The following is a 61444-nucleotide window of genomic DNA, read 5'->3' as shown; positions in this document are numbered from 1 at the left end:
TTATATATGTATATATATATATACAGAGAGAGAGAGAGAGAGAGAGATCATTTTTACATACAATAACAACCGTTCAAACTGACTCTTAATAGAAAAAATTATTGATTAAAATTTTGATATCTTCTGAAATTCACAGTTTAATAATTTTAATGAAATTCACAATTTGACAGTTTAGTGATTTAACTTTTCTTTCTGGAATTTACAACTCAATAATTTTTCCATTCGCATTTTTTTCTTGGAATTCCTTTTTTGTTAGAAAGAAAAAACATAAATAAATGAATTATTAAATTGTAAATTCCAAAAAAAAAGGAAAATTGTTGCATTATTTAATTTTTTTTCTGAAATTCTTTATTTATTGGAAAGAAAGAACATTAGCTAATTAATTATTAAACTGTGAATTCCAGAAGAAAAAAAACGTTGTTACATTTTTGAATAGTGAATTTCGGAGAAAACGTCAAATTTTTGAGCTGCCTCCTAACAAATAAAGAATTCCGGAAAAGAAAATTCGATAATCCTTTTTTTGGAATTCACAATTCAATAATTTATTCAACAATGCTTTTTCTTCCTAAGAAATAAAAAATTAACACCTAACAACTGATGTTGATACAACGTAATACGTATTTAAGTTTGGTACTGCCATTGAGAATGAAGCTTTCTTTCTCAACTGCGTGAAGGATTAAAAAAGAATAAAGCAAATAGCAGTGAAAAACAAAACCGAAACTAGCGAATGCGCAGAGCCTATATTTTGGCGATCAAGGAGTGGCCTGGCAACCCCTACAGCACCCTCCGCGCGCAGCACTCATCATGGCAGGTGGGATTGCGCTGTTCTCGGAGAGCACCGGCGGGAGCAAGTAATTTCTGGTGTAACATAACTTATTAATTTCTCCGAAACTTCTAATTTAAACTAAGATTTTCCTAATTCATGCGTAGTTTAACTCAAATATGAGGATAATATTGAAGTGTTCTATTCCGAAAAGGTTATGTTCTAGTGCTGGTTGACCCTCCTCAACCTATGATGATCATTAAAATCGATCAATATAGAAGACAGTTCGCTTTTCAATGTTTCAAGTCTTTTTTTTTTCAGACGATAAAAAAAAATTAATCAAAAATTGAAACTGAAAATATTTTTGTGACATATTTTATTTCATTTGCCATTTAAACCGTGAATATATTTTTTTGAAAATAAAAATTTCACGTGCAATTTTAAAGTTATGTAAAAACTGAAAAATGTTTTATAAAACAAAGCGAACTGTCAATTAAAAGAAGGACTATTTATTGACGATTCTGATCAAAGAGACGTGTTCTTTTGGAATATTTTCGTAGAAAATATGAATGAAACACTTGAGGAGATAGTGGATAAAATTTGGGTGCATTGAAAACTATGCATCTGCATTTTGAAAGGACTAATTCCACTAGGACAGATTGTGCTATTTTAAGTTTAACATGGATGGGCAAAGTACCGGACGATCTGCCGGACGAGGATGGCTGGAAATTAAATCGTGTACACTACTATCAAGACGGCTGGCTGGCCACAGGAAACGCAAGAAGCATCGTTGGAGTGACATTTACTTCTTGTCACAATCGAAAAATAGCTGATTTACCCCTCAGATCTAATTACAATCTTAGGGGACATCGAGCTGAAGTAAGTATTTAGCACTTTTTATGTATAAAAACATTACACTGCACTGATAAACTAATTAAAAATTTATTGTTATATAAATAAATTTGCCCACTATTTTATTTGTATATGAATTGTAAACAAAACTTGATAATTTACGAATTAAACAAGTGAAATTGTGTTATTAATTATCAACTCCATTAAGTAGCTTTTATAAAAGATGTTATATAATTGTTTCTTAAGTTGAACTTGCTTGATTAAGCTATAAATTTTGTGTAAACGTTTACAATAAGGTGACCTTATAAGAAAGTGTAATAAAAATAATAGGAAAGAGGAAGATTTTATTTATAATATAAGCTCTGAGTTACCATGCACAATTCAAATCTAAGGAGCACTAATCTACACTCTAACCAAATTTTACTCTGTGTGGATTAAAAATTTGAGAAATATTTGTTTGCCTTAAATATAATTGAATTTTTAAAAAATATATGTGTATGAACATGTAGATGAAACAACTTGATAATTTAATTATAAAAACAACTGAGATAGTATCATTAATATAAATAGATATCATAAAAGATGTTAATTTATTGAAATTGCTTTAAATAATTACCATTAAAAAGGTTTATTAATTGTTCCTTAGTTGAACTATCATCATTCAACTACAGACTTTACTCTTCAATAATTAAATATATTAGTAATCATTGATCATCATTTTTCTTAAATGTAATTGAATTCGTAAACAATATATAAGTTTGTTAATAAAACAATCTTAACATTGATTCCAATTATAATAGTTTTAAAAAGCCAATAGTGTGGTTTAATTTTTATTAACAACATTTTTAATAACATGTTTCATAATTATCGTTGTTTGCTTTGCTTCATATATAAAATTGACTTTATGAATAATATGTGTAGTATCTAGTAAACGAAACAAACTTGATAATTTATATACGGAGTTGCAACATTAAAAATATTAAATAATTACCATTAAGGGACTAATAGTTTAGTTCAAATTTAATGAACAGCTATTTTAAAAACATGCATTTTATTCCAAAATTAAATTCATAATTAGAAGTTATCTATCAATTTTTTAGAAAAGTATACATAATATCCATTTGCTTCTATCAATCAAGGAAGCATTTATTCCAGTTATAATAATGTGAAAACTTTCGCTTCCGATTGGACTCAACTGTCAAAGAGGTATAGGCGGGTGGAAAAATACAAAATATGATTTTAATCCTCTTTATATAATTTTCACAAATAAACTGATGATGAATATTTACTATATTTGGTAGTATCTTTCGATACATGTGAAACATAACACAGAGTTTACCCTAGGAATAAAAAAGAACAAGGTGTTTCCTCGCAGAAAAGAGTCTGTTTGAGTTTTGAAAATGCACTTATTTACAGCGTATAAATTTATCAAAATGTGTAATAATATGTATGAACTGAATCTAATCCTCAGCAATTTTTAAATTACCCTATTATACTATTTTATGTCTATATTTCAAAAAGTATTTCTCACTCATAATCTAAATAAGTGAAAAATTCGGGGTTTATGAAAAATAATTACAGGCATACTAAAAGACTATCTCATTTTTCAAAAAAGTAAACTAGAAGAAAAGGATTCATTGATAAACAACTTGAAAGATTTTTTCCATAGTTTAAACGGAAAATTATGAGAAAATAAACATTTAAAGGTGCTTTAAGAAAAAAGTATATCGCTTAAAAAATTTATTAATATACCTTTCTCCCTGAAAAAAGAGAAACTTATAAAAATTTAACCAGTTGAAAATAATCTAACAAAATAAATATTTGTAATAGGTAGTAAGCAGAATGATTTAAACCTATAAATTACAGATAATTTTACCAGTGTGTAATTATTATTTACACAGTCAATTGATTTTTTTTTAATGGATCATAATAAAAAGGCAGTGTTTTTAAAGGATGATGGCTTATTTTTACTAAAAAAGCAAAAAGGACTAACTTATAGGTAGGAATTTATATTTTCGCCCTTCTAAAAACGCTTAGGGGGAACACTGCATAAGATCATCACAATTTGTGATATAAAGTGCACGGTATTTTAGATTCTTTATTAGTTTTTGTTTGACAAAATTATGCTTATACAATTCTGCAATCAACAGTTATTAATATGTAGTTAAATAGTATACAGTTGTCTGTTTTCATATTTTTCATAGTTGTCTTTGTTTTTAAGCAATTAACGTTTTAAAGAAATTTTTTAGCATCATCTTAGGTGGTTTTCATCAATTTGAACTGTAATAAAATTTTAAATTACTTACTGAAAACCTTAAATTGCATCAATTTATTGCTTTAAATTTTTGAGGAAAATGTCATAGAAGCTCTAAAATTATCAAGCACTATTTCTCTTAATATACTAAAGCAACCCCTTTATTTTCTACTTTTTTTTAAGAAAAAATGTATTGTGCTGTCTAATAATGCTATATCATCAAAAATTTGTTAAGTACAAAAGAAAACACAAATTAAAAATTTTAAGTAAAGTTCTAGAGGGCCAGGGTAAAGACATCTCTTAATTTTGTCCCAAAATTAGACTTATAATTAAAAAAATTTTATTGAAATTTCTGAGATGTGGGCATAGTATTTATATAACATTTTTATCAGTTACAATATAGTGGGAAACTAATATTTATAAGTGCAAAAGTTCAAGTTTGTGAACAAATTCTTTACAGCAGAAAAAAATTGTGAATTATTTGGTGAATTTTTTATTTTAATTAACAATTTTAAGAACATACAGTTTGTTTAAAAATTGCACTTAATTACAACTTTTTTATCAAATTTTCAGACAAATGGACATGTAACATATAACAGAGTGGAATACTAGTATTAATTTGGTAAATTTTTTATAAAATAAATTTTAAGAACATATGTTTTGTTCCAAAATTAAGTACATAAAAACAACTTTTTTATCTAATTTTTTTTAAGAAATCTTTCTATCAATGAAATATTTATTAAAATTATAATTTTGTTTAAAGCTAAATGTTTAATTTTTAATTGCCCAATTTTCAAAACATATATTTTATTTCAAAATCAAACACATAATTAAAAAAGTTTTTTATTAATTTTTTTTTTTTTATGTTAAAGAAGATTATACCTGTTATAAAACTCTGCATATTGATTTTAAAATCATTTATAGGGACAAAATTGACTTATATTATTCAAAATTGAATCAACTTTTTATGATCTTTCTGCTAATTTCGAGTTTAGTTAGCATAGTTGAATTTCTCAGTTTTCTTTCTTTTATTTTTATATACTTTTGAGCATGAAGTTTCAGACTGATAAATTGAAATACCTTTATATAATTTATTCGTATGTGTGAAACTTCATAAAAAAGTTTAAGTTTCTCTCATTTATGTAACACTGCGCTCAAGCAAAAAAAAAGAGAACCATCCTGAATATCTTTTGAGCTATGATCATCGGATTTTCACGTTCTGGAACTTAATCTTAATGGCTAAAAAGGTAACCTCAAGTATGCATATGATATTTTGAGTTATAAAATCAGGCGTAAAAACTTACTTTCTCTGAATAAACATAATTTTTTTTGCCTGATTCGAATTTCTTACCCTCAAAATATAAGGAGTAGCCGCAATGTGAGAAATATGTTTGATCAGGAGAGTGGTTCAAAGTTTGGACCCTTTAACGTTAATTTTACTCTTTGCGTATTTCGCTCTATCTCAAGAACTTTTTAGGCGAAATGAACATTTTTTATACTCAATAATAAAATTTGTTTATCCAAAAATAATTCAATGCCAAGAGTAAATTTTAGTAAATATTTATTATTTTTTATTATTTTATTTAATAATTGTTGAAAAAAATTTTGAATTGTAAGATATGCAGATTTTAGCATCATTTTAAAGAATGGAATTTTTTATGGCAGAATACAAAATTTAAGCAAAATCGGTTGAATAGTTTCTGGGAAATCAAATTTTAAGTGTCTTAATTTATTTAAAATTTAATTTCTCAGGAACTACTCGACCAATTTACCTCAAATTTTGTATTTTCCCATGTAAAATTACATTCTTTAAAATGATGTAAAAAGTTGTATACCTTACAGTTCAAATTTTTTATCGACTATTGTTGAATAAATAAATATTTAATAAAATTTATTTTTTGCATGGAATTATCCTTTCCACCCTTTAAGATACCTCTTTTCTGTAATGGACTTCAAAACTTATTATGCTGAATAAAGCAAATATAAGAACATAATTAAAAATAATGTTTTTTTTTTTTAAAAAAATTTCTTTATTATATTCCTAAATATTTTTTTTCCTTTCTTTTCCTAGATAGTACTGGTGAAATGGAATGAGCCGTATCAAAAACTAGCATCATGTGATAATACTGGAACTATATTTGTTTGGATTAAATATGAAGGTCGATGGTCTATAGAACTGATTAATGATCGTAGTATTCAAGTCACAGATTTTGCATGGAGTCATGATGGCAGGATGGCTCTTATTTGCTATCGGGATGGATTTGTTTTAGTTGGTTCAGTGTCCGGTCAAAGATACTGGTCTTCGATGCTCAACTTAGACCATAGCATCAGTTGTGGAATATGGACACCTGATGATCAAAATGTAATGAATATTTCATGTTTTATTGCTTACTGAAATAATAAAATATTCTACTGTTAAAATTTTTTGCAATCGACTTAAAAATTTTAGGTTTTTCTTTATCTTTCTTTTCATGATCAGTATCAAAAAATAAAATTTTGTAATTCATCATCAATTTTTTAAATTTTCTGCAATCGACTTAAAAATTTTAGGTTTTTCTTTATCTTTCTTTTCATGATCAGTATCAAAAAATTAAATTTTGTAATTCATCATCAATTTTTTTCAACAAATGACAAAATTCAACAAACGGTGAGAAGGAACACTGTGAAGTTATGTTTTCCCTGGAGTTCTAAATTTTCTTATACTCCAGGGCTCTTTTTAAATTTTTCAGTCTTAAAATAAATAAAAAAATTAAAGATTTTTGTGTTTTTAATTTCTGGATGATTCTACAAATACAGATAATTTGTGTCTGACTGATATATTTTATTTAATTTTGTTTTAAATTGGATTCTGCAGTGTTTGTTTTCATTCTAATATCTAATGATTAGAACATACTAATCATACTATTACAAGCTGTAGCATTTTAAAGAAGTGCTTGAAGGTGTTTATTTTTGGTTTTTAAAAGCCTGTAAAGGTGATTTTTTCATTGGGTGTTTTATTGAGTGCTTAATTTTCCCTTTTGAAAAAATGAGATTTTTCCTTTACTATGTAGATTTTTGCTTCGGATTATGCAAAAAGACACAGTTCACATTGTTCTAGTCAGCGTTTTCATAATTAATTCATCCCCGATCTATTTCCCCGTATTATCAGTCTGTAGCTTATGAAAACGCCATTCGTTTTACATTATTCTAAACTTCATGTATTCATGTCAAAAACAATGCCAATTTTTGACCGTTAAAACAAGATAAAACCATTAATTGCCAAAAACTTTCCAACCCTGCCCAATAATGATATTTTTTTAAATGCTTAAAAATATTTTTCAAGTGCTTAAAAGGTGCCTATTTTTTGTTGAATAATTTGACGCACCCTATATTATCTAAAATTCACTTTCATATTTGAAATTAATAACTGTGAATTAAATTTGTATTATTTTTTATAATTATAAACTAGTAATTAAGTTTTAATCTGTGTTGAAGAGGGTTATAGGTTATCTCTGTCTAATATATATATATAATATATATATTTGTTTTTAATTCGTATTCCAATTATAAGCTACAGTTTTAAGTTATTCTATTTAAATGAAATTGTGCCTGTGTTATTTGACTGAACTCAATTTAAGAAAAGCATGGATTTAATGCATTATGTCACTAACTGTTTTTAAGGAAATGGGCGCAAATCATAGAATCGACTGAAATGGTAAGGTTATTACACATTTGTTTCCAAAGTAATCACAATGCCTTAAAAAATATAGCATGTTTTAACTCATTGAAAATAAAAGTTACTTTATGCTATTGTAATTATATTATATTCTAATTTCCTATTTGTTATTAGAATTCAGAAAAATATTTTTCTATTAATTATGTGTTTGAAAATAATGTAGTTTTTGCTTATAGACCAGTTCTAGGTGCTTACGCATAAAGGCAGCATAAACAAAAATTAAGTCAAAGCATAATAACTATGTATAATCTTCTCATTTGGCATTTGCCATGTTAAACTATTCAATTTTATTTTTGCTTTAAACCTCTGATTCTTTCAAGTAGAAGCAAAATGATACTAACTTTTTCCTGTTGTGAGCTACTTTCTGTAGAATAACTTGGAAGAAATTTGGTTTTTGTTGCGGAAGAGTCAGATTCTTTCTTTCAGAAACTGCGAGGATGATGCTCTAATGATTAATAAGTTATTTCTCTAACTGTGAGCAAAACTTCTATACTTTAAGAATACAGGTTTTTAAAATAAAAACATTGTTCAATGCACAGCAGCTTATTAACTTCATTAAATTTAGTAGCCTATTGTTTAATTCAAGGTAGCCACAGAACAGGGAATTATATCAACCTGAAAAAACGGGGAAATGTCAAAGGGTTTATTTAAAAAAGGAAATCAATAAGTCAAGAGGAATGAATTGATTTGAGTTTATGGTACTTAAATGTCTAATTTTTTTTCTTAATTTGTCTTGTAATAAGTATTTTAAAAAATATTTATTTTTAACTCTTCCATGCATAAGTATTTTCTAACATATTTTGTTAATGAGGATAAGACATAACAAAAACATTAATTTTGAATTTATATCCTCAATTACAAAAATCAATAAAATCTAACTGGAAAGAGTTAGGGTTTTTATAAGTGTTCGAAGCCTGGCTACACTCCGTTATTGTTTTCTGTTTCAAATGAATATTTTTTTTCTTTTAGTTTCTAGTTTTTAAATAAATCTAAGCCAATTAACTTTAATTGAAAAAGTAATTTACAGAATATTAGGTTGCAATTTAGTGTTTCAAATATACTCTTTGTATTCAACAGTATAAAATAATTTATATTTTTAGAAGCAAATTTTGTCAATATGATGAAAGATTTTTCATTGGCGTATAATATGAAGTTATTGTAAATATTTGAGCTTTCATTTCAATTTACTGAAAAGAAATTTATTTTATCTTATTATTTAAATAAAACATTAAGGTAGAAAATGTTTATTGATACTAAAGCTATGAAATAATATTTTTAATTATCTTTGTGTGCTTCTACTTAAATTTACATGAGAAATAAAATTTGGATCTAAATTATCATGCTTTGCTATAAATTAAAAATGTATAACATTTGACAAAAAAAAATGGAATCAATATATTTAGTCATTTCAATAGTTGATTAAAACTTCAATAGTTGACTTAAAAATATATTAATGTATCATAATATATAATTAACAATAATTATAAAACAGAAATTATAGTTTTGAGAAGAAGTGATTTTTTACTTAAAATTTCCTTTTCATTATTTTATACGACAGCTTTCTTTTTCTATAAAACTCAACAATTTTATTTTTTTTAAAAAATAGTGCAAAATTATTACTTTTGATTATTGAGGTGGAAATATTTTGTTTGTTGTTATACCTGTAAAGTTTTATTTTCAGGAAATTATAGTTTTCAGACTGTATAAAATCCATGTAACCAAAAAGGCATTTTTCATAAAAAATTGTCTAAAATAAAACAAAATTTGATTTAATTATATATTAGGGAGCAATAAAGCAAACTTAAGTTGTAAACCTTAAATTAATTTAGGAATTTAACTTCTAGTATTTTGTATCTAGTTTATATGATTATTGGATTATAAATCTACTACTAATGAGATAATTTGCTGAATCTATTTCTGACATCTTTTACTGAAATAAATTTGCAGGTCATGTTTGGTACATCTGGTGGCCAAATAATTATTATTGATGTGCATGGAACCATTGTCGCTGAAGTTAATCTACAATCTGAATCTCCAATAGCTTCAATGGCATGGTCCTGTGAAAAATTTAAAATGGACGAATCTTATGAAGATGACCGTCATAGCTTTGCATATTCAAATAAATCTGATGAGAAAAATAGTTCTCCAACAAGTAGGTCTAATATTATCTTGTGTGTCTTAGCTAGAATAGATTCGGTATTATTTTCTTTGGCCGTATTAATATTGTTGTAAACCTAAAAGAGATTTTTATCTTCATGGGGTTGCGAGCACTGGAAACATTCATTATTATATCAAAAATCACTTATAAAAATTTTTTATGTGTATGCTTTAAAAGTTTTCATAAACAAGTTTTAGTAACCATTTTCATTGTTAACAACATTCTAATTTAAAAACATAAAAAATTACTAAAAATTGCTTTTTGTATTAGGTTATCATGAACGAAACTTGTAGAGAAAAAAAAAAGACATGGTTCATAACTTACAAATATAAGGAATTATTTTATTCATCAAGTATCCACCCAAACATTAAAATGACTTTCGCCCTCGTTGAACCAATATTCACGAATCTTGTCTCACTACCCTTCATTGTGCCGTTGTTTTCTAATATAGGCCCTATATAGTATTGTCCGATTCACCCTATATTTTACAGCCACTCTGCAACCAATATCGGCCCTATATAGAGTAGTCAGATTCTTCGGATATTTTATATTCATTATTCAGCCAATGTAGGCTGACATTGCCCTTATATAGGACCAATATTAAAAAATCTAGCTATCCCAATACTGGTTCCTCAGTGCATATTCATATGGGACCTATATTGATCCAATTTTGTGCTCAACTGTGCCCAAGGTAAAATTGTTGCTAGGGCACCTATGTCCTCTACACACTTTTGCCATTTAAATGGCTAGTTGTTTATCTTGGTAGTATAATATTCCTGGTCGATGTGAATCACTTAATTCCTAGAAAGCCAATTTTACTGCATTGTATGAATTAAATGGTTTTCCTATTAGAAAGTTGTTATATTGAATTAATTGCATTGGTGATAATAGAATAATGTATAATTGAGAATTGGAATAATGCGTAAGTGGATAGCTTTTTTTACATTAATATATGTAATTTTGTTAACTTATGTAATGATATAATATCTGATAAAATATTTTGGTTGTATAATTACTACTTTTTATCATTTTAGTTGATAAACCCTCTGTCTTAGCTGTTTGTTTTACAAATGGTACTATTAATTTAATGAGAAGCTATGATGATTTGCTACCAACTGTTATTGAAACAAACCTTAAAGGTAAATATTTTATACTGAACATTATTAAAAGCTTTATTTGTATGAGATAGTTCTTTTTTATTTTTCTGTTATTGATTTTTTGTAAATCATTTTTTACTGTTCTTTTTTTAAATATCTAACTAATATCACATAACAAGCAAAATAGAACAGCGTATGACTTGTATTCATTATTTTTGTTTTATCAATTTTGGCCAAATAAAAAAAAAATTTAAAATTAAGATCATCTAGTTTTGCAAATGCGTATTAAACTATTCTTAAAAAAGGCACTTTTGTCATTCAAAAAAATCCTTTTCTAAAGAACAATATGCTATTTTTATAACTGTGTTCAGTTTGTAACAGTTATCCATTATTGTTAAGTTGTTTTACTCACATTTAGCATGCTCACTTGGTGCAAATTTTGAAAATGTAGAAAATATAAGGAAAAGCTTTAAACAGTTTTTGTAAATAAGATAAGTATTTGTTTTCTGATTTTTACAAAATTTCAAAAGTTACTCAGATGCTACATTATCTGAGCTCATGAAAATATACAAAAATTGAGAATCATCTATCTTGGATTTTTTTTTAATCTGGACTTTCTTCTAGAAAATCCCACCAATTGGTAATTTTTTAAAAGGTTAATTTTTTTTAAAAAAAAAATGCTTAAGCTATTTGCCCATTTGAAAATCAGAACAATTCCGCATTATAGTATATGTATGTATAGTATGAAATTAAAGTTTCTATTTAAGTTTAAGACAAGGCACTCAAACTGTGGCCTTTTTATTTTCCTTCGCATAAGAACTTTGAAGAACTCTCTTTAATTCTAGTACTCCTTATATTATTTGATGATGTTTTGACCAAACAATGTTAAGAATATATGTGTTTAATCAAAAAAATTTTTGGTTTGCTTCAAAATATTAATATCATTTCTAGTTTGAAGAATGCAAAAAAATTTTTTTTTGAAGAGCCTCAATTTGTGTTAATAATAAGAGGTTTACTTTGTTATAATTTTTGCAGTTAAATATACTATATACAATATATAATGACAAACGTTTTTAATTTCTTTCTCTTTTTTTTTCAGTTATAATTTTTTACTAACTATTCATCATCTTAAATTATTTTTGTCTAAATTCAGTTATTGTCTATTTTTAGATACTTTCTATATACTCTAGACTCTTTTTAGATTGTTTTTATACAATCTTTTAATAAGCAGTAACTAAAACTAATCTGTATTCACATTTTCATTTGTAAAAATCTAATTATTTTCAACAACAACAAAAAAATTATGTATAACTAATAAACATGATAACAGGATTGTGAAAAAAAAAAATTTTTTTTTTCTTGTGAAATTTAACATAGTAAAAGTCAAAACTTGGATGTTTATTGGAAATTATTTTTATGATCATGATATGTGTTAAATCTGTAAAAAAGAATTTTTGGCGAGTTAAATAATCTGCTAATGTTTCTGATATATTTAGTGTTATTCTGCTAGGTCATATTACTGGCATTCCAAACTGTTTGCAGTTGTATTATAAAAAAAAAAGCCTCTTCACCTGTTGTATAATTTTTTTATGTGCAAGACACGTTTGATAAGAATTACACATTTTCATTCAAGAAATTCAGTCAATCCATATAAGAAATTTTTTCTTATTTCTCCATGTTAATTGTAAATTTTCACATTTAACTAGAATTTTAATGTTAAAAATTATAATTTACCTGGATACAGAATATATATTAATCTAAATCTTTTAAGATAAATTGATTATAGTATAATATTTGTTCTGATGAAGCTTAACACTCAAAAGTTTTATATTTATTTATTTTACTTCATAATTTTTATTCAAATACAATTATTGTTTAAACTTTTCAGGCGTGAAAATGGAATGGGCTAACAGTGGAGAACTACTTGCTGTAGCTGGAATGTCTGTTGATTCAGCAGGAGGAAATTTCATTAACATGCTGCATTTTTATAATGACAATGGTGTCTTACGCTTTCTTATCCCAATACCATGCACTCAAGTATGAAAGATCTTTTAAAAAATTATATTTATATCAGTTCTTTAATTAAATGTAATTGTTATTTTAATTTGGAATGTTTGAAATATTCTTATATCTTCAATTAGACACAAACGTATATTGCTAAATCTGCTTTACATTATGTATAAAAATTGCTTTATCTACATACTCTTTTGCTGAACAAAACAGTAACCACCATTTTATGTTGAACAACGAAACTGTATATATTAAGGAATATTTCTCAGAAATTTGCTAATTCGCAAAAATGCAGAAATGGTTAAAACATCAACTCTTTATCGGGCCATTTTCTTTTGCTTTGTTAAAGTATTAGATTCGTTTATAAAAAGGGATTTTTAAAGCTTTTTACCTAGAATTGATCTCATTTTTAAATTTATTTATTTATTTATTTTTTTGGGTGGGAGGGTGAGGGAAATTTTCATGAATTTTTCTGCTGCAAAGAATTTTTTCATAAACTTGAACTTTTGTGCTTATAAATAAATGAATATAGGTTTTTATAACTTCTAATGAACTTGATTATAAATTATCAAGTGAAAGAATGTATAATGCACCAGAGAAAATAGCTCTCCAACTTTTTTCTTAACTCCATGTTGACCTCTACTGCAACTTTCAACCGGTATTTACATAAACAAAGCCCTTCATCGGTAATTTTTTATTTTCTACAGTTATTAGCAGATGCTCACTCAACTCATGGGTAGAAAAATCAGCATTTAAAAAACCTATCAACATTTAAAAATTACTGAAATTGGTGGAAAATATACATTCCTCGTCTTTGTTATGGGCTAAGTAAACTTTGCTAAAATATTATGACTTTGGCTGATTAGTTGTCGCATCTAGTCTTTTATTTACTAGTGTATAATAATGTGTAATTTGAAAACTGAGTTTTGTAAAATGCAGTTTTTATCAATTCTTTAACGTCAGTGCCTTTTGCTAGGAAACTATATTTTGTAAAAACTATTTACCTCTAGAATTAATTTCTATTTTGTTTTTACTTCATTACAGATAATAAAATAGATATTTAATTTTAAACAGTTTTACAATTTTCAATATTATTGTGGAAAAACAGTCATTTTGTAAGGATAAGCGCAACATTATTTATTCATTACAAGTTTAGTTAGAGCATTGCTTCGTTTATTCCGAGAATAAATTTGAAAACTAAACTTGGTGTTATGGTTTAGTTTAACAAATAATTACAGGTAAAGCTACACAAAATTGCCTATTCCACTATTATATATCTGGAACTATAGTAGGGAATTGATTGCAAGGATTTTTATAAATGTAACAAAAAGTGCCAGAAAGAAAAAATTTAAATATCTTGATTGATCTGCTCCATGGTGCCATATTTCTTAAAGGGAAGTTTTTTTAAATACTAATATTTTAAAAATGATTGCTCACATTAACTCTAAAAATCAATTTTTAATTATAAATTAAATATTTATGACCCTTAGGAAAAGTAAAAGAATATCTATGTTTTGAGATAAAGAGAGTGATAGCTATTTTAATTCATAATATACATGGATAAAACAAAGATAAAGAAATATATATAATTCTTAGAAAATGTGGCTTAAGTGAGTGAGTGACACAGCTGTGTAACTTTTTATGTATGTAATAGTGAAAGATACACTAGTTCTCCAAAATTTAAAATATAAAATTCTTGGTTTTCAGTTACATGTTGCCATTTTTTTGTATTTACTAATAAATAAATAAAAATTTCAGAGCCCAGTCACAGCATTGACATGGGGTCATAATGATAAACGGCTTTTTATTGCAACTGGCTGTATGATCCATGTTGGTTGGGTCACTCAAAAAATAGCATCCCTACAGCTATTGGCTCGACTTGCTACTTATGGTGCTCTACAAAGTGATGCGTTGATCCAACAGCTTCCCCTCCCACAGCGTCTGCGAGCTTTAATTTCTCATCTTACCATGCAAACCATTAAGGTAATATACCTTTAAGGACCAGTTATTTCATTATATTAGCTAAGCCTTAACAGTTCAAAAAAAAATTTCTAAGCTACTTTCTATTAGGCATAATTGTAATAATTTATTATAATTTTAGTTATAAGTATAATTAATTATTTTGATTAAATTAATTGTTTACATGACAACTGTTAGAGTGATATAAATAACAAATGGATTTTTGCCGTCATGTACATGACATTGGACTCAGTAAGTGAAATTGCCTTGCTATTTTTATGGTAGCATTGTTTTATTAATTTGAAGGTTTTATTCTTTGGTATTTGAATGCAGAAAATTTAGTAGGCGCAGAGTACATGTGCAATCATTTTTCTGTTTTAATTTATTTGTGTGGATTTTTTTGTTTGTTGTAGTTTTGAGATATAGTCTGTAGTTTTGTATAATTTTTCTTTGGATAGTGGTCCACTAAAACTTGAAAATAACATGAACCTACAAAAGTTATTTTTAATTTTAAAAATTGATAGTGTGCTTTGATTCAATTTTAAAGTAATATGAATAACTTACTTATATATAATTTTTTTACACTCGAGTGTAGGCAAATAATGAAATAAAAAAATATGTAAATAAATCTAAACAAATAAAGTTTGAAGATGGATAAGCAAATTTATAGTAAGAATGGGAAAAAAATTATCTATCTGAAAAGTTAACTTGTACTATTATTCAGGAAACAAAATTAGTTACTAATTTAATATCTCTGAGCTTATTACCATGCATAAAACTTGCAAATATATATGTAACATAAAAAGCTTCAATTTATCTTTTTATGTTATTCCTTTTCTGTAAATCCTTTTCATAATTTATAATTCAAAAGAAAATGCTTTCTCACACTTTTAAATTCACATCCTGTCTTTTAATCTTATTTTGGCTCAAATATGCATTAAAAGTAAGACATTTTTCCCTTTGCGGGAATCGCACAACCTATTTAATTAGCCAATTACAATTACTAAGATTTCCCTAAAACGAGTCATTTTGCATATTTAGTTTGCAAGATTTTCCCTAGCTTTTATTGAGGAGCACAACAAATTCATGTACACTTTTATAGCTATTCTCCCTCTAATAATTAATAAATAAATTTTATACCCTCTTTCCCTGCCTAAGACCTGTTTTTATACTTCCACTCGGCAACGACGTTATTGTATATTGTTTTGATGTAGGTATTCATGCATGTACTTACTATGTAATAACAAAAAAAACTTATCGTCTCTTCTATAACCTGAGTCTTATATCTTGAAAGTTCGATGTAAAAATTTATGTTAAGAAGTTTTTTGAATTTATTTATTGTTTAGTGTCACCTACCTGATCCCCATCATCTACGAGAATTTGTTTCTAAGCCTCCCTCTTGTGATATCCGCTTCCATTGTACCATGATCCGTCATGAGGATGATGATATGACTGGCAGTGCTACTTACACAATGTTTTTAGAATACCTAGGAGGCTTAGTACCTTTACTCAAGGGCAAGAGGGTCAGCAAGCTCAGGCCTGAGTTTGTCATCTTTGACCCTCAATCTCTAGGTATGTATTGTACTAACAAATTTTAAATTTTCTTATTCATTGTTAAGGAATTCAGAATTAACTATTTATTTATGATTATTCTATTACCGTTTTGTGTTAATGGTTATGGAATAATATTACCCAGCTAAACTTCTACATGGTTGAGGAACATAACCAAATTGTGGATATCAAACAATAACATTTGACTCTCTGTTCAAGTAGTTATGTTTCAAAATTCAGAGTATTCAGTAGTCAAGAATTTCTTGGAAGACTTCTTGAGAAACCTCTTCCTTTAAGTTCATTTATTGAGGGCTGTGAAATAAAATAAGTGTTCGAGTAGTTATGAATCAAAATTCAAAATATTCAGCATTCAAGAATCAGTATATTTAATTTCTTGGAGGACTTCTTGATAAACCTCTTCCTTTAAGTTCATTTACTGAGGGCTGTGAAATAAAATAAACACAATTAAAGGTATGAGATCTTAAAAGTAGTATATAAACTCCGTGCAAAGATTGTAAAACTATGATTATAAAATTTATTTAATTTTATTAAAAACCAACTACATTCAACTGTGGTGTTCCAGCTTCATCTTATATATCTGAATCATCTTAGCTATCTGAATTCTTAGCTAGCTGAATTCATCTTAGCTATCTGAATTCCTGTTTTTTTATACAGGGTTAATTAATCTAATTAATTAGCACTGTGCAAAACTAGAAGGCATGTACAAAATAAAGGTTAAGGCTTTACAATTTTGTAACCAATGGCTTGACTGGAATTTTGATCAGCATTACACATAGACTGCCTTTACTTCCCAAACTAGCAAATACTCATCGATCTGAAATTGGATGGGGTTCAAGCCACCACTGGAGAAAATAGTTTTTTATTCTTATCATTTGAAATATTTGTTATCATTATTATTTATTATACTAGTGACTTCACATTATTTGATTAAGGAAACTGCATTATTAAAGCTGATTTACTCCAAACATTAAATTATGCCCCGATTATTATTATAAGTTGATTTTATCTAATAATACTATTGTTCTGTGACTTCTTTTTTCAGAGCCAGGTCTACCTCATCCCTTGTATAGAATAAAAAACTGTCAGCCATACTCATATCCTCCTGCACAGTTGAACACTTGCTTGGCTATTGTTCCTGTGTACATTCCATCTTCTTCTTCAGATAGTGATGTTGAAGAAGGCTGTGCATCTCCACGAATGCAGAGGCGTAAAAGGGCACGGCGACATATTCATGGAAGGACTGAAACTACATGGCGTGAAATTATGTACATTGATGAATTGCCTGAGGTACTAAATTTTAAGTCAAAATTAATGGAATATAAAGGATTTTTCGATTATTTGTATAGAAAGTTATAGTACTTAATACTATAATTTTGCAAAACTGTGCCATGGAATTAAAGATTTTCTTAGGGTAAAAATAAAAATTCAGTCAAGGACCCATTTCTAAAAGATATAACTGGTTTGTACTCATTTTTATTTCTCTGTTATTATATATTGGACCATTGACAATCATTTTGTGGCAGAACAAGTGAAATTTCAGTGGTTTCTAACCAATATGCCATACTTGATTTTGAGGCCTGTTAAATTTTGACTTGGAATTGTATCTAAAGGAATGACGTAACCTGTAGTTTATTTTTTTAATTCAATGAATCCTCTAAAAATTCAATTTCACCCTCCCCTCTCTATTTTTGCGACTATTTATGTATATATTTTGAAACCGATGATTCTCCAACAAAACAATAAGGCAGATGAAAAACAGGTGACAAGTTTTTATGAGCGAGATTCTGCAATGGACACTTTGTCCATCTCAGATGCTGCTGAAAATTGTGCCTTCTGCACCTTTTCTCAGAATCACATTTCTCTTGCTATGATCTTTTGATGTACAATCGCTGCTCTCTTTTCCTTAACGGATGTCAAGAAAAGAAGCACTAAAAAAAAAGTGCAAGTTAAAGAGAAGTGCAAGTAAAAGATATGAATGAGGAGGGAAGGTCCTAAAATAAAGCATGTGTTAATCTGTGATCCTTAACTATATTAAAATTCCATTTGACATATAGGAGGAAATATTTTTTCTTTCATCACATTTTATGGCATATATTCCAGAGCAGCGATTTCCACAAAATTTCAATATGTTCTTTATTAAATATTTAATAATTTGCAGTTTTTTTTAATACTTGTTTTGCATTCTTTTTATCAATTTATTTGTCAGTTTTTTTTTATAGTCTTTCTCATTTTCAGAGTGAAAAAATTGTGTCAGTTACATCCAACATTTGGGGTACAAAATTTAAAATTCTTGGACTAGTTCCATGGCTACCTGCAATACTTGGTACTATCACCTACCGCACTAGTTTACTTCATCTTCAACCCAGGCAGATGACTTTGTTGATGAAAGAATTAAGAGGGCCACAACCTCGTGAGTTCTGCCCACCAACTGATTCTGCAAAAGCAACATCGTCTGTAGTTTTCTCTGAAGACGAAGATGATCCAGGAGGTGTGTGTTAACATTATATAGTTTTAAACATAAATTTAAAAATGCTATGTTCTATAGATAAGCAATATTAATTAGCCTAATTATCTACTAAGCATATTGTGAAATATTCATTTATTGTTAAGATTTCAGGCCCCAATCTGACAAATTTCCAGTTTGATTTGATACCTGATTAATGAATTAATATTTTATTCTTATTTATATGAGGTCTGTTGTAAAAGCATTGAATTTTTTTTTTATAAAATGATCATTGAATGAAATACAATTATATTACACTGATCTTCTTCAAAGTAGTCCCTTTATGATGCTACACACTTCTCCTAATGGTTCTGACACCGCTGGAAGCAACTCATGAAAGCCCTATTTAGTATTGCACGCAAGTGGTCTATCGTAACCTATTTTACGGGCAACCTTAAAACTGTTGTACCGAGCATTGATATGCATGGTGTGCATTGCTCAGTCTCCAAACTCTTATTTAATTTTTCGGAATGCCAAATATAATGCAGTAATGGAGTTCAAACTTGTCTGTCACTTTGCCCGAAATTATTTCCAATAACTCTTAATTATATGTGCTTACTCATTTGCTCCATGATTTCAATTAAGTGATGCTATGGGTAATGAAAAAAAAAACTGAGGGTGTGCACTTTGGTATACTTACTACACTGGTGGACAAAATTAAGAGATGGAAGACATTTTCCCAAATATCTCAAAAAATACTGGATATAAATAAATGAAATTTGGTATGGATATAGCTTATCCATGATAATAAAGTATGCAAAACAAAAATGAAAGTGCCATTCACTGGCAAGACCTATTGCCAATAAATCCAATGTGGTCTGAACTTAAGGATAAAAGATGACAATAAAAGTGAGGCTTGTACAGTGTGTGTTGCCTCTAGTATGGTGTATGGTCACCCCTTCAGACAGACAGACAGCATGCACAACAAGTATGCATGCTGTTAATAAGAGAGTTAAGGAGGACTTGTGGAAGACTCTCCTATTCTTCAACCAGAGCAATTTTTAACTCCGGAATGGTTCTGGGGGGAGGTTGGCGCATCGCAATAGCTCTCCCAAGAGCAATAAGATTCAGGTCAGGGGATTTGGCTGGCCAATCCATTCATTGAATATCGTCGCTTTCCAGATACTCGTCAACCATGAGAGCCCTATGTGGCCGCGCATTGTTGTCCATAAAAATGAACTCAGGGCCAACAGCGCCCCTGAAAAGATGCTCATAGGGCTCTAGGACCTCCTGCCTGTACCTCTGGGCATTCACGGAACCATTGTCAAACACATGGAGCGATGTGCGGGTATCTTGCATGTGCGAAAATGCTTTCCATCTCTTAATTTTGTCCACCAGTGTAGCAGTTGCTTAGCCCAACACTGCAAAATTTTCTTAATATTGCTTAGACAGATTATGGTCAGGTACTTACTACTTTTTGAACTGATCTCATCTTTAAAGCTTTATTATAGCCATATTCTAATAAATTTTTTTTTAATTAAAAAGTTGCTTACTTAGTGTTAAAAATAACTTAAAACTAAGCAATTGGCTAAAAACGTTAAGCTTAAAACTAAATCATTTTGTATTTATAAATTCATTACTCCTTGCATATTCATTTTATAGCATTTGCATTCTTCCTCTAGATGCCAATTATGAAGATAGTATTCCTATAGCTCCAATGACACCAAAGAAGCAGCAGAGAAATACTACTTATCGATGTCATTTGAATCAAGAACGAGAACAAAATGGTGTGTTTGCAGGTTGTAGCAACGGAGATTATGTGAACTTTATTCCATCTGAAGAATTTTTAACTTTTGAAATCACAGGAGAGAAAGGTGTTCATGTCATTAGTCTTCAGAGGGCAGAAAACAGTAGTGTAGTATCTGTTGCTACACAGACTAGTGTATCATGCGTGCCAGATTTAGAGCCAAATGTTTTGCAGTATCCTATTCCATCCAGCTCAAACGGCTCAGGGTTCAGGTTTCTCAATAAAAGCTTGTGGAAGAAACCTGAAGAATCAAAGTCTTCTAATCAAACTTCTTCAAACTGCAAATCCATTGAGTCATCATTTGTTGCCAGTTCTTTAACTTTGGACCTTTCTGACGATCTAAATGGTGCAAGCAGTGACTCATCAAAAGAACAATCTGCACAAAACAGCCTTTCTGAAAATGAAAATTCTAATGTATCTTCTCAATCAACGTCTAGCAATTCAGTAGATGGTAAAAGTATTCCATGTTATACTGTAGTACCATGCGTTTCTCAAGGTTTGATTTTAGATAATTCTTATAGAAGTAGCTTACAGTCGCCTTTATCTACTCGAAGAATTGTAGAAATCAGTAACAGTTCTTGTAATACTCCAAAAGCTACATCCAACATGCCATTGCCAATCCAGAGTTTACAAAATAGTGAATCTCCTTTTATGTTGGAAGCATCTAATCATACTCTACAAGGAGAGTCTTCACACAATCAGGACTCATTTGTAAATTGTATTTCGAGAAAGAACATTGATATGAAATTTATTGATGACCCAGAAACCCCATGTTGTGAGAAGGTGCCATTCCCTAACAGTCAAAGTTCCTCATTGTTTGTGAATAGAAGTCATAGCGCCAATCAGCTGCATGCTGCCGAGTTCACTAATGTTCGTGAGCAGAGTGGCAAATCATTCAAAGAGTCACGCCGGCGACTGACTTTAAAACCAAAGCCACCTTGTGGTAAAATGCATTGCCACGATTGTAATGATAGTGAAAAGCCCTGTGATAGCCAGTCATGTGATACAAATGGGATTTCAGTTGGCGAAGAGGGTTTTTATGATCTGGCATGTTCATGCCCTGTTGAAAAGAAACCTGCTCTTGCAAGCACACATGCACCTAAGGAAACTGTTTCTAATCAAAAGAGTGTCATGCGGAAAGAATTTCATAGTTGCGAGGATGTAAATAAAATCTCTGAGAATGTGCGGAAATTGAAAGGGTTTAAAAAGCCGGAGTTGGTTGTAGCAAAATCAGAAAACTCAAGCCCCGTCCGACATCGACATAATGTGCCAACTGAAGTAACAGATCTCGCAACTACGTCCTTTTTGCATGAGCACCGTGCCAGTTTCCCTCAAGCAGATGACACAAGCGAAATGTCAGATTCTTCTACTACTGTTAGTCGAAGCATTCCGTCTTCACCAGTAGTGACTCGCAAGAAAAATACACGCCGCGGCTTGTTATACAGTCCCTTATTGTTAAGGAAAATGAGGCGCCAAAAGCTTGTTGATAGCTCTGATGAAGATAGTGCTTTTAGTGGAGATGATATGCCTGGTGAAAATTTTAAAGATTTAGAAAGTTTCCAAAAAGCATATATTCGTAGAAAGGTAAATTATTTTCTTGTTTTATGAAAAAAAAACTAATGCAATTAATAAGAAGTTAATGGTGTTTATAAAATTTAATTCCTGTTTTTTAGCAATATAAATTTATTCTATTAATAAAATTTTAAAAGAATAAAAAATGGCTTGTTAAATTCAATTCCTTCAATTAGTTTCCAGGAATACTTCGTTTTGGGAAGCTGTAAAAAAACTGTTAAACTATTATTAATGACAGCCATGCTTAATTAATTGTGGCAATAAGTACTGGTATTGTGGTAGTAGGTACCTAATATACTAATAAAGGTACTGTGTTAATAGATTCTTTACAGTTCCCAAAATGGATTAATACCCAAATTTTTTAAACTAATTTTCTTCAATTTGCAAAACTTATAGGGAGTATAATTATCTATATATATATTTCTCTTACACGGCAACAAAAGAAAGCCTCATTACAACTCCCCGAATGGCAACGCTAGTAAATCGACCAATGATTGCCGCTAAAAATGTCACATACCAAATCTAACTGAGGTGGCTCAACGTATAGCTCTTTTAAAAACGGAAACTGAAATAACCTTAAGCTAGGCAGAAGTGAGTACTCTTTGTTGATAGATCTCTATTTTAGTATTTTGTCGAAAGCGCTTTTTTTCACGAATTTATGAATTTACAGATTTATTTGACAATTTTTTTTTTATATCACGAATTTATTTGTTTTATTATTGTTATTAGTTATTCATTGAAAAATGAGTCTCAGTCGTGCTGTTACGCTTTAAGATTTTATACTATAGCACATTTCTAATAGGTTTAACGAATTGCATGTCATTTATTTGAATTCAAATTTATTTTAATGACTTAGTAATGACTAAAAAGATGTAATTTTTTTTGTTGTTATATGAATTTGAATGATTGTTTTGAATTCTTAGAATTTTGTGTATTTGCAATTCACCTAAGTTAGTCGCGAGCGAAGCAAGCCATATAAGATAGCGTAGCAATTTTCAGGGGTTGGCAAGCGTTAACAAGCAGGGGGGTGCAGCCCACTAGTACTTATTAATACTTATATTTATAAATACTAATTGGGGAGAAATTTTTTCTATTAGAGATTTTTTTTTTTGTAACGAAATTTTGAAATGATTTAATCATGTAATGCAATCTCTTATTTTTAAAAGAGGCAATACTATGCCTGTTGAAAATTTTAAATGTCTGTTATTTTTCCAAAATCTTTCGTATTTAGAATAGTAAGATACATTTGAATTAAATTTTTGGAAAAAAAATTGAAAATTAAATTTGCAAGTGTTATTTAGTTAATTGGTATTATTTGATATTATTATTTGATATGGTATAAATATCAAAATGAATTCATTTTTATCTGATAAAAAACAGTATTTATTATATCACACCAAAGTTTTTCACTAATTTTTATTAAGTTGGCTTCATTTTAAAAACTATACTAATTCAGTTATCAATAGGAAATCTAGACTTTCCAGAATCTAGTTGGCTTCTAGACAATTGTTTACTAATCTGTGTTGTTTTATCTAAAAAAATTAGTTATTTATCATAGTTAATTAATTTTATTTTTCTGTTGTAGACAAAAAAAATTCAAATTAAGTTAACTCAAAAATGATTAAAAATTTATTAAAGGTGATTAAAGTTTTTTTTCTTTTTCCATATCAAAAATCTGGTAATTTCTGCCTAACTAATTTATATTTTATTTTTATGAAAAATTAAAATCAAGTTCCTTATTTAGGATTCATATTCACGTGTTTTGAAATTGCATATTGTGATTTGCATTCATGCAATTTAAAAATTTGCATTGCCCTGCCAAATCACTTGATTTAGAAACCAAATGTAGGGATTTGAATAACATTAAAATCAGACAACATGATTTCAATATTGTGCTGTATTCAAGCTATTTAACAATCGAACATCACAATTTGTAATTGTGTAATTTAAAAGTGAATCTAAATTATTCGTCTTCACTTGATTTGAAATTTCTCATTATGCTTCATATTTATGTGAATTAAAAATCTCATGATTATCGCGACTTTAAAAAACATGTATTTCTATTTATAATAATGTGATTTAAGAGTTACACATAGTGATTCAAGTAAATGCAATTTTGAAATCACACTTGGTGATACATATTCCTCTGATTTGAAAATTATTCATCAGGATTTGTATTCATGTGATTTAAAATTTCGAATCCCATTCAAGATGATTCAATTTAAATATCAGATGTCGTAATTCAAATGATTCATGAATCGCGCATGGTGATTTAAAAATTCTTTATTATGTTTCTTATTCTCGCTTTTTCAAAATCAGACATAGCAATTTATATTACTGCAATTTAAGAGTTACGCATCACAATTCGTATTCATGTGATTTTTTTCAAAGAGTAATTCTATTGATCAAAATTTAAAAAGAGTCTAAGCTTTGTATTTATTGTTGGTGCTACTTTTATTACTACTGATATCTATTGAAGAAAAGTATAAATTTTTTAACTTTATAAGTTTAACCTTAATTTTGGGCATATTTTTATTTAAAAAAAAACAGCTGAAAAAAAGGTGTGGAAGAATAGTCACTGATACTGTTCCGGCCAATAGCAATCTGCCTCCTTATCGAGAGTTCGTCCTTCATAATAAAGCCCCCATGTGGAATGACATTAGTCAAGTGTATCAGCTAGACTTCGGTGGACGAGTGACGCAAGAATCTGCAAAAAATTTTCAGATTGAATTTCATGGTAGACAAGTAAGTAAAATTATTTTATGATATTACCTTGCTCTCTGATGCGTGCTGTAATTCACTTTATAGTGGCCATTTCCTTATAACCACCAATATATTAAGCCCCATGGACGCAATGTTATTTCAACATCTGCTCTGAACCAGTCTTTCCAATATAGCGACAAAAATTTTGCTTTATTTTTTTTATTATTCTCTTGAAAATTATTTTGAAAATAATTATTTAAAAAAAAATTCTCTTTCAAAAAAAAAACATTGTAAAAAAAAAAAGAGATTTATTTGTGTTAAATAGGATTTTTTTTATTTAATTCAGATTATTTTTTATTTATTTATTTACCTGCCAAATTATCTTATAAAATCTATTAACAGTACTTAATATTATTTAAAAGCAAAAATATGGCTTAAATAGTAGATATTTCTAGCTAAAATGTTTCAAAAATAATTATTTAATGACTGTAATGTGTTCTTTTAAATGGTTCTGTTACAGATATAATGTGTGAAAAAGTTGTGCTATTATCAATTAATCTGTTACTTTGTGAATTTGCAATAAAATAAAGCATCATTTTGTAAACTTAGTTGGGTATTTTTCTGCTGGGAGTAAATATTAATGCTATTTCTGCACTTACAATATAACAGCCTTACTTTATAATGGCTATTTTCGTTTGAAAAATGCTATGGGTTATGTGGAATGCAAACTTTTTTTTGGTTACTTTTACAAGAATTTCAAAAATATATTTTGAGAGCATTGTTATTTTTTTTCATAGTCTTTAAGGTAAATTTAAATTTTAATAAGAAAAAATTGTTTAAAGAAATTAAGAAGGTGAAAACAGATCTTCAATATAATAAGGGAAAAGTTTTAAATATATACAACAGAATTTCTGTTCTGCATAGGTTTTGTAGGAGGACTCTCAATAACAGAAGATGCCCTCCTTTCCTCTGTGCTCAGGATTATACATTTGCTGTGATTTATTTTACATTTGGTTTATTTATGCAATTATACTTTCTTTTTTTGGTTGTTCGAAGAATGCTAAGTAATACATACTTTAAAACTATAATAAAATTTTAGAAAAAGGAATTGATTTAAAAATTAATGACTAAAAGCTTAAAATGTCAGAATTTTATATTACTGACAAAATATTCCAATAAAATAAAAATTCTAAGAATTCAACATCCCAAAATCAATGACAAAATACTTTTTTTATATCAAAATTTTAATTTATTAAGATCTATTCTAATAGAAAAATGTGAATTCAACATTTAAATTTTTTAGAACTATTTTAATATTGGGAAAATACACATTTGTTCAACTTCTCAAAATCAATGAAAAAAAGACTTTGTTAGATGTCAGAATTCTAAATACTTAAGAACTATTTTAATGGGAAAATCTCAACTTTTCGAAATCAATAAAAAAAGTCACATTTTATATCAGAATTCTATGCTTTGTTAGAACAGAATCATTTTTCTACAACAGCTCATAAAATTCTTAAAAATGAAAATTTTTATGTTTTTTTTATTTTTCATATCTTTATAAGTCCGTACATTCATTTTGACATTTCAGGTAATGCAATTTGGAAGAATTGATGGTAATGCATACACTCTTGACTTTCAATATCCATTTTGTGCCCTCCAAGCATTTGCTGTTGCTCTTGCCAATGTGACTCAGCGTCTGAAGTAGTTATGTTTGGACATCATCAATGCATCAACTTGAAGATTCATCTCCTTTCTGCTGTGTATTAACAATCTTTATCAGGCTATTTCTGATTACTAATAATTTTTTTTTATAAATTATCAACACATGGGATTCTAGAAAACATATTTAAAGTTCAAGAATAACATAATGATGTTTTATCATTCAACTGTATTTTTAATTTTTTTTTTTTTTTTTTAGAAGTTTAAAGTGATGTATCAATAATAACCGCAATATTTAAGGTGTAAATTATTTTATGGTTTGCAAGGTAAGGAGTTGTTCTAGTCACTTTTGAAATAATTTTAGTTCTCAGAGTTTTTTTTTTTTTAATATTTGCTGTTTTATATGACTTTTAATTTAAATCTCACATTTTTGTGTTTTCATAAGTTTATTAATTGAATGGCTATTACCTATTCATCCGAAAATATTTCTCATCATTCTTAGAGGTAAATAATTAATAGCCAATTTTGTCAATATAAAGCAAATAATTTCTAAAGCATATTGTAAGTTTCTACTTCTTGAAGCAAATGAATCCTTTGATCCTACTTAGAGTATACTTCTAGACATATAAAGTTTTGAATATATCTATTTTATTTTTATTTTTTAACTTTTCCTGTTAAATTGATTTTTTTTAATATTTGTTGAGGAAAAATAAAATATAATTAATTTCTAAATGACAATACATTTATCGAACATTATAATATTAATTTTAAAAAGACTGTTATAAATAATGTTATATGAAATTACTTTATGTAGCGTTTAGAATCTAATATATATGTTTTGTTTGAGTGCTTGTTAAAAAAATGTCATCAGTTATTGCAATTACTTTTCATTTTTTTTTTTTTTTTTTTTTTAAATTTTCATAACTGCTTGAAAATTTTTACAGATTATAATTTGATATTAATCAGCTTGTTTAACAAATGTGAAGTATTTCAACTTTTAAAAGAAGAAAAAAATTATGCTCATTTATATATTTTTAGGTACAGTACCCTTCCAAATATTCCATTTTTCAAAGTGTCATAACTTTTTAAGAAATGAATCAATTTTCATAAAAATTTCAGGATATCATAATTAGGTCTTCTACTTTCACCTAAAAACATCTTATGTCCTTNAATTTAATTTATCTTAATTTTTTGCAAAAAATTGCACATTTGAACAAAGCAATTTTTTTTTTAAAAAATGTCAAATCTGACAAGTTGCTACTTTGCAACAAAATTTTTTGCATAAAAATTATTATTTACACATTAAAGTACAAGTCATTAACTTTAAAACTGGCTTTTTTGACCGAGATATGAGATTTTGGAAATTTTTTGTCATTTACAGTGAAAGCGAAATTATTGCGAATTCGAAAATTATTTAGTATTATTTTTTTGCAACTTTCTTATTCGAATCAATTAAGTTTTTTATTTAAAACATTATTACAAACAAGAACATTATTTATAAATTTGCAATAGCAATTTTAAAAAACGACTCAAGAAATTTTTAAGAAATTTAACTTTATTTTGCCACCTATTTTCTACAAAATTCAAACTTTTCTCAACTGTGATAAATATGAACTTATGCGAACCTTACATAACAAATAAATAATTGATAGCTAACAAATTTTCAATAGAAACTAGTCAATATTTTGATCTCTTTAAGCTGAAGAATAAATACTAAATGAATTCACAATAATTTCGTTTTTACTGTAAATGACAAAAAAATTTCAAAATCTCATATCTCGGTCAAAAAAAATCATAAAGTCATTTTTTTAGCGCGTTTTAAAGTTAATGACTTGTACTTTAATGTGCAAATAATAATTTTTATGCAAAAAATTTTTTTACAAAGTAGCAAATTGTCAGACTTGACATTTTTTTTTGAAAAAAAATTGCTTTGTTCAAATGTGCAAATGTTTGTAAAAAATTAAGATAAATTAAATTAGTAATTTTTAGGTGAAAGTAGAAGACCTGAACATGATATCCTGACATTTTTATGAAAATGTATTCATTTTTGAAAAAGTTATGATACTTTGAGAAATGACAATTGTTTAGAAATTTTAAGTGTCCCTAATAATTTGGAAGGGTACTGTATTAAATCTCTGAGTCTATAATTTAACCATTTTAAATCTTTGATGCTCTTGAGAATGGATAAATATCTAAGAATATTTCTGCGTTACACACTTTTTATAAAATTGTTAAAAAATTCTGCAAAACAAGAAGATTGAAAGATATAATTTAATGTGCAGGAGTGTTGGAGATTTTTAAATACATTATTTTTTTAATTGAAAATAATTTTATGTCACATATATATCTAATTTTTTTTTCAACTCACTCATTTCAGACACTTTTTAATTTTTTTCAGTATCTTCAATAACTATTTATGAAGATTTTTCTTTTTGTCTGATTGAAGCATTCCAATCTTTTTTATTTCATGTATTATTGTTCTGTTACATATCTAAATACAGTATTTATTTATTTTTGTATTGCTATATTTCAAATAGTTTAACAGTTCTCTTTTCAATCCCTAAGCAGTCTGAAGTTGTGTAAGTTCTATTTAATTTTCTTTTTTCAGTTTTAAAATAAGTATTTTATTTTCTGGTGTGTAAGTCGACCATTTATCTTAGTTCAAAACAGTGCATTTCATTTTACAAATAGACTCCTTAAATCACACTTGTTAAAAAATAAATTCACCAAATATAATATTCTGTTTTCCAAGGATGTAAATTAAATACAAAATTAGTTTTTAATAATAATTAAATTTTAATCAACTACGATGTTTTTCAGCCTCACCTTTTATTTTAAGGCATAATTTATGTATAAAATATTATGAAATGCTCTGAATGTGGGTCTATATTTGCATTTTCACTCTTAATTAATGATGTTCTTATTCTGATGAATCATTAATGTTCCATCTGTTTGAAGAATATAAATTAAGTACTAACGAGACTGTGGAATTTTGTTACTTTTCTTATGTTTTTATTTGTTTTATAAATTAGTTTATTTTCTTTTTTATTCTAAGCATTAAATTTTGAAAAAAATCTCTGGTGCCCAAATATGTTAATAGTGTATAAGTCAAATTATATGTTAAAACTATAAGGCAAATATCAGATATGCAGAAAGTCGACTTATACACCAGAAAAATACAGCAATTCAAAAATCATGAAGACAAAAATATTTCACGAAGACTTTGTATGTCATGTACATTCTTTGCATTTGATGGTACTCACATTTGTCATTTTTCATGTCCTCTCCCATCCTGTGATATAAGTCCAAATAACATGTCTATTTGCCATGAAAGTGCATGTGCTTCTACTTCTTCAAGTCAAGTGCATAGTTATGCTCAAACTGTCTTTAATGCGTTAGTACGTAGATGTGAGGAGCAACAAAAAAAAAAGAAATAAAAGAAGATTGTGCTACTATATTCCGTCTTATAACATAAGAATGCTCAGTCCATATTAGAGACATGTGTCATTTATGTCACAAATGTCATTTATGGCGGGATCCCCAGACTCATGTAACTCAGTGTTTAGTTTATGTAGTTGATCGGCAACTGCATGTTTAATAAATTCAACTGCTTTCCTTAACTATCTGAAATTGTTGCTTCAGCATGATGGTGTAAATAAAACTTTAGGTTTAAAAAGAAAAAAAAAGGAAGATTATAGAAGTCAATCAATACTGAGGAATTAGTTTGTAATTTAGCTTAATTGTAGTTATAGTGTTACATTCTTGATGTTTGATAAATATACTATTCTATATAGTTTTATAATTCAGTTTGTTGATTACTTTGTTGTTGACAAACATATTTTAAAAGGTGTTAGAGGCTTAAAAGTGTTTTGAAGAAGATACTTTCTTTTGCAACACAGAATTAAATTTACCTCATTTTCGTCAAGATAGTTAAAGGAATATAAATTCATTATTTATTTAGTAATGAACAAAAAAATTTACATAGTTTTTTTTAAAAAAAAAAGAAGAAAAAGCAATATTTTAAAAGTTTGTTTACGTTATACAAATAGTTTAAATGTTATCTTACCACATGAAAATTTATGTTATTAAATTTTCATGCAAAATCCTAATACAAGTCGGCAAAAACGATGTAGCTTATATAAATTTATGTGAAAATGCCGCAATGTGTTTGTTTATTTTTGGTATCAATAATACTTGAATAGATCAAAATATAGTTTTTATCGACTTATTTTCAATTAAATTTATTCATAAATTATTTATTACAAATATAGATTTCTGTTTTCGTTTTTGCTTGTTATCGGCATATTATATCCGTTATGAAGGAGAGAATTAAGCGGTAGATTTTCCAAGACTGTTGAAAATATTTTTAATGTTAGTATTCTTACAGTCATTTTTACTTTTTTAAGAAAAATAGCTCAGAACATTCTTTTAAATTCTTTTCCTCTTGTCACATAAAGTTGACTTATTCACGGTTTACATATTAGGGGTCTACAAATTTAGGTTGCCACAGCACCCAAAGAAAAATCTATCTGGCATCCAACATTTTACTAAAATTTAACTTTTTAAAAAAAATCTAAATATTTCTGAATAATTAACAAATATATTCTTAAAATTTTTGATGCAATTTAATTTTAATCATTCGTAATTGTCTGTGCATTGAAACTGCATACCTTACTTCTAATCACTATCAACTTTTAGACCGTACAGTCGACTTTTAATGTAGTGAGTCCAGTTATCCAAAGGAAAACGAATGTTATACGTGAGGTGGTTATTTAGTGACTATACAAAAATAATTGTTCATTAAAAGGAAATTAACATTTAATGTACTCAAACTTCAAAAGAAATAGTTATTTTAATAATTTATTTGAAGCTTTTGTTAAGTCAACTAACTCAATGTCAATAGATGTTCTTTGTTTTGAAAAAGCAAAAAAAAAAGGAAAGAAAAAAAACTATTATTTACAAAATGATTTTATGAAGGAAACTAAATTTCAGTAACTATATTAAAATAAACAGGTTATTTATATTGTTAAATTCATCTCATTGAAGCATTTTGTTTTGGAAAAGCAAAAACATATTTAGCTATTATTTACGAAGTGACTTTTTAAATGAAACTAAACTTCAGTCACTATATTTGAATGAAGGAACTATTGATTTTATTAATTCAAATGACTCATTATCAATAAAAGCATTTTGTTTTGAAAGTGCAAAATTTTTTAAAACTATTGTATGCAAGGAATTTTTTTAAATTAAACCAGGGCTGATTGTGCTCAGTAAAAAATCCGGATTTCCGGAATTTTTGCTAACTGTGATCCGGAAGTTTCCGGAGATCGAAGGTCCAAATGTTTTAAAAAATCATTGATCACAGAAGTTTCCGGAAATCAAATTTTCAAAGGTGGAACTTAAAAACACAGTTTATTTTAATTGTTTGTAAGGGAGAGCCAGAGAGATACTTTATAAGCTTATATTCGTGATTAATATTCATTTCTTATCAGTAAACAGTTGTTATAATCATATACTCAAGAAAGAAAGACATATTTGTAAATTTTAATTACTTCTCCAGGTCATCATAGGTATGCGTAAATGGTATAGGTATGCGTAAAATTTTAAATATATTTTAAGCAAACTAAGAAATACTGAGAAAAGGGGAAAAAAACTTGTTTAAATTTTTTTCCAATTTTTAAATTGAAACTTTTTTTTTTTTTTTTTTTTTTCCTATTCANTTTTTTTTTTTTTTTTTTTGGAACTCAAGAAATTTTCCGCAATTTTGACTTGGGCTCACAATCACCCCTGTTAAACTCAATTTTGCTCACTTTTTTAAAATGAACAGTTCAATTCATTGAGCATTGAAATAATATTTCTTATATGGAATAAGAAACCGGCCTTAATGTGTTGTTCGTTTTTTATGGGAGATTAGAATTGTCTTTGTGGAATTTCATAAAAACTGTTATGCTACTTTCCATTCCATAACATGCTGGAGATGCTCTAAAAATGAGTTTTGGCTCCCAGATTTTTTGTAGACCTCTGATACATGCAGTTTTTTAGTATTTTCACTATGAATTATTTAGTCTTTAGAATAGTTAAGCATAAATCAAAGTAATATCTTCAATATAACTGTTTTTGTGGAAAATTTAGAAAGATATTTTTATTAATTCTTGTTTGATAATGATAATTGTACTTGTTATCAAATTTATATAGTTTAGATGTTAAATATATAGTGTGTCAGTTCAAACTGGGGATCCCATGTATGTTCCATTTTATGTTATTTTTAGAAGAAAAAAAAACCTCTCCTTTGTATATTTTTTCACAAATTCAATATATTTTTAAAAGTCAGAATCCGGGTTTGTATATTTCCTTTTTATAATGAAGTCAATGTAATTTATGCAAAAGCGAAACTAACTAGTTTTGCTTTCAATGTTACTTTTTAAACAATTGTCTGTTAAATATCAGCACTATAATTTCATGCACAAATTATAAAACCATCTATTCCTTTCAGTTCTTCTGAAAGAAATAATTTTTTTCAGAAGATTTGTATATTAAATTCATGAAAAAGATTGAACATTATGTCTTAAAAAATGCTCTTCAAAAAATAATTTAAAAAGAAATATTGAAATTACAGTCAAATGTGAATAATTCAAATTTATTTAATTTGGAATTCTAGATATTTCATTTTTTTAAAATTGTATAATGCATATACTATTGATTATTCATCCAAAGTCTGTTACCTTGGAGAAAAGACTCCATGGATACAACCTTTAGGGCAAGAAAGTCTATTTCACTGTAAGTTCAAAAGCAAGTTTACTAAGATAATGCAGAAATTCTTTCAGTTTTAGCATTATGTGTGGTTCTTGAAAAAGGTTTAAGGCAATTAAAACATTAGATTTTTTTTTAAACTTAAGAAAGAGATTAATAATTTAGCTAATAAACTATCTTTAATTTGATGAAGAAAATTAGCAGTACTCTTAGATAAAATATATGTGTTTAATCTTTGATCATAAAGTTAATATTTGTTTTGTCTCTTCTATTTAAACTAGAATTCTTGGATATTTTATACTTGAATTATCCACCTTTGACTGTACTATTAACAGGTATTTTGTACTTAAATATTATTTGCAAAAATCTCTTTGAAATTAAATTGTGAAATAAGTGTTAGATTACTGTAAAGAATTGATATTTCAATATTACTTAATGTACTTCAATCCTAATAGTTCTAAAATGTCCTATAAGAGATTATTTATTGTTATGGGATGTATTCTACTTAATTACCCCTTAGAAGTATCAATTAAATAATTTATGTTGGACGTACAAAAAGTGTAGATTAATCTATTTTGTACATATATTGAATACTATAATTTGTCATTTAGTAAATGAAATATTAGCAAAAAAGATCATCATTTAAATATTGACAGTTGACTTTATTAAACTTGTTTACATTTCATGCATGATTTATGTAACATGTCTAGTTAAAAATGTTAAATATGCGATTATTAATTGTACAGTTCTTTTTTATCTTATTTCATTTTCAAATTTATAAAGATAAAATTGTCTGAGTTGATGTGATCAAAGTTTAAACGTAGACTATGTTATGTGTAAATTGTGATTTTTAAATTGTTTTTCAATACTCTTGGTAATTTTTCTCTATGCAGCTTTATTAACGTTTTTTATGAATAATTAATTCTATTGTTGAGAGATATTATATATTGAGTTATGAAGTTAAATGTGAAGAGAATATTGTCCAGAGATGGATTGGTGCAATTAAAGATGGAATTCATTGTTTGCATTATAACCTACATTTACAATTGTATTGTTTTAAAAGCATTTTGTGACCAAATACATTTGATGTTTTACTATTTATATCCTGTGCAATTTTCGTCTCAAAATTTTTGAGTGAAAACATTTTTCACGTAATAATTACTTAAATATCGTGATAGCTTTTTTTTATTTTTATCAATTTTACTTTTTTAAATATTATTTATTTTACAATATTTATATTTTCTTTTTTAATTTTATATTTTATTTATTAGTATGAGAATTGAAGAAAAGTGCTGAATAGGTAATTTGTTCTTATAGTCAGATCTCTATATTTATTGATACGCATAGATGTCTTATAATGAATGAAATTTTGATGTGTTCCTACTACACGTTTTTATTCTTTTGTTGCCTTCTATAAATTTGTTATTTAAGAAACACATCAGTGTTTTGTATATATTGCAATGAAGTTTTGCTGTATATTGCTGAATGTATATAACCTGTCTTGTTTTTACAATTAAGTTAAACAATTTATTTAAACATTTTTCTGTGTATTATATGCCGGTAAAATTAAACTGGTCAAACAATTTTTTTTGTTTTTATTACTCTTGTCATTATCTTGAGAAACTTTGGAATCCATACATGATTAAGATAGGGAGATGTACTGTCTACAACACTCTTCTTTAACTTTTGCTTAGAACACATTATTAGAAAGATTTGTTTTTTCTAGTCGAGGGAGAACAATTATAAACCGATCATTATAAATTTTTGCATTCACAGATGATGTAGACTTGATGTCTAGAATGGAAAAATGTCTAATAAAAACATATAAAGATTTAAAAGAGAGGCAAAAAACTGTGGGACTTTTGGTTAACAGGGAAAAACTAAATGCGTAGTTATGGATTGAGAAAACGGACCAACCCGAAAGTGCAGTAAATACTGAACTTGATTTTGAAAAGTGTGACTGAATTCAAATATCTTGGCTCAATTATCACTGGAAAAAAAAAAATTTAAACTCAGAAATAAAGGCTAGATTGGCAACTGGAAACAGGTGTTACTTTTCAATGCTTAAGTTGTTTAAATCTTCTCTGCTTTCAAGAAGATTGAAACTACAATTATATAAAACAATAATTAAACCCATTGTCATATGCCGCAAAAGTTTAGTTATTAATAGGGTATATTTAAGAGAAGGATTCTCAGGAAAATATATGTGCCAATCAGAGATTGAGAATTAGGAGTAATTTAGAGTTAGTAAACTATATAAAGAAAAATGTATAGTTAATTTAATAAAAACAAAAAGAATGCAATGACTTGGACTTCTGAGCCAATGAGTGAGGAAAGAGCAACAAAGGAATACTAGAGGGAAAGAGAAAGACTGGACGCCCTTGAATTGAAAAAGATGGCTTGATGAGGAAGAAAGAGATCTGAAAAAAATTAAAATTAAAAATTGGAGAATAAAAGCCAAGGACTGTAGAAAGTGGAGCTGCGTGATAAATGAGGCCAAGGTCCTTCATGGACTGTAGTGCCGAAGAGTAAGTAAGTAATTATCTCAAATTTACAAACAGTGAAAATAACTTGAAAACCAATGAACATATTTATATCAAACTAAAATAAATTTCCTTGGGATTGAATTAACATTTTGCTTAGTTCTTTTTTTCTTTCTTTTTTGGTTTTTTATGTCATTACTCATTTCTTTGTTGAATTTGTATGTGTAAAATATTTTAGATTCAATCATCAATTCGTAATTCAATCAGGGCTGATCGATGGCTCAGGCCCTTATCGTTTAAGACACAATTTTGACTAAATGATTTTTTTTTTTTAAAAATATTCTGCTTAATAACTTTTTATTACATACATAAATACTTTTAGTTTGAGTGTAAACTAATAAAAATTATTTTATTTCTCTAATTTTTTTTCGTTTTGAATTTAATTGCTACTGTGAATTCGTATAACATCAAACATATATATATATAAATTTAAATGTTAGCATTCGTGAAAAATATCTGTATAGAATTAATTTGAAAATATAAGATAAAATGATGTCATAACATCTTTAATTAGTGCTTGAAATGAACAGACCATCACCAACTCCATGTTCTGATACTTTTTAAAATGAGTTGAATTGGCCTATTATTTATTAAACAACCTTCTGTTCCTTCATTATTCACAGTAAAATCATGATTAAAATTTTTATTTTGCGAGGTGTACAAATTCTTGCTACATTTCAAGTATAAATGGGAAGGCCCAGTTTAGTTTTAAGAATTTTTTTTTTTTTGTAGCCAGTTTTTGTGAAAACAAATTATTTTGCTCCTTGTAAAAGACCTTCATTTTCAGACTGATAAAAACAATTAATGTATTTTCACAATATTCTTCAAGCAAAAGGATGCTTTAGACCAAGGTGCAAATTTTTTTTGCCAGCACACCATTTACGACCAAGTATTTAAAACTGGCGAGTAAATTTTGTCTTATAAAATGTTGTGTTTCAAATCAAACTGCCATTTTTTTTAACAGTTGTTTTACATTGATTTTTACATTTGCGAATTTATAGATGACGAATCTTAAAAATGAGGACTAAAAGTTTTAGACTTTAGTAGGGAGATTAATTAAACATGCAAAGATGTGCATCACAGAGAGACTGCAATCTATGTCAACATTTCTACATATTTTTGGCACCTTTGGTTGATCTTACAAAAAAAAATTCGGATACAGGAGATAAAAAAAACTATGTATTTAAACCTAAATCTCTTTAATGAACAAGTACATATTGTGTTGGAAAGTAGAGTAGACGAAGTTCAAGTTTTCTTTGCTTCACTAACATTGACTCAAATAACGAAGAAGTTTCAAAGTGTTCAGCGAGATTCTCCAATATGAGCCGTCATGGCTCAGGAGATAAAGCGTTCGCCTTAGAATTAGGTGAACTGGGTTCGAATCCCAGTTGGCTGGTTGATTCATAAAATATCCTCAGTTGTAGGCGGATCATGGGTTAGTGTCCCCTTGCTATCAGGCTAACCTTGGGATGTTATCGTTCTTTTCCTCTCCACGTAACGCAAATGCTGGTTAGTTCCATCAAAAAGTCCTCCACGAAGGCAACTTTCTCCCAATACTTGATCCAGGAGCTCCCTTATCTTCTGGATTTTGTTCAAAATTACATAGTTATTTAGTTGAACATTATTAATCGTAAACCCAAAAATTTGGTTGGCTGTTCAACGACGATTGTGAAATATGCTTCAGATTTGAATCATGGTGGCTCGGTGAAGAGAGCTTCCAAATGAGGTAACCCGAGTTCAAATTCCAGCGATGGCTGGTCGATACTAACTCCGCACCCGACTGGCACCGACCACAGTGCTGACGTTAAATATTATAAGTGGTAGGTGGAGCATGGGGTCTCCATGTAACGCAAATGCGAGTTAGTTCCATCAAAATGTCCTCTAGGAAGACAAATTTTTTCCAATGCTTGATCGAGGAGTTCTGTTGTCTTCTGGATTAAGTTTAAAATTACGAGGCTACGGAATTGAACATTGTTAGTTGCAAACTCAAAATAGATCTCTGCTGTTTTAAAAAAAACATGCTTCAGATTAAAGCATTTTACCAGTGATCACAGCTTCCTGTGAAAGAGGCTTCAGCTGTCATAACAGACTGAGGAGAACTTACAAAAACTCTTTGAAGACTGAGATATTTGAAGATTTGCATAGAATTTCTATAAATTGTACCTCATACCCAACAGAGATTGATGCTAGGCTTGAAATTAAATATGATATTTCAGTATGTAAGAGCTGCATTATACAATAATGAAATGTTAAAAGTATAAGATTATTTCTAATGTCTTGGTGTTCTGATATTTTTTTGTATTCTAATGACTTGTACGATATGTGGATAGCAGGAACTTTTAAAAAATTTTAAAACTAATATCAGTTTCAGTTTTTCCTTTTCTATACTCATCTGTGAACATGTTTGAAAATCGTTCATATTTTGTTATGTTTGATAAAGTGCGATCAAAAATTTTAGTTTGGCAAGTAATTTAAAACTGAAATTCCATCCCCTGCTTTTGACCATTGTTTCTCTACCCCTGGCCCGCAGACCAATACCAGTCCACGTACACTATTCATAGGTTCGCAAACATTGTTACCCTAAATTAGTTCAATATCGTATAGAATAAAAACTATTCTCTCGTAGTAAATAATGAAACTCTCACAAATAAGTTAAAGTGAACTGTAATAGTTTTTATTTTTGATTCTCATATTAATAACTAAACATTCTCTGCTCTCACTATTTGGTTACTCTCAATGCGAACTTCGGACATCACTGTAAACTACAAGAATAGCGCTTGCGGTTAGGGACGAATAATTCCACACCACATTGCATTGGTAACATTCAATCATTAAGATGTCTGCGTGGGGACCGAGGGTGTGCGGTATTGATCCTCGTTACCGTAAAGTGCTCGACTTAGCGTGCAGGTCGTCGGGCTACCGAAGCGAGGGTGCCATCTCCACTGCAGAGAATCAAAATTGTGAAGGCATGTCTTCGGATCATCCTCAGGGGTGTTTCCCAAACCGTCGCCAATAGCCCATCGTGCAGCTCTAGTGCGACGTAAATTAACTACAACAACAACAATCATTAAGATAAACAATTATTTCAAATGTAAATAAAAAGTAATATAAAAACCAAATTTAACCCCTCATTTAAGAAAAGATACAGGAATACTCGTTAAAAGATTAAATTGGATTTTAACTTAAACTCGCTTGTCTTCACCAAAATAAAGTTTAATAATTGTACCCAGTGCCCCTTTTTTTAGGCGGTAAATTATAATTTTTGTGAAGTACTGACTCATTGTTTTTTTTATTGTCTTTCTCTATCATCCACTGGACCTTTAGGGCCGGAATGGCTTGGTTGGTAGGGCGTTCTCCCCGTGTTCAAGAGGTCGTGAGTTTGATCCCTGTCAGCCTGAGACTTCATGTGTAGTAAATGGTGACTGGTAAAAGTTAAACCTGTTGGGCACAAAGTCCTCCACCTTCCCATATTAAATCATACTTCTGGGGGTACTAATTTGGAGACTGATCGTGCTCTGGTTCAGTTTAAAATTACGTTCTGTTGAGATATGAATGGATCAGCCCTATAAACGGGCTGTGACGTATGTGTGTGACAGAAGTAGAATTCTTGGCCATAGATGCTCCCTTGCCTTAATGGCATATAACGACATCAACAACAACCTGGACATCTGTTGCAAATTATCAAGATTCTGTATATGTTTTTTTTTCCCCAACAAAAACAAGCTTAAATTATATTTCTCAATCATTATTTCTTCAATTATCTTTCACTTCAACTAAATTCGACTCTAATATGGCATTTAAGGGTCTGCGGCAAAACTATTCAAGCACACCATGAGATATGATTCAATAGAGGATACGACACCAACCAACCAAGGGTCTGCGGCAGCTGAGCCCTAGGTGCTCCTAGGCCCCCTTCAAGTGATTTAGAAGTCCCCAAGTCGTGCTTCAGCCCCAAAGGAAAGTTATCCAGATGTTCCCAAATCGAGGGTCATCTATGATACAACCGTCGAAAATGCTTTGTAGGGCAAATTACGAAAAAGGTCCTGTAAAAAATGTAGAGTGCCCGGAAAAGATTATAATGAACATTAACAAGGTTTTATATGATTCAGGTCTTTCTTTTTTCTGTAATTGAAGAAATTAGTGAATGCTAAGTGACATTTTAAAGACATTGAAATAGATATGTTTAAGAATATTATATTATTTATTTATTTTTTAAAAAAAAAAATCGTTTCATTCTACCAAATATGTGAGTTATGTGGCGGCTTTCTTTGGATAAAGATAATTTGCAAATAACATCCGGATGTTTCTATTCTTTCTGAAACAGATTTTCGTAAATTCGCCATAAAATGTCATATGACATGTTCTTCAATTACGATCAGTTGTATCTATCACCAAATATTATTACCATATTTTCTTTGCTTAATTCCTTTTATCGCAAACTTATTTTGCGATTATTACTATCATTACATTTAAATATCTGATACGATTGTCTCTTTCCAAATAGAGTTCGTAAGGGTTTAAGAGGATTCACACTGCCCTTAATGCAGGTGGTAAATTTTAGACTACATGCGAGATAACTGAAGCACACATTCGCGAATCGTATTAGCATTGATTCATGAATCTTATTCCAGAATCGTAAATCGCGTGCAGCGTAAACGGTCGAAAGATGAGTTTGCGATTTGAATTCGGATTTTCACTTTTGGAGCAGTAACATATCAAATGCTTATGGATGGTTGTCTGAATGTGAACAATAAAAACTTTTTACTACCGGAAAAAATTTAGAAAACTTTCGGTTTATCCATCCGCTTATGTGATGCTTACGAGGCGATGTGTGAGCAGGATAAATATTCTAGGAAGTTTTAGTGTTATTTATGCTTAAATTTACACATCATTTTACCATTCATTAGGTTTTCCATACTTTATAAATTCTAACAGGCTGTGAGCCTAAGACAAATTTAAGAAAATTATTATCACAATATAAATGAAGTGTGAGGTTTCCACGTTTTTAGCTTTATGGGTGGTGCTTTCCGCACTAGGGAACGCTGCAAGCTCTATACCGCCTATACTTCCGGGTTACTGTTTCCGGTGTATTTTAAAGCCGTTTGGCTCACAACGTGATTATTGTGCTTTGAAATTCTTGCAAACCTGGTATTCGATTACGTATTATTTGTGTTTGTGGCGTAACTACCACTATAAATATTAAATACCAATTCAGTAGTATATAAGACATGATAACTTTATTCTATCTCGAGGTACCTTTTGATAGATGAAGGTTGACTTAGTCGATAATTTTATGTTTACAAGTAATAGTACTTGGGTTTAGAATTGGCGATCGAAATGGGCTGCAGTTTGCGTAGAGCATAACTCTCTACCTATGGCAACACTTCACATGCTTTCCCCATTAGCGTGTGGAGAGTCATAGACGAAGGAAGTACGTTAGTTTCTCTCTTGATTTTCATATAGGTTAAAATCTTTTAAGTTGGAAAACTATATGGAACTGAGAACTACATTAAACATAGTTCTAAAGAAAAGCATCACGGAAATTTAAAAGAATATTTTTATTAAATAAAAAGAAAAAATTGTAAGAAAAGGGGAAATATCGTAGTACATTCCTATACTACTGAAAAGAGGAGGAGAGGGAAGGGAGAATGGCCAAAGGCATGAAACCGAACTCTCCCCAGATGGCGTATTCGAGCGTTGCGATCGTCAATGCTAAAGGTACTAACACTGATGTAAGATGGTTCACAGCTAGCAACAAGAACAAACAGTAATTATCAAATGTAAAGAGGCCAAATCAGGACTGACAAAAAAGCGAGTTATTCAAAGTCTAGCAACCATGCCACCTTTTCTAACAATATATCTCTAAATAACTAGAACAAATTTTCACTTCAAACTCACCAGAATTACTTAATAACATCTTGACTAACTCGAAAACAAAATTATCCGTTTGAAAATATCGCCGCGCAGAATAAGCTGTAGTAAGCAGTTGCAAACTTTCTAACAGGAATTAAAGCAGGTATTGAACTCGAGATTGCTATTGTTTACATTTATATGGATGGTTATATGCAAGGCGATACTTTCAAACGGATAATTTTGTTTTCAATAAAAGAAATAAATTAGATAATTTCTGAGCTCAAATCTGCCGTATTTCATTAGATATTAATGTTATTAAGTAATTCTGGTGAGTTTGAAGAGAAAAATTGTCTTAGATATTTATAGATATATTGTTAAAAAAGGGCGAGATGGTTGCTAGATTTTGAATAACTCGCTTTTTGGCAGTCCTGATTTGGCCTCTTTCCATTTGTTTATTACTGTTTGTTCTTGTTGCAAGCTGTGCACCATCTTACATCAGTGTTAGCACCTCTAGCATTGTATACAAAAGTATTGTTAGCATTGTAAAAACAGGTAATAAGTAATCAAATATCACGTTTGCTGGAATCTCAAAACACGATGATCACGTTGTGAGCCAAGTAGCTTTAAAATACACCGGAAACAGTAACTCAGAAGTATAGACGGTATTTCCCTAGTGTAGAAAACGCCATCCATACCTAATTTGGCTACGTTTGTGTGTTCCCCTTTTTTTTTTGAGTAGCATCATAGCAAGTTTGAGACTCTTTGGAATTCATTTGTTGCTTGTTTCGTTGAAAGTTAAATTGAAAGAACGTGTTATTTTGAAATGATGACAAGTACAATAATATTTGATGGCACGCTTTTTCAAGCTTTAGTGTTAAAATCAGTCGGAAGTAGTAACCCGGAAGTCTTGCGATGAATTTACACCAACAGCGCCATCATTGCTTAGCTTTACACGGTCAACCACCCATTTAATGTTTTTTTTTGTTTTGTTTACAAATAATTAATATTTTGTGTATGGCAATAGAGGCATCCGATTTGTTATGGTCGCGGTGCCGATTTCGGTCCGGTAGTGTGTATTTTGTTATGTGATTTAAAAAATGCACGTGTGTTGATTGTTCAAAGTTTTATGCTTTGATAGTGATCATAAAGAAGTAAAACTTCAATATGAATGAGCAAAATATTTTTGCCCCATTAAATAAACTTTTATCTGAGTATTCATCGCTTTCGCGCAACTTCGCTCCGTTTCTGTCTGCTCAGGTAATATATAATACCAAAAGTTGGAAAAAAAAAAAAAAAAGGAAACTGATCAGCACATGAATCAGTTTTAAAATATAAACTGTAAATTTTTTTAAATCAAAAACTCTGCTTGTTGTTTGTCACTATTTAATGTTCTTTTTATAATAAAACAATCAAAATTATATAACGAGTTGGGTATTTATAAAAAACCCCTCTAAAATGTTTACAGAACTATGAATATAATTTTAATTGATATCTTATATATTTACTCCTCGAATAAAATATTTTCGCTATTTTCTTCAGTTGCAATGTTGCTTCAATATTTATTTTGTTGAAAAATTGAAAGAGAAGTAAATTTCTGTTCCCTTGAAAAATTAAATGGTGTCGATTTATTTATCTTAAAAAAGAATTTTTTTTTTACCTGTGCTCTTCTCCTTTTATTTAAAAATATCGTATCAAAGAGTTTGTACCCTTTATGAAATAACGTCTCTCTTGTCAGTGTTTACTAGTGTTATTTATCTGTTGTCATCACAATTTTAAATTTTTATTCTGGGAAGACTTCCTTATCGTGATCTGCTGCACAAAAATCGCCAAATTTTTGCGACTTCCAGGCACGAAATAAAAAAAAGAAACATTGTAAGGGACCAGTGCAAATTGTATAACTTGCAGCTGCCCCCCCCCCAGTTAAAAATTTACATGTTTTTTTTTTTTTTTTTTTTTTTTTTTTTTTTTNTTTTTTTTTTTTTTTTTTTTTTTTTTTTTTTTTAATTTTAAGTGTAAAATGCATTTGGTGCCTTGGTGATTGCAGCTATGGTGTCAAACCATGATATGGAAATATCCCCATTATAGAATTTTCTTTAAAGTTTTATTTACCCTTTGTAAAATGTACAAAAAAAATAGTAATCATCAGTCTTGTATGAGTATATTATACGAGTACTGTCATGTGCTAAGTATAAAAGATTTGTTTAATCTTGTATTTCATATTTTTTAATATAGTAAATATGGTTGGGAAGATTATAGGGTATTTCTATTTAAGAAGACTGTAATAGAAAGAAATGACAGTTATATGCAAAAGAAATAGAAATAAATATTTAGCAAAAAGAAAATGCACTTTTGCCTTATTTTGGACAATAAACCCTATGTGTCCTGCTCAAAACTAGTTGAGGATTTTCAAAATCCCAAGCCATAAATCTTAAGTAATTTTTTGTTGATGTGGTTGCAGGTTTGCATTTATATTCAAAATATTGATGACTTTGCTAAGAGTTTATTTGCATGATGCATATATTTTTTATTTTAGAATATGATGCAATAAATTTTTCTAAAAGCTTACTAGTGTTTAAAACCTAATACTGTGAGCAGTGTCATGTTTTTTTTAAAAGCATTTTCATTGTTAAATTAAAGTTAGTTTTACTTTAATGAATATAGTTACTTTAATGAATATAATCTTTGTTGATTTAAATCATTAAGTTCATTATTGAAGTTTGTTGATAGTTGAAAATATTACTCATTTACAAGATAAAAAATTTTTTGCTCTTGAGTTTGCTTTAGTTTTTACTTTTGAGTTTCTGGGGAGAAAGTAAAAATTATGCGGTTAAGGGATCTTTAACTTAATAAAGTTTTGACTGAAATTTGTTTCTATGAGTCAAACAATTAGAAATGTTGTTATAGGAAAAATATAAATTTCATCTCTAAGCAAATGTTTCAGTTTTAGTTGCCTTTTTTTGTGCTATATTTCCATAATCTATATTCTATACTTAATATTACCAAATTTTGTATCAGGTTGCTTTATTATTTTTCTAATATTCTTCTTTTTTATTTCACTTAGTTTTAAATAGTTCCTTACAACTTATATTGAACTGCTGCATATTTTACTGTTGTGCCCAAAATGTTAGCTTTGAAAGCAAATTATTAATTATCAAATTGCTATTTGACTGCTTTTTAACATTTCTATTTTCTGAATCTAATTATAATTTATAAATGAAGTTCATGAAATTTTGTTCCTTAAATTTTTAATTGAAGGATAGGTTATCAAAAAAATTTAGATTAATATAATACTTTTAAAATTTTTCAATGAAAATATTTTGATATGAATGCATTACTCAGTTAAACATACTTTAGAATTGTTTAACTTATTTGTTGTAAGTATAAAGGAATTTACATGCATGCTCGTAAAAAAGAGGGCTTACCAAAATGCATTAGAGCAGAATAAGTTATCCATTGATTCAGCATTATTAACAAAAATTGAAATATAAAATAATTCTATTTGAACACCTTTATCCCTTTTTTTTTGCTTTGTGTTTTTAACAAAGCAATTTTGTTTTCAATTTTAATGAATTGCTTTAAATTGTTTCATGTCATCAGAAGCAGGTTTTTCTCTGTGCAAACGAAAAATTCCTAAAGATGGCAGGAAAAATAAAATTCTCATTCTTTCCAAATGGTACTCACATTAGTATAGGATGTTTTTAAGCATCATTGTACACTAATCATTTGCATAATATTTCCCAACTAATACTAGATTCTTCTTAGAATGTTTTAAGAAAGTTTAATGAAGCATAATTGATCCTCTACATATTTTTAAAGTTTCATTATCCAAACTTTTCAAAATTGTTGGATCATGTTTTTCAAAATTGGATAAGTGCATATAAGATATAATTGTAATTTTATAATCATTATATATATTTTTCTTTTTAAAAAGTATCAGACTTTAAATTTTTAAAGATAAATTTGATAAACATTGGATAATTTATAATATGATGGAAGTTAAGCATCTTTTTCAAAGAAGTTGACTTATTTATACATTTGTTTATTGAAGTTGACTTAATTACACCAGTTAAATAGTCACTGTTTAACTGCTTTAATATTTGTAGAGAATGTTTATCAGAAAATTAGGGTATTTTACTGTAAAAAAAAGAATCTTAATTTATATGAGCTAATAAATAATTGAAAAAAGTAATAAAAATTATATTCTGATATAAAAGTTCTGCATTAAACTTTAAAGTACACGTTAATTTACGTTTTTAAATTAATTAAGAAAAACTTTCGCAGTTTTTATCTACTCCATAGTGTCCTAAAAAACATTTCTCATTTTATTTATTCCTTCCTTTTAGCATCATTATAGTCATGGAGCTGAAAAACTTTTTTTTTTCAATTTTCCAAGAAACAGTGAGACAGCAAATATTAAAAAGTACAAGCTTTAGTTAAGTTCAGCTTTAAAATTTTTAGTTTTCAAGTCAAAGTAAGATGCTTCACATAGACATCTCGTTCAAGTATTTCTTTGTTAAGACTTATTTTATTCAAAAAATAAGCAACTTAAATTCTGTAGGAAAACTGTTTTTTAATATTCATTTTTATGAAATCTAAATATGAGATTAACATTTATTGATTTTGAAACTTGTTGCAAGTCTCTAAGTATAATAAGTGAGTTATAAGAGTTAATTTTATGTATAATAAAAAAGAAACACACATATAAATTAAATATATTAGGTTGTTGTTGTTAATTTACGTCGCACTAGAGCTGCACTATGGGCTATTGGCAGACGGTCTGCGAAACATCCCGGAGGATGATTCGAAGACATGCCATCACAATTTTGATCCTCTGCGGAGGGGACGGCACCCCCGCTTCGGTAGCCCGACGACCTGTGCTCGAAGTCGAGCACTCTACGGTAGTGCAGTTTAACGAGGACCAATACCTCACACCCTCGGTGCCTACGCAGACTGATCCAAGTGGTCACCCACCCGCACACTGACCGTAGCCAGTGATGCTTATTATTATATTAGGAGATAACCAGTCTGAATAAGTATAATATAAGATACATATAAGAGGAATAATATGGGATTCAAAACAGCGTATTACATAATAATTTATTTTATTTTTATTGAAGTGTCAGGATTTATACAGGATATACAGTTTTTCAATAACTCATATTTAATAAATTTATGAACTGTAATGATCGATTCAATTTCTTAAAAGTATCTAATATAATTATTAGAACTGTGGGTCACCAAAGCTCTAGGAGAGTCAAAAGTTAAAATGGTTTTTATATATTTAAAATGATTTTTAAGTAAAAGTTTCAAAGTGTTAAGTTTAATTTGTTCATTTTTTTCCAGTCACAGTCGTTTAAGAACATTGATGCAATACTAAATGCTCTCTCTGAAATTCTCTGTACTGAGAGTTATACTATAAGAATTGCCCAGTTGTTCAGCCCTTTGCTGTTAGAACTATTGACACGTGCTAGTTGTTTTCCTGATAATGACTCAGTGGATGGTTATACTAAACATGAACTCTTTTGCATTGCTTTATCAAAGCTTTTGTGGAAATTTCCTGAAGTTGAAAGGTAAATATATTTACATATTTTCATTATGAATTTAATATTTTGTGAGTAAATGTATTTTATCTTTGTTAAATTAATTACAATCTTTATTCTTAAATGTATGTTATGATCTATAAATTCCTAAATTAACTTATAAAAATCATTTTCAGTGAAAGCTGCTAATGCAATTCTAATTTTAAAACAATAATTCATTGAAGGTTTTAAACAAAATCAAATAAACATTATATGTACAATCTAACAATGTTTATAATTTTCAATTAGCATAACTACATTGTGCACATAATATAGCATGAGATGTTTGAAGTTCCATAACAAGTAATTAAAGTTTGTTTTTTGTATATGTATTTTCCAATGCATTTAAACTTTTTGTTTATGTGTAACATGTTCATCAAGTTAATTACAAAATTTTAGTCAGACTGACTTAAAGTGAGAGGAAAAAAAAAAACTGTTTTTGTCAAGTGTAAAAATAGAATAGATCATTATTTTATTTTGCCAAAGTCTATAAATCAAGTAAAATGGAAAAAAAATGGACTGATTTAGCAAAGATAGACTGACTTAAAGTGAGAGGGGGAAAAAAAGTGTTTTTGTCAAGTGTAAAAATAGAATACATCAATATTTTATTTTACCAATGTCTATAAATCAAGTAAAATGGAAAAAAAAAATGGACCAATTTAGGAAAAAAAGAAAAAGTATTTTTAATCTATATTTTTTCTTTTTGTAGCAGCTTAATGTTTTTATATTTTCTAAAGCTTAAGCCGGTTTTCTAAAATCCACTAAAATGTCTTTTCCATTTTCTTACTATGCTCTTCTTTGAATGTATTTTAATGAGCAGTCTTGATAGGCTTGATGTGAGTGAATTTAAGGCTACAAAAGTTTACTTTCACGTCTCTATAAATTTGAATTGAACTAAAAAAAGTGAATCTCTGAATTAAGTATTTGTATAGACACTGGGAGAACGTTTTGGGAAAAACTAAAGAAAATGCTCAGCGATACTTTGCTATAACGCTTCAATTTTGAATCACACTAAACATTCCTTAGTTTAATCAAAGGTTATTTCACCTATAGGAAGGAGCAGACGTATGAAATTTAGGGTAAATATCGTATATATATATATATATATATATATATATATATNATATATAAAATTTTTATTGTTGAAAAACGTATTCTTTGCAGCTTGTTTATCTTTAAAACCCATTATCCAGAAAAATTTATTTTTCGGTGTTTCAGAAGTATCAGCTATTCTGGATATGGTCTATATTCATTAACCAAGCAAATTAACTAGTTATGTTTTTTGCTTTTCAATTATTTATATTTTCAAACTTTCTATGATAATTAAATATCCGTAAAAATCCATATATTAAATATCCATATTTGTTTCCGTGTTTTTGAAAGAAATGTTATCAATTTTTATTTATTTATTTATTTTTATTATAAAAATCAATTTTAATAATTTTTTTGTATCACTGCAGTTTATTAATGGTTCACTTTCTTTATTGCATTGTCCACAGTTTTCATTTTTATTTTTCCATCTTTTTTTATGATATCATTAATTTGAAAATGTTATTATATTTTCTAATTCTTATTATTTAGATTTGCAAAGAAATATTTTGAAAACTCTCGGAATTTGTTTTGGCGTTTTGAGAGAGAAGTTCAAGAGCCACCTGCTAAAAAGATTAAAGTTTGTATTTTTTGAAAAAATAAAAAAACTATTTAATTTTAATTTTATGGAGAATTATATTTATTTCTTATTTTTTTCATAGACTGAGGTGCCACATATTTCACAACTGTTGCAAGCAGCTTATATCTTTTTGATATTTGAAGAAAAGTATTTCAAAGATTCATGGTCTTGGTCTGTTATAGCACATTTTTTAAACAGTGAGAATGTTAGATGCAGATGGTAAGGATGTTATCTTACAAGATAATTTTATGAATGCTTAATTATATTTTTTTCAGCTTCGATTATTTAATTTTATACAATTCGTTACCACACTTTATCTCCAGTAGATAAAATGAGAGCTACAAAATGTGATCAGCAGGTGGTACAATTGTTGACACCATACTACACATTTAACACATAAATTAAGTTTGCTACAAAAAAGGAAGTAATAATTTGCCTCTTAATATTAATTATTATTATTATTTTAATTTTTGGTTTAATTATTTTCAAATTATAAGTTGTGAAAATATGAGTAGAGTTTTGATTCAATTTGTGAAAAGTTTTGTAAAAAAAAAAAAAGGCAATAATTAAAAAAAGAAAAAAATTCTGCCATTATAATGTTAAGAATTAAATTTGTAAAGTATTTAATTTTTAATACATTTTTTCCACATTTTATTTATTGGAAAATCTTGGAACTATTGTTTCAACGCATTTTTAAGTTTTGTTCTAATTTAAATGTTGAGAAGTTCTGACATTCTATTTCTTTTATTAGTATCTATAAAATTTGTACTTCTGAAATTCTATTAATTCCCCTTGCCTTACATTGATTTGACTATCTAATTTGTAATCTAAAATCCAAATTTTGATTATTTGATAAAATACTATTTTCTTACTATTTAAGTATTAAGTTACACTTCTGATTTAATAACTTAAAATTTTTTTTGTGCATAATTGAAATATATTTTCAATGTTGGTTATAAATTAATATTTATTAGACTTTATTTAAAATTAACAATATTGTTTACTCCTGACCGTGTTTTTAGATTAAAATTGATCCCATTGTAGCCTTTTTTAAATATAACACTAGATTAATTATTTTTTTGACTTATCCACTCCATCCTCATGTAAAGTGAGCTAGTGTGGGCAAAAATAACTTAAAAAAGAAAAGGATATTAAAAAAGTAGTTTATTTGTCATTAGAAAAAAAAATTAGTATTTTACTACTGCTAATAAAAAACTATGAATAATCTTTTAAGTATAATCTTTTGGCAAATTTATAAAAATTGTTCAAACTTGCCCCTCTCCCCTATATTTATATATAGAACATGGTGCATCGCATTTTTAAAAAGTGCTTACAGGTGCTTATTTTTGATTTTCGTTATTTAGAAACCCTTAAAGGTGTTTTTTCCATGGGGTGTTTTTAAAAAGTGCTTAATTTTCCCTTTTGGAAAATTTTTGCATATTTTTTTCTTTATTATATTGATTTTAGGTAGATCAAAAATGGTAGATGCAAAATGTTTGATGAAATACTACAATTAGGTAGATGCAAAAGCGTGCAAAAGCATGCAAAATGTTTGATGAAATACTTGCGAGTTCGTACGTGCGTCTACTGATCTGGTTTCGGTGAGGTTATTGCCTTCTCATAAGCAACTCTACTGCATCTTGTAAGATATTCTCAATTTTAAAGTTCATTCCCCCCCCTCTAATAGCGAACCGAAAAATTTCTTGATCATTTTATAAAAGCTATTATAACCAATAAAAGAGTTGTTTGTCAGAAATTAGTTATTTTTTCATGATCATCTAAAGTCTTTGAAAATTAGTTTGCATTTTGTAAATGTATGTAGTGCTTAAAAATATTTCTTGAGTGTTTAAAAAGTACTTAAAAGGTGCTTATTTTTTGTTGAAAGATTTGGCTATGCACCCTGTAGAATAATTTATAACTTGCTTATTAAAAGTTTTTGTTAAACAAAATATCAGAAAAATTTAGCACATACTATCTCTAATATGATTGTCTTTATTGTAACATAGAATTTTAATTTATTTTGAATGTAAAATATAAATATTTTGCACTTCTATTTTATTGTGTTATTGACACATGAAAATATTTTTATAGGTATGCCCATCAATGTTTACGACTAATTGGAAAGATGAGTGATAAAGATTTTAACATCCTCTTGGAAAATAAGTTTTCACCCATGGAAATAATAGCTTATTCTAAAGAGTAAGAGTTTTGTATTTAGTATTAATTTCATATGTCCCATTATTGTAAGATTTATAAGAGTCAAGCAGTATATACTTGAATTTAGTTTACATTCAGTTCCTCTGGTTCTATCAATTAGTAGTTTTCCTATTTTTAAGATGATATTTTCTTTATTTCAATTACTGAACATTTAAGTCTTTTATTATTGTTTTAGTTTTTTGTTAAGTACCTTTCAAGAATCCTCAAATATTTGAGGGTTTATTTTCTTGAAAACTGTCCCCTTGAGTATGCTAACTCTGTTGCTAATTTTAAAAAATCACTAAAATATTTTCACTTGTAGTCTAAACAGCTTTATTTTTTATAGTTAGACAACCTACAAGTTTTGTAAAATGGAATGCACTTTATGCAAGGGCTAATGCCAGATTCTTAACTAAAAAATACCTGTTTTTAAGAACATTTTTAGCGAGATTTTTATAATGTTCTGTAAAAAAAATATGCTCAAAATTTAATAAATAAATATATAAAAAGGTAATTTAGAAGGAACTCTTTTTCTTAATAATAAAATTGTAATCGTAAAATTGTCCTAATTGCCTACATCTCTTTATAACAGAATACTTATTAATATACTTACTATTCACAATAAGTACTCATATATATGTATTACAATTAATTCAAATTTACTTTACCTTACAACTTATCTTGGCCACACATTTACTAAAAATGTACATATGAAGACTGATCTTTTTTGTTTTTCTAGGATAATCATGATTTTTGTGAAAATTTGGATTTACTACGTAAATTTTTGTGTTATAATTTTTTCTGGATCAGTTATTGAAAAAGAGCCAAAAAATAGTAAAATCCACGATAAGCACAAAAACAATAGTAAAATCCACATTGTATTAGACTCTGTTATGTGAACTTGAAATGATAAGGAATAAAAAGTTTAAAAATTTTACTAAAAATGCATTGTAACTCATACATGTCAATTATTTAAGATTTTTCATATTTTTTTAATTTTTAAGTATGAGTTGAAAAAGCTGATTGCAGCTTTGCTAGCTTTTTATGTGAAATTCATTCAGCTTCTTCAGTTTCTGGAATCACAAATCGATTGTAATTCATTTACAAATCTGAATTTATTAAAAATTTTCTGTCTTGTTTTTCTAAAGTATGAGGTGAAAAAATGTCTGTTGTTTTATTTTTTTATCATATGAAATTCATTCAACCCCATAGATTTCAAGTGTCATGAATTAATTAATTTTTAAATCTAAGTTTCTAAGAAGTTTCCTGTCGCTTAACTCGAGAGTATGAGTTGATAAAATAATTTGAATTTTGCTATCTGTTTGTATGAAAATTAGTTGGCCCCATTAGTTTTCAGATTATTAACTGATTTATTTTTAGTGGGAAATTAGTTCAATCCCATTGATTTTAAGTATCACAAATTGATTGACCTCCTTTGTTTCTTATGTCAAAACAATAATTGACATGTCTCAGACGTCTTCAATACAGAGATGCCAATTTGCTCTGGACAGGAAATAAATATTTTAAAGTGGTAGTTTATTAATTGTGATTCTTGGTTTAATGAATTAAAATTACTAGATTTTTATCCACCACTAATTCTAAATAATTCATAGGGTTAATTCACCACTTTATAGTAGTTATGTCATGCTTTACATTTTAAAAAGCAAGCAAAAATAGTCAAATATTTGCAAAATTTAGTTTGTAGTTATTTACCGTTTTTAAAAAAATTTTTTTTTGACATGTCCGGAGCAGTTGGCATCTCTGTCAACATTCTGTTGCGAGTTGTTGTTTACAGTGCAATCAAAGATCATTTCTTGATATGTCAAGGGGTTAAGATTGATTTGTCTATTAGAAATTTCCTGTTATGTTTCTTAAAAGAATAAGTCCCTTTTTATGTGAAATTCATTCATCCGTATTGTTTTTAATTTGTTATCACATGATATATTTCTTGTGTATCAATATTTTACATATATTCTTTTCCCTTCAGATTAAGTGATTTGTCTAGTCTGTGGAGTCTTAAAGGTTTTTCTAAAGGTCCATTACCAGTTTTAGGAGATAGTAATAAATCTCTTAAAGAATTCCTTTCGTCAGATGTAGTCGATATGTTTGGCGTTCTTTTGCCAAAGTACCAAGAAGTTGAAGTAAGTCTCTTATATTTTTTTAATTCATCTAAGATTTTTAGTTCATTTAAATGTATTTTTTTGTGTATTATTTTATATATATCCTATTGAAGTTCCAGCATCTTTTTTAATCTTTAAAATTCAATTAATATTTGCTTTGGTAACTTTTAAGTATTATCATTATGTTGAAATGCATTATGCCAAAAAATTAAATAATAGTAAGTATTTCCAAAATAATATTAGTCAAAATATAATGAGTCAGATGTTATTAAACCAAGACCATGGTATTTAGAAAAATAGAGGAACTTGAAATGTAGTTTCTGGTGCTACAAGAAGGATTTGCAAATTTTTCATTTGCAATGAGGCAGTGACAAATGGTTGATCATTGAACAGCTGTCGGTTTATTCATTCCATTTCTCTAAGCCTTTGCTTCATCATTGAAAAGTAATATCAGTCCTCCTCATTTACTATTTTTATTTTTATATTTAGTTTTATGACTTTTTACACCTTTTTCTGTGAATAAGCATGTAACTCCTTTTTAGATATTTTCATTATATAGTGTGAAATGGTGTGGATAGTCTGACATGTGTCCTATTATCATTCCTTTATCATTGTCTGATTAATAACTATAATATTATCATTTCACAATAACTTTGAAATAAGATATTTTGTTAAAACGTGTTTACAAAAATTTTTCTTTTATCATTTAACTAATAAAAGTTATAGTTTTTTTTCTTCTAAAGACTAATTATTCAGATAAATCAGAATAAATTTTTTTGATACCTGGTACTAAAGTAATTCTGTATTTCATTTTATTAGGTTTACTCGAATTTTGCTTTTGATTATTTATTAAGTTTGTTGAAATTAATTTAAGAAAATTTGATTGTCAAAAAAGTCTATGTTGATGTATTCCTTTCAGATGATTTGTATTAATATTAGTTATAAATTAAATTTTTTGTGATAATCATTAATTTTATTATGTTTTTTGTCTTTTTGACTATCTAATAAAAATATTTTTTTGAAGGTAAGATTCAATAATAATAGGCATAGTAAAATTGTTCTTTGAGACGTAAAAGATATCAGTTTTTTTTCTTTATAAATATTGTTCTTTCAAGTTTTTTGTTTGTTTGGTTTGATTAAAGTGTATCTTTCTTCCCTTCATAGCTAACAGGGGAAAGAATTGTTATTGTCCCCAGTGTTCGTCAGACTCTGCATTCCCTTGCTTTAGCAGTTGCTGCATCAGAGCCTGTCTTGTTACAAGGCCCTGTTGGTTGTGGTAAAACTTTAGTTATCGATTATTTAGCAAAGGAAACTGGACGCATAAGATTCGAAAATTACTTTAAAGTGCAATTAGGTGATCATATGGATAGTAAGGTGAGCAAAACTTATTACTTTCTCAATATCACCGCATGTATTGGTCGAAAAACCATACAACTTCTCCATGTTTCCATTTTCAATTTATTAGATGTTTTTGCTCACAAAATCTAGTATTTGATACTACAAATAAGAAAATCATAAAAATTGCATTTTATAGGTAAAATATAATATGGATTTTCATTGAAATTTACCTGATATATCTAGAAAAGTCAGGTAATTTGTTTCTGAAATTAAGTAGAAAGCTTGCTTAATATGAAAAAAATTTGATTTAAATATTTTTTTGTTCATTGCCATTTAAGTTTTAAATGCACCATTTACTCCAAAACATGTGCTTTCATCTTCTGAGGTTATTTACTACACGACAAAGCTGAAATCATATCTGGCATGACCAGGTTATTTTATGATAGTACAAAATATCAAGGGATCTGAATTTGGTTTTAAAAGATCTTATTTGAGTTAAAATTAATTTAATACTACTTTTGTGTAATTTATGGTTGATAATATTTAAAAGCAATCTAATTAGATCAATTTTAACATAATTGCAATTATTTCAGGTTTGTTTAATAATGAACAAGTTATATGCTTGCTAATGAACATAAATTTTATGTTGCATTATTGGTTCAAGGGCAATTCCTTAATACAAAGGACAACATAGCAAATTGATAAACATTTAATAGCATCCTTCTATTAGCAAATTTCTTAACTTTTTATTAACTATTTTAATTATGAAATCAAAAATGTTAATATTTAAGTTTTTGTAATAATAATGAAAAAAATTTATTAACAGTTTTAATATAGTTTGTATTTGTAACATCTGTCACAAGCCCTTTTTTTCTATTTGCCATTTTCTATATGTCATTTTAGTTCTGCTTTCATATTTCCTGTCAATTTGAAGTTTTTATTAAGTATATTTTAAATAAATAATCACATTATTCCTTGTAGAAGAAGGAGAATTTCAAAATAAAAATTTAATATCTTACTCCATTTCCTTTCTGTGTAACTTCTCTCATATTTTATATTTCTATTTTAAATAAAACATTTATAGTTATTATCCCTTTTTTCTATTTGCTTAATAATATTAGGCTATTAAAAAACATCCCATATAATTTCTATGGAGAATTTGTAAATATTCTCCATAGAAATTATATGGGATCTTTTAAACTTATATTAATCAATAAAAGTTTAAAAGAAAGAAAACTTATCAAAATGTAAAGTCAGTCACCATGGAATTGCCCAATGTATGATATATAACTTATATGTAACCTTCAGCAATTTTTTTCTTCCTTTTTGAAATGAACCCTGTAAAGTTTACTATATTTAAAAAAATACTTTACATTAATAATATCTATCTATTTTTTTTTAATAATTTAGAATTTTTAAATTTTGAAGGAGTGGCCACTCTCAAAAATGCTACCATTGGCAAATGACTGGTAACAAAATTTCTTTTTTCTGCCCTATACTTGCCAGTAGTTTTAGCATACTTAGTCAACAGTCTACTGTTTAAACTTACAACTTTCTTTTAATTTAATGAATACATTTTTAAATTAACAATTTTTCTACTTGTTGAATAGACTCTGTTAGGTACACATTGCTGCACTGATGTGCCTGGTGAGTTTCTGTGGAAACCTGGCATACTTGTCAAAGCTATGAGTGAAGGTCATTGGTTATTGTTAGAAGATGTTGATAGTGCACCTATGGATGTTGTGTCTTTGTTGGTTCCTGTGTTGCAGTCTAGATCCATTTTATTGCCAGGTCACGCTGCTCCTCTTCAGGCTGCTCCTGGTTTTCAACTCTTTGCAACTCAACGGTAAGTTAAATTGAAATTTCCTGATTTTTGCCATCAATCCACTTGTCAGGTACCAGTTTTCCAATCTCGCTATGAGTAATCAGAAGTACAATAACACAGAAATCTATACAGTTTGCGTGTACAAAATTCAAAATAGTGTAATTTTAAGTGTACATACTTCTTAATTCTAAATATATGCATACATATATATATATATATATATAATTAAAATATAATGTATGTAATATACATGAATATTAAAATTATGCATGAATTTATTATTAAATAAAATAGCAACTATTATATGAAAATACTAAATAAAAAATGAGCTGCACTGAAACTTTTTAAAACAATAAAATTTAATTGATTACTTAGAATCAATGTTTTAGTTTTTGGCTGAATTAGAACTGGCTTTATTGCCTTTTTATCAACCTGTATTGGAACTATTGGAAATTTTTGCTCATAGTGTTTCAGATTTAAGTATATATTACAGATATGAGTAGTGTGACATTGAAACTTTATATTTGCTTTAAAATAATAAAATTTAATTGATTTTATTTGAGATGTCCTTTTGTTTTTTATGGAGAGAAAGGTAAATTTCAAAAAAGCTTAAGAGGGTGGAAAGATGAGATTTATTTGCTTTTTTTTCTTATTTCTATAAAATAGTTTTTGTTTTTAAAATTTTCTAAGGAGTAAAAAAAAAATTTGCTGATTAGTTACGAACAGCAAAATTTCATAACTTTTGGTAGTTATGAAATCGTAATAGTTTGCTTCTCTACTCATTGTTAAAATTATAGGATTTGCTTTATTAATTTATAATTATAGGCTCTAATCAATTCCCTAGTGTTATTTTGTAAAATAATTCATTCATATGATAACTTATAAATGATGATGTAAATACAAACAATGTATATTTTAACATCATAAAAGAAGGGGACTAACAATTTTCTATAATCTATTAATTTTTAAATTTAGACTGCTTTATAAGATTTTGTTGAACTGGAGTTTTATTTCCAAAATCTAAAACCTTTTTTATGATTATAAAAATATCAAATAAAAGTGTCATGATAAAAAAAAAAAAAATCTGTAGCGGAGACATAAGAGAACATTTTACGCTGTAAAGTTGTATTCAAGAGTATGAATTATTGTTTTATTTTAAAATTAACAAAAACATCTTGTTGACTTGAAATTTATTATTTTCAAATCAATTGTTTCAGTGTATTCATCATGAGTGTATGATTTTTATTTTAAGTAAAAAATATTGTTTCGATAATGATAATATAAAAAAAACCCTTTTGATTACATTTTTGTTTTTATTTAGAAAATCAAATGTTAACATGCATTTATTTATAGTCTTTTTCGTGGACAAGAAGGTTCATATTCAGAGTTCAGAAATAATGCTGCCCTTTTAAGTAAACAGTGGAGAAAGATAATTATGGATCCATTAACTAAAACCGAAATAGGATCTGTAAGTAAATTTTCTGCTACTTTTTTTCACAATTCATTTATTTCATAAAAGTTTTAATTTGATGCAATATATTTCATTAAATTTTTAAAAAAAATTTTGTACATTGTCTTGTATATCTAAAAGAATGTTATTTATCTTGTATATGATTTTCACTGAATAATCTTGATCTAGATATTTATGTTTAGCGTGAATATAATGTGTCTAACTTACTTAACTTATAATTTTAGGTTATACTTTCAAAATGGTCTAAGTATGAGCCTATAATGGGGCGTATACTCGAAGTATATTCAATATTTTCCTCAGATGTGAAAGAATCTTTTGAAGTAGAGCATCAAGCACACAATTTGCACCATGGCAGACTAACATCAATGAGGTGATAACAATTTTCTTATTTATCACTTAAGAACTAATTATGATTTTTTTCATTGAGCTGTAAACATTGAAATGAAATCAACAGACAGATTAAAGTTGTGATTAGTATTAAATTTTTTAAATATCCTTGATGAAAACATTTGTGACAAAATCTGGGTGTCTGGTAGAGTCTTTCATATTGATAATTTGTTGCTAACAAAATAAAACAAAAATTTTACTGGACTAAACATTTGACAACAAAATTTATTTTTCTAAGATATTGTTTACATGTTAGCAATTAATAAAAATGACATTCTTATGTGCATTTACTGGACTATACACTGGACAACCAAATTTATTTTTATAAGGTATCGTTTACATGTTAGTAATTAATAAAAATGACATTCTTTCTGCTTGCACTTGCTGGGCTAAACGTTTGACAACCCCATTTATTTTTCTAAGATATTGTTTACATGTTAGTAATTAATGAAAATGATATTTTTATCGTATGCATTGTTTAATACATAAGAATTGATATACTATATATTTAAAATATTGCCTTATTTCTTTATTATGATTTTAGTTATGAATATTTATATGAATTTATGTTTATTTATTTATTTTTTTTGCAGGGATTTATTTAAATTTTGTGATAGAATTGCCAAAGATTTTGATGCATCAAGTAATGAAATGGCTTTGAGGTGTTTTCAAGATGCTTTGGATTGCTTTTGTGATAATATACCTAATATTGAAACAAAAATTGAGCTTGCCAAATCAGTTTCTGTGAAATTTAACTTGCCCAAAGAAAAGGTGAGCATTAAAATTCAAAGAAATAAAAGTATATTAAGCAATTTAGACATTTTCAATACATATATCTACTCAATCAAATTTGATTAATATGAGCCTGAATTTAACCTGGGAATTTTTTATAGATGATAGTTTAATTATTGTTGAAAAACTTGTATTAAAATATATTGTTACAAGAATAATGAATTTAGCATGAAATATTTCAGAAACTTTGTAAAATTATTTTGTTGAAGATGTCAGAAATAATGTCATTTCTTAAACAGAATTTCAAAGCGTGCTTTTTGTTTATAAATTATATGAAGTGTAGAGTGGTAATTGCAATGACTAACAAAAAACATTGCTATGCAAACCATTAAATAAATTTTTTGTTGCTCTTGTAAGATGCAAAATCTGGTATTGACGGAAAAAAAATCATCATTCACATCTAAAGATGACGCAGAGTTTGCTAAAAATCTTAATCGCAATTTTTTTCAGGAATCAATTGGTACCTGTATTTTTTCTGAATAATATATTTTGCCTAGTTTTCTGTTGCAGGTTGAAAATTAATTAAGGAAAGACACAAATTTTAATCACATAAAAAATATAATATATATATTCCAATAAATTATTTCTCTTCAGTTTAAATTAAAAGCAATAAAAAGTAAGCTATTTCTAAACATTTTGAGTTCATTTTTGAACATTATAGCTTTTATTGTGATAATTTTACTTGACTCGTTAACTTTAAACCCTATATTCTTATTATGAACATATTTAACTGATTATATATATAGCTGAACTGTGCTCTAGTGTATTTTTTATAATTGCATATCCTTTTCATTGTTTATTCAGTATAATGTTATTAGAAAGAGAAAGTAATTTTATTTTCTTTATTTACAAACATATTTATTAATTTCATAAAAATAATGGAAATATTAAAAAAAGTAATGGATAATTCATTAGATATAAATTTAATCGCAGGCTTTGAAAATAATAACTGTTATAAAAAGACATTCTAACTCATGTAACTTTTCCACTGCACCCTATGGCTTTTCTGAATACAATTTGGGAACTACTGATATAAAAAACCGTAAAATCTAAAAAATTAATGTAAATACTACATCTTTTAATTCCACAATAAACCACGTTTTATAACACTTCACAAAATGATTAAATAAAATTTTCAAATTAGAAAAGTGTGGTTGATAAATTTATTGAATTCTTTGTAAAACGAAAAAAAAAAAAAAAACATGCTAAGGTTATTAATGTGGGCTGGAGACTCCCATTTTCCGAAGAGAGTGCAATTAATACTTAGTAAAAATAATCTGTATTTCACCATAGATTGTGCCTAGGACCATCCAGGATAAGAAAAGTTGGTTCTGCTTTTTAGAGAATTCAAAATGTTAACATTTATTGAGCATTAACATCAAAAGGAATAGTGGTTTAGATCATTTCCTGGAGACTTTTTCTGCCCATTGATTCATTGTCTATGAGAAACTGTTTGTTTTGAAACCATGTGCGGTGTTTAACACCTGTTTTTGAGTGATTTTTTATTAATTGAAAAAAAAAAAATCTGATCACCATATTGGAACATGTAGTTCAGTTCACTGGGTGTTAAAACAACATCAGGTGTATGGAATAACTAACAGGACTTAATGTATTGGTTGGTAGTTGGGGGGTCGTATTGAAAAGAGCGTGAACTGGATCTATACATATATATTCATTATAAGGCAATATTAAACTATTTTAACCATTAAAGGATTATTCTTATGAATTATTATACCTAAAAATATTAATAAATATTTTTTCTTCAGGCAGGATTTTTCTATCAGTGCTATAGACCAGCTTTAGAAAATGGTGATAATGTAATAATTGGAAGAGCGAAAATGCTAAAGAAAACGAAACAGATTTCGTTTACAAGGTAATAAACTTGTAAATATGCAGGTGCAGTCATTATTTTAGAATTAATTCACATTATAAATCTATTGAAATTGTTTATCCTTGTAACTTGGAGTTAAGAATTGTGTGATGTATTTGTTTCAGCGTTTTAGTTAATAACTTCCTGAAAGAAATCTAAAATTCGAAACTCTTCTTTCAGGAAGTTACATTTGAATTTCTTCTATAGTTTTAAAATAGAAGGACACAAATAAAAATAACAAACAAGTTGTAAAAATAACATTGGCATTAATTAATATTTCTTAATGTGAAGGGAAATATTAATTGTTACAGACATGTAAAAAAGTTGCACTCTCAAAAATTGTTTACTAACTTGATTGTTTTATTTAATGAGTTTTAATAAGTGCTAACTTAAGTTTTTTTTATCCTAAAGGAACAGAATCTCGTTTACCTAACAATCTAAAGATGTTATCATAGATATATCTAAAGCACTGCTTTTTAAGAGG

At 27.8% G+C, this 61444-nt stretch overlaps 2 protein-coding genes across 3 annotated transcripts in view; both read left to right on the top strand.

Moving 5' to 3' along the window:
- Positions 1-745: 745 nt before the first annotated feature.
- On the top strand, positions 746-27629 carry LOC107455695 (WD40 superfamily protein Tusp). 2 transcript variants are annotated; one of them, XM_043040482.2, is made up of 12 exons: positions 746-1642; positions 5941-6231; positions 9532-9736; positions 10777-10881; positions 12728-12876; positions 14608-14832; positions 16155-16380; positions 17423-17667; positions 18616-18868; positions 20506-22214; positions 24753-24947; positions 26497-27629. In XM_043040482.2, the coding sequence occupies exons 1-12, from the start codon at positions 1382-1384 to the stop codon at positions 26611-26613; spliced, it is 3981 nt and encodes a 1326-aa protein (XP_042896416.1). In that variant the 5' UTR covers positions 746-1381; the 3' UTR covers positions 26614-27629. The 2 variants fall into 2 exon arrangements, with proteins under 2 accessions (XP_042896416.1, XP_042896418.1); XM_043040484.2 differs by lacking the exon at positions 14608-14832.
- A 15087-nt stretch (positions 27630-42716) lies between these two features.
- LOC107455693 (midasin) overlaps positions 42717-61444 on the top strand; it is a 248404-nt gene continuing 229676 nt past the window's right edge. Inside the window, exons 1-12 of the mRNA XM_043040480.2 lie at positions 42717-42970; positions 47057-47283; positions 48874-48961; positions 49044-49180; positions 51053-51160; positions 53145-53298; positions 54442-54651; positions 56226-56461; positions 57794-57908; positions 58136-58281; positions 58892-59069; positions 60857-60963. Coding sequence (XP_042896414.1) covers positions 42878-42970; positions 47057-47283; positions 48874-48961; positions 49044-49180; positions 51053-51160; positions 53145-53298; positions 54442-54651; positions 56226-56461; positions 57794-57908; positions 58136-58281; positions 58892-59069; positions 60857-60963 — 1799 coding nt within the window. The 5' untranslated portion in view covers positions 42717-42877. The remainder of the gene's footprint in view (positions 42971-47056; positions 47284-48873; positions 48962-49043; positions 49181-51052; positions 51161-53144; positions 53299-54441; positions 54652-56225; positions 56462-57793; positions 57909-58135; positions 58282-58891; positions 59070-60856; positions 60964-61444) is intronic.

The sequence above is a fragment of the Parasteatoda tepidariorum genome, chromosome 9 (assembly GCF_043381705.1).
Source record: "Parasteatoda tepidariorum isolate YZ-2023 chromosome 9, CAS_Ptep_4.0, whole genome shotgun sequence".
NCBI lineage: Eukaryota > Metazoa > Arthropoda > Arachnida > Araneae > Theridiidae > Parasteatoda > Parasteatoda tepidariorum.
This window is presented reverse-complemented; position numbering and strand designations above follow the sequence as displayed.

Excerpts from the sequence above, each read along its gene's own strand:
- LOC107455695 (XM_043040482.2), top strand. The coding sequence starts at position 1,382 with ATGCATCTGCATTTTGAAAGGACTAATTCCACTAGGACAGATTGTGCT. Across the intron at positions 10,882-12,727 it reads TATTGAAACAAACCTTAAAG|GCGTGAAAATGGAATGGGCT; the intron begins GTAAATATTTTA and ends TAAACTTTTCAG. Across the intron at positions 17,668-18,615 it reads ACATTGATGAATTGCCTGAG|AGTGAAAAAATTGTGTCAGT; the intron begins GTACTAAATTTT and ends TCTCATTTTCAG.